General features: G+C 44.1%; 1 long non-coding RNA gene across 3 annotated transcripts; it reads left to right on the plus strand.

Annotated features, from left to right (window-relative positions):
- The first annotated feature begins 8,424 nt into the window (after nt 1-8,424).
- On the plus strand, nt 8,425-52,738 carry LOC109305708. 3 transcript variants are annotated; one of them, XR_002099675.1, is made up of 4 exons: nt 8,425-8,541; nt 46,846-46,967; nt 48,623-48,738; nt 52,119-52,738. It is a non-coding gene; the product is annotated as an uncharacterized LOC109305708 (long non-coding RNA). The 3 variants fall into 3 exon arrangements; XR_002099674.1 differs by lacking the exon at nt 8,425-8,541 and adding an exon at nt 44,298-44,932; XR_002099673.1 differs by lacking the exon at nt 8,425-8,541 and having other exon boundaries at nt 44,978-46,967.
- The last annotated feature ends 19,351 nt before the right edge of the window (nt 52,739-72,089 follow it).

The raw sequence follows: 72,089 nt of genomic DNA on the forward strand, positions 1-72,089 counted from the left end.
TCTATCTTCTCATTTAATTTTATTCTTGACTTTTACCTTGAGGGGAAAATGGTAATACAAAGTAATCTCTTTGGTCCGATTCTACTACAGTGATCTTTAGGAACTAGTTTATTAGTTACTTTGGGGGAAAGAATATCATATTTTAACCTTATAGAAAATTCCTGGCTGTCTTATCTATATAACCTGGGTTGTAAGAGCAAGTTCAATAAGGCTGTCATCCTTCCGCGGAAAAACATCAGTCTCTGTAGTGTAGACACCATCTGGCTAATTATTGACTCTTCATTACCAAGACTTTTCATTCCATAATTTGAGGTTCAGTTTCTGCCAGTTTGTATGGGGACTTGCTCCTTTTAGCCCATCCAGTATAGTTTTAGAACTCAACAGCTATGTACAGAGAGTCAAAAAGCCTGAGGCTGAATTGATTCAGTCTTTGCAGGTTTGTTTAAACTGCAGAGATTAAACTGAAAAACAACTGGACAGATGTTTACCTTTTGATTCAGGAAATGCAGCCACATGCCTGCAGTAGCTCAAGCCGGAAGTAGGGGGTTGCTACAGCATGGCTCTCTGGCATGTAGCCAGCATGGCCTGTGTGTGTTCCCTTCCTCTTCCTGTCCCCCCTGAGGTCTCTGCAATTTGCAGTCCACAGTTACAGAAGCATTGCTCATCACTTCCTCTTCCTGCTTCCAGGTGCCTCTGGGATTTGTAGTCCATAGTCACAGCCAGCAGAAAGTTTGAGCAGGAGAAAGGATGTTTAACTCCCTTCCCTGGCCCCAGACTCTGGCCTGGGTTTGTCTAGGACAGATGGGGAGGTTCAGCCCTACTCCCTTCCTCACCACAAGGGGCCTTGATCTTCCCTCCCCTTCCACCACAACAGACTTATCAGCCAGAAGCTGCCAGGCTGCATATTGGAAATTGGATTGGTATCGGCCAATATGCCTCCTTAAAAATCAGCTCTTGGTATTGGCCCCAAAAATCTTTATTGATGCACCTCTCCTGCAAAGCATGCTGGGATGCTAGGGGACCCTGATTTAACTTGAAGCAGGAAGCAGTCTGGGACAGAAATTTCATAAACCAGTTCGACCAAAATCAGTTAAATCTGATACTACTACATTCAACCAGGTTTCTCTTAAAATAATTTCAGCCATTTTGAAACTGGTTTATGTGCACTGAAATTCTATTCTGTTACAGGTGTAAACCAGTTTCTGATTACTTAAACTGGTTTATGTGTAACTTCTGTACCTAGCCAACAAGCCTAATCCAGTATCGAACGTTTAACAGATTCTGTATCGCAACTTGTTCCCCTAACCTCTTCCATCACCTGGCACAGACAGACTATGAATTTGGACCATAATTTTTAAAGCACTTTGAGATCCTTTTAATTAAAGAATATTAAAAAGCTTAGTTTTCTTTAAAATAAAAATAGTGAAAATGACACTGATATCCAAATACTTTACATGTTCCAAACAAAACTTTTCTATGGCCTGGGTACAAATGCTAAATGTTACTGTTGTCCATGTTTGTAAAAGACCTTGTAGAATAAATACTTCATGGAGTACTTATGCACTATAATAGATTTTTCCAGGAAAAAATGCTAAATATTTTTCCTTCAAAGTTATAGTTTGATGTGCATACTGAATGGCTCTGTGGCCAACATAAATCTAAAATATATTGCAGGATGTTCTAGGGAAGGAAGTAACAGAGGGTACTTACCAGTGGAATGAAGAGCCCGCTCAGCTCATCAGTCCCCTCTTTATTCAATTACAGCCAGCCAATTATGTCAGCTTCAGATGCAGACTGGCGAAAATAAAAATGGTGGCCGATGCCATGGGAGAGGAGCTGCAGCTGCTGCAGGGAGTGGAAGGGATCCTCCCCATGGGACCTGATAGCCTGACAACCTGGGGAAGACACTGGCAGTGCAAAGCAGAACACCCCTACTGGAGCCTGCACGGGACGGCGAGGGAGCGACAAGCATGCCGGCCAGAGATGGAGCTAGAGCTGCACCCGCAGGCAAAGCTGACCCCAGGTGGGGGTGTTGGGACAACAGAGGCAAGGAGGAAGCCATGCCGGGGGAGAAGACCCTGGGGGAGCCCTGAGGGGTTTACAGTGGTGGGGTTCAGAGGCACCAGTTTCCACCATCAGACAGGTAGCACTCAGGCCTGATGGCTGCCTATCTCACTGAAGATGTGGATCCGCTGCTGGGGGGCCCGTTGGCCTACTAGGCAAGTCGTGGCCAGATCTGGCCACAGTTGCCTGGGTACACCTGTTTTGTCCACCAACCAGTGTTCTGAGCAAGAGGATGCTTAGCATTGCTGGGACTGTAGAGACACCCCACCACACCTACTTGGATCCTGGTTTGGTGGAGCAGCTGGTGTTCCTCAAAGTGAACCTCCCATTGCTGGGGTTCCCCAAGCTCCAGGTGAAGATGGAGTGAGTGTCACCCTCACTCCATCTGCACCTATTTCCTTTTTTCATTTTTAAAAAACCATTTAATACCCTGCTGTCAGAGCTGGAGGCAGCACTCACTGCATCACCAGCCAGGAAGGGAAGAAAATGTCCCTGCTGTGTTCCTGAGGCCAGGAAGAACTTGGAGGTATGAGCTAGGGCTATGAGGAAGGAGGGGGCCCCAGGTCTTGACCACTAAAACTGCACTCTGCCAGGGTCAGAAAGTCTGATGGAGCTGCTAGCAGTCCCAGGAAATGTCAGGACCAAGCATCCCCCTGTTGAAAGGCGGGTAGGAGGTGCAGTAACCTCCAGCCGCCTCCCTCACTCACTCCCTCCCTCACTCACTCCTGGTTGGGGAAAGCCCAGACCTGTCATGTCTTTGACAGGACTGTTGCTTGCTAGTTGCAGTGGAGTTATGAGGCTCCAGGTGAGCTCATCTTAGCTGCCTGGGATGCCAGTTTTCAGGTTGAAAAACCCTTTGTTAGGCTGAGGAAGCACCTGCAGTTGGTGTGTGTGCTGTTCCTGGATGGGAAGAATAGTAAAAAAGCCAGAGGCTGGCATGCAATGCAGGCAAGAAAGCCAGTCAAGGAAAATGAAGGCATCAGAAGGTGAGGGACATGCTGGAGTGGGGCTGGGAGGGAGGAGGTGTAGCAGTGCAGCTAAAAGTGCAGAGGTACCTGGGGAGTCAGATGTCTGGCAGGTTGTAGTGTTTCTGAATTCCAATGTCTATATTGAGTCCATGAGTTTCTGTACCTAGGAGGTTGATGAAGTGCAGTTGATAGGCTCATCTTTGAAAAATGACTTGTAAATTCCCTTTGAGGATCAAGCCTGAGAGACTGGGGACAGGTGGTGTTCTGTTCTTGTCTTTGATAGATTTTCAGTGTGTGTTCATTCTGGTGTGCAGTTGTTGCTTGGTGTCTCCATGTATTTTCCATCACGGCACTGGGTGCCCTGATGGAGAAATGTATTGTAAAGATATCTCCATACTGGAGAGATTGTTGGTAGGTTTTGTGTGTCTTGTCATGGCATGGCCTGGATCCATTCAGTGTGTTTTGGGCTGTAGGAAGTTGGCTTCTGGTGATGAGGTTAGTGAGGTTCAGCGCTTGTTTGAATTTACAAAGTATATGAATTCTTAAAAAAAAAAAGTTAAGAGTATATTTTGGGCATTGTATTCCTACTCAGTTTTAGCTCTTTTAAAAAGATCCCATCTTAATGTAATATTTCCCAATAGATATGATGGTAAGGATGTTATTTATTTATATAATTAAAAACTCTGTATTTATTGCTAGATTAGTGCAGATTTGTATTTATCTTAAGATAAAAATCAGTGCTTTTGGATATGGCGTTAGTTAAAATTATAATGTAAATTTCAATTATGATCTAATAGGTAATCCTGTTGAGCGTTAGTACTGTGTTTTTTTGTTTAATTAGCTAAACATAATGAAGGTTTTGTTAGTTAAAATGCAGGGTGATCTAAGTAACAGATTCTACAGAATGCTCAGAGGACAGGCCTCTTTTGTCTCCATTTATGAGAACATATAGTACATGGTGATGTGCTGTGTACATGTGTAATGCTGATATCTGACATGAGATAAATCATGGTATTTGTATGAATAAGCTGCTGAGCTCCACTACCTCATAAGAACCAGAAAGATAGTTTCAGGTAAGCACTGGTTCATAATGATGGAGCATTTTACTCTGTTCTGGTGCATTGGACCCCATGTTGCAAACTGCTGATCCATAATTCTACCACCTTTCCTGTCTCTTTCTAAAAGTGCAGAAATACATTGAATATTTGGATGCTTAATTTGCTGGGATCCTTTGACCCTAGCTGATTTCCTACCCCTTGGGCAAGGGGCTAGACTCAATGATCTTATGAGATCCCTTCCAGCCCTAATGCCTATGAAATCTATTAAATTTTTCATTTTCTTTCTTCTAAAAAATATCCAGAGTAACAACACTGCCTGTTTAAGTCATAATTAGAATAAGATGATAGGGCAATCATTGTCCAGGACTGTTATCCAAATCCCACTGAAATCACAGGAAAGATTCCAGCTGGCTTCACAGGGGCTTGGAGCACACCCTAAAAAGTAGAGTTTCAGTGATTAACAGGACTCTAATATGACGCAAAAGTTTATTTTAACTAGTCTGTATGATTACATAATATTCTTGTGTGGCCGCTGGGCCTCAAATAGCTGCTCTTGGGCGACCTTTGCTCTGGCAGTAGACGTCAAGTGCCTTACAGACTTGTATCGCAGGCCGAGTAGATGCCTCCCCCGTTCTCAGCCTGCCACAATTTGTTGTTCCTTAGTAGGTGCAGTTGGTTGTCAAGTATACTCGGTGGCCCATGGTTCACCTGGCGGTCATTCACAGGGCTCCACCACCCCTACGCCCTGGCCTCATGCCTCCTTCAGTGCGTCGTCTGTCTGTTGGCCTCGTCCCCTCTGGTGGGATAATGACTTCCGACTTGGTGTCTAGAGGCCCGTGGCCTATAGCCACGTTTGCCTGTGTGGGTCTACTCCCTCTGCCCTCCTTGCCTCCACCCCTTCTTTTGGGGAAATGCAAAAAAAGGTAAACCTTCCAAGGCTTCTCCTCAGCTTTGTCCCTCAGGGATACCCACACTCTCCCTCTATTCCCCTTCACACGGGGTAACTAAATAAAATGTAGTAACAAAACACAGAATAATGAGCCACTTCCTGATGTGTCTGCCCCCTGCCCCCTTATTATCCTTCCCCAGACTCTAGCTGGGGGGGTTGCTTTATTCCTGACCTGTCGCTGAGGATCTCAGTGGCCCTGAGGAAGGGATTGAGGACCACCAAGATCTGGAAGATGGTATCCCACTCAACTCTGTTAGGGGTGGCTGCTGATCTTAATCTCCCTGAGCAAGGCTATCTCATGGATGGCCTTCTGTTGCTCCACCAACTTTTCAAGCATCAGGTACGTGGCGTTCCACTGAGTTTCCACATCCTGCATGATTTTGTGCTGCAGGAAGTTCAGCTGTATTTGTTTGTCCCGCGGCATCTTACCCCGCCCCCACTCCCCCGTGATGTTTTGGTGGAAGTAGCCTGCCACCTTCATGCATTTTGAAATGAGCTTGCTGGTGGTGCTGGTGCCATCCTTGGCAGCCCTGTTTATGAGGTGGAACTTGTGTGCCACACAACGGATGCCAACCAAGTTGGCATCATGGACTACCTTGACCATACTGGCCCCATTGTCAGTGACCATGAACCCATGGGTGATCTTGCCCTGCCCAATGAACTACCCCTGCATCAAGCGGTTCATGGCCCCCATGATCTCTGTTGCTGTGTTGGACTCATCCATCACCTAAGCTTGAAGGAGAGCCCACTGATGGCCTTAGTAGCACCCGCTCCCTGTGAGGGAGAAGTATGTGTGATTTCCACCCGCCTGCTCCAGATGTCCAAGGTGAAGTGTAAAGCCACCTACAGACCTGTCTTGTGCAGTTCCTCCATCAAGTACTCCCTGGATGCCTCATACAGGAAGGGTGCCACCATCCTGCTCAAGGTGATATGTGCAGGCACTTGGTATCATGGGGCCATGAGTGCCATGAGCCGCCTGAACCCTAGCCACTAAGGAAAAGGATTGTCCATCCATAGCAAGCATCTCCCCAATGCTCTGAGTGATCTTGCTCACCCTTGCAATGCGCCCCCCTTTCTGTCTGCCTTTCCCCCCCTGTTCCAGGGTGGCCTGCCTTTGTTTTGCAGGGATGGGGGCTTTGGAGCAAGAGGGGAACTTCCCTTTGGGCATGCTCCTGCTGGTGCCAGGCCGGGGAGGAGCAAGAACAATGGAGGTGGTGCCTGAGGAGATGCATCAGCATCCCCGTGGTACTCATGTGTTTGGCTTGGCTTGGCTTGGCTTGGCAGTGCAGTCAGATAGCATATGTGGGATCATCTGCCAGCTTGAAATGATCCCAGACTACAGTACCTGCTCACTTCCAGGGTGCAGGTGCATGAGTGGATGCTGCAGTTCCCCCTCCTCAGCAGGCAGAGGCACACCAACAGGAGGATCGGACTCAGCTGAGCCACTTGCCCCTGCAATCTCTACCTCAACCTCATCTGAAGTGCCTTCTGGGGAAGGAGATCTGGCTCTAGGGGAAACTTGAGGGGTGTGGAGCATGAACTCAGATGATTCTCCCTCCTCCCCAAGACTTTCTCTTGCTAGGGCACTGAGATCCAGATCCAGCTCGTCCTCTGGCATTTGGAAGGCTCAGCATGGGAAGTGAAATGGGGGTGGAGGAGACTTGTGCTGGTGCTGCTGCTTGTTGTCATGGTTGTGGAGGGAGGTTATGGCTGGTGCAAGATATATAAATGTATAAAAATTATATAAATGTGCATGTGCCCTCCTATATAAATTCTATAGTATAATATCCAATATAATAATGAAACTGAAAAAAAATCAAGGGTCTAGAAAGAAAGCAAAAGGTATTGTGGAATCCTACTTGCTAGGTTAGCAAGTAGGAAATCAAATCAATGGTAGTAGTAGCCTTTGTTGTCTAATGTTCCTGAGCTTCTGGAAGATAGCTCAGTAACTGACCCCTAGGCAGAAAGCAGGCCAATTCAAACAATGCTGCCTTTTAAGCTGTTTTTCCATCCCTTCCCCAGAGCACTGGGATTGGAAGAGACTACAAGGAAGGATCACAGTCACTGGCCAGCTACACAGTCAATGTCAAAGCAGTCCTTCTCCCTTCTTCCCCCTCCCTCTCCTTACTTTGTTTCCCTGAAGGCCAGCCCAACTTCAGTTTTGAAACTTGAAACACTTCAAAATTTTCAAAATGTTTTGACTGCCCTCATTTTGTTTCAAGACTGTTTTGAAGCCCTTCATTTCATTTTGATTTCACTGTTTCAAGCTCAAAACGAGTCGAAACAGAATTGAAATCAAACAGCCGGTGAAATTTTGCACACCCTACTGCATAGCATCAACACTGGAAGCTCTCTGCTCTTCAGGGGCTCAGCATTAAAACATCTGTTTAGGAGGTCACTGGGTTTTTTCCTACCAGGAAAACAAACCTGGGAAAATTTTCCCAGATCATTTGAACATGTTCATACAGTAGGCATGTGTGAAGTGGGCCCTTTTCGATTTAAATTCAGATCCGGCCTGAATTGGGGATAGTGATTCAATTAATTGATTTGGATCATTGTCCCTGATTTGATTCGGCCAATTCCGAATCTGAAGATTCAATGCTGATTTGGAGAATCAGTGATTCAGACATAGATATAGCTTAAAAAGTTTTTTCTACAAGGTTTTTCTTCAGGTATCAGCGTGGCTTGTGAACGCTGCAGTGCTGGAGCACATGAAGCATCCCACAGGAGTGTGGGCAGCCCTCCACATGGTCTGCCGTGAATCCAGAAGTTCACCCCCCCACAACTCCACAGCTCGGCAGTCGGTCACAGGGGGACCTCAGGTGCCCCCCCCCCACCCCCCCAGGAGGCCCCAGTCACCAAACCATGGGGGGCAGGGGCCCCCCCAGGCATGCTCCCTGGCAGACCCGGAAGTGGACTGGAAGTGCTTCTAGTCCACTTCTGGGTCCACTGCCGAGAGCACTGGGGACGCCCTGCATTTCTGTGGGATGCTCCATGCACCCCAGCATCACAGCATTCACAAGCCGCATGCTACCTAGAGGTATGTAGAAAAAACATTTACAGCTATGTCTATGTCCAAATTGCTGAACCTTTCTGAATCTTGGAGGGTTCTGATTTGATTCAGAGAGATTAAAGGGTCCTCTGATTCAATTCAGATTCAGAGATTCAGCCACCAAATTGGGCCAAATATCTGGCGAACTGAATGAGGGATCAAAGCTTTGCACAGCCCTAGCATGCAGCCACACACTGATAAGGTACTGGAGTGGGAGTGGAAAATTTGGATCTATTCATGGCTCTGCCACTGAGTTCCTGTGTGGACCTAGACATGTCTCTTGTTCTTTGTGCCTTTATTTCAACTCCCCCTTTTGTGTTTTCTATTTAGATCCTGAACTCTTCAATGCAGACCCTGCCTCCTCTCCCTCCACAATGTACAGTTCCTAGCCCAATGATCCCTGGTTTCTCCTTGAACCCTTGTGTGTTATAATACATACGCTAATAGCAGGTGAGCTGTGACAGGTTTATTATTATGATTATTATGTTTATGATTTATTTTATGTGGGTTTTTTCTGCTAAAACAAACAAAAACCTCCAATTTATCAGGTTTGTTTCTTGTGTACTGTGCACTAATTGTCCCCCCCCATCCCCCCCATGTCACTGTTGAAGACTAATAGCTCCATGAAACTAAAATGGAAAGCATAACATTAAAAAAAACCAACCTCATTCTGGGGAGGTTATTTTAATAGAAACAAGGTTTGGAAAAGAACAGAAAGGGAAAGACAAAGCAGCATCATTCTGTGTGTTTTTGAAGCAGGTGTTCTGTCACAGAATCATAGAAGTGGGGTCGGAAGGGACCTTGTAGATCTTCAAGTCCGACCCCCTGCCTGGGCAGGAGAAAACACTGGTCTCAAATGACTCCAGCTAGGTAGGCATCAAGCCTCTTCTTTAAAGACCCCCAGGGTAGGAGCCAGCACCACTTCCCTAGGAAGCTGGTTCCAGATCTTAGCCGCCCTGACTGTGAAGTAGTTCTTACGGATGTCTAATCTAAATCTACTCTCTAACAACTTGTGGCTGTTATTCCTTGTTGTGCCAGGGGGCGCTAGGGGAAACAAGGTCTCTCCCAAACCTTTCTGGTCTCCCGTAGTGAGTTTATAGATGGTCACCAGGTCCCCCCTCAGCCTTCTCTTGTGAAGGCTGAACAGGTTCGGGTCCCGCAGTCTCTCATTGTAGGGTGTGCCCTGTTGTCCCCGGATCATGCGGGTGGCCCTCCTCTGGACCCTCTCAACATTGTCCACATCCCTCCTGAAGTGGGGCGCACAGAACTGGGACACAGTACTCCAGCTGTGGCCAAACCAGTGTCACGTAGAGGGGGAGGATCACCTCCTTGGCCCTACTTGAGATGCACCTGTGGATGCATTACAAGGTCCGGTTAGCCCTGCCAACCATGACCTTGCGTTGTTGGCCCATGTTCATCTTGGAGTCAGTAATGACGCCAAGATCCCTTTCTGCCTCCGTGCTCTCAAGAAGGGACCCTGCACTTGTCAGTATTGAAATGCATCCTGTTTTTCGTTAGCCCACCCCTGTAACCTATCCAGGTCTTGCTGCAGTCTTTCCCTCCCTGATAGCATGCTCAGCTCACCCCAAATTTTGGTATCATCAGCAAATTTAAACAGGTTGCTTTTCACCCCGTCGTCTAAATTGCTGATAAAGAGATTGAACAGCATGGGCCCAAGGACCGAGCCCTGGGGTACTGTGCTGCCCATTTCCCCCAGGTCGAATATGACATGTCCACCACCACCCTCTGAGTATGACCCTTCAGCCAATCTGCAATCCATCTGACTGTGTAGGCATCAATGCCACAGTCGCCTAGTTTTTTTAATAAGGATGGGGTAGGAGACGGTGTCAAAGGCCTTGCTGAAGTCCAGGAAGACTATGTCCACAGTGACACCTGCATCCAATGTTTCTGTGACCTGATCGTAAAAGGCAGTCAGGTTAGTCTGACATGACCTGCCCCTAATGAAACTGTGCTGGTTGCCCTTGAGAGTCATCCCTGAAGCCAGTCCATTACAGATGTGCTCCTTGATGATCTTCCCAAAGAGTTTCCCTAGGATTGAGGTAAGACTGACGGACCTATAGTTGCCTGGTTCCTCCCTCCTCCCTTTTTTAAAGATGGGGACCACGTTGGCTGTCTTCCAATCATCTGGCACCTGGCCCAAGCACCATGAGCGCTTGTAAAGCCATGCCAAAGGCCCTGCAATAACCCCTGCTAGCTCCTTCAACACCCTGGGGTGGAGAGCATCTGGACCCACTGATTTGAACATGTCCAGCCCCTCCAGAAGCTCTCTAACCTGGTCCTTCCCAACCTGAGGTCTGGAGGTGTTCCCCTCGACGTCTTTCATCATGGTGGGGAAGCACTGGTCCCTGCCCAAGAAAATGGAGGTGAAGAATTGGTTAAAGAGGTCTGCTTTCTCCTCTGGCGCAACCACCAGATTACCCAGAGAATCTTGCAGAGGCCCCTAGTTTCCCAGTGCCTTCTTCATCCTCCCTATATAACCTAAATAATGACATTTATCATTATCAAACAAATTTCCAGAAGCAAAGTTTTATTTCTAGCTAAAGAGGACATACAAGTCTTGCTTTAACACAGAAGTATCAAACTCTATTGGCTCCCTAGGTTGGATCAGAACTGTGGCGCTTTTCACAGGACATGTCTAGATCCAGCAGCAGTGGCAAGCATTTATAGTGGTGGCATGGGATCTAAGACAGTCCAGACCTGTATCCTTGATACTCTTGTTGAATTGTGGGTTCAGTTCACTGAGGCAGAAGCCACTTTTTACAGCGAGGTTTCTTTCTAGATGCCAACAGCACTAAGCTAGCCATGAAACTCTCTGTTTTGTCTTTAATTCCACCTGTCTCCAGCTATATGATATCCAGAGGGGGAGCTGAGTGATAGCCTAACTCTTAGAGAAGTATAATCCTCATATGTCTCCATTCCAAGTAAAAGCACAACCCATTTTAACCAGTAGTGCCATATATGCAATAATTCAAATTTTGAATAAGCTAACAACTGTCAATCAACCTTTGCAATACCCATTTGCAGCCTTGCAGGTCTGCAAGGTATCATATTAGTCTCTGCATTGTCTTGCTTGGTCTGCTTTATTTTCCTCCATGTCCTTCTCCAGTTTGGATACTGTTTGTTCTCTCTCCTGTCCTTTCTGGATGTACCGCAAGTGTTTGTTGTTCCTCCTGTAGGCAGTTCCTTCGCTGCCTCCACTTCATAAGATCTAGTAGCTACCTCATGAGTGACAACTATCTCCTCCATGTTTTACAATCATGTATGCATACCCTGTTGCGGGGTAGCAAAGGTTCTAGTTCTAGTTATATCTTGCAATGATAAAACTTATGTTTATATTTATTCCAAGCATTTATGACAATTTTGTTGTTCCTTATCAGTGTTTACCAGATTAAGCAGTCTTCTTCTAAGTTTCCTGTTTAAATACTTGGTCAAATGGCAAAAGCGGTTGTTTCAAAAGACATGCTTTAAAATGTATTAATGCCAGGATCTGTGTGAGACTCTTGTGCTTTGTTTAGCAGCCTTTTTGTTGTTTCAACACCATTTTCTACAAGTCCATTAGACTGTGGTAATCTTGGGCTAAAAGTAATGCATATAAACCCTTATTCCTTTGCAAAGCACCTGACACTTGCTGTGTGGGAGCAAGGAGGGCAGACTGGAGCAGGCACCACCCCATCCATACATGCCTGACCCAGGTCCTCCTGAGCAGTGACTAGAAATGTGTGTGTCGGGGGGGGCTGGGCTGGGCTAGGCACCGTTCGCTACCTCCCTGACCACAGGCCCCTGGACAGTCGCACCCCTAAGGCTGGCTCTGCTTTTTGCCTTGTTTTGGCTGCAGCCTGATGTATCTTAACAGGTTGGCTAACTGAACTTAGGTGTCTGCCATGTTTATAACATTCAGACAGATTGTTCAATTCTTCTAATATATTTACTCTAGGGAGCATAAACAGGTAGGCGAATCTCCTGTCCAAACAACACCATATAAGGTGGTTATCCCATAGATGACTGCACACTGCACTGGTAGGCCATCATGACATAAGGAAGTATCTCATCCTATTCCATCTGACTCTCTCTGAGCGGGGAGGGCAGCATGTCAACTAGAGTATGGTTGACTTTGTCCATTAATCCATCAGACAGGGGGTGATTATGGTGTAGTGCAGGCTTTGCTGAATTTCAAAAGGTTACATGCATGATGGAGTAATTGAAATTCAAAATTGCTCCCCTGGTCAGTATGTAGGAATTGAAGTACACCATAGCAGCACACCCATCTCTCAATATACACTGTTGCCATAGTCTGAGCCTCCTGATCAGGAAGAGGGTATGCATCTTCCCAGTGGGAAAAATAGTCAGGCACTACTAGAACATATTTGTTTCTTTGTGAATATCTATTGTTATCTTCCCAGGGGTTGTCCAAACTGCGTGGAAGCTATGGGAGCTCTGGGATTACTCTTTATTCCTTTTTGGGGGCATTACACATGACCTACACCACTCCTTAACAGATATTTTTCTAGCCTAACCAGACATACTGAGACTAGACCTTATAAGAGACTTCTCAATGTCCAAATGTCCCCTGGCATTGGAATCATTCAGAGCTGGCAGAATTTTTGCTATTTCCTTCTCTGGTTCCACTATGTGAATAAACTCAGGTCTCTGGGCAGGTTCTGGAAGTTTTTACACCAGTACTACTTGCCTAATGCTTAGTTCAGGCCACACTATCTAGTACCTCTTCAGGCATGGATGACATTGTTCTTCTTCAAGAAACTTCTTACTATTGAGTTCCTTCCACCTTATTAGTTTTTCAATGCCAGCATCTTGTTTTACACCAATCTGCCAAGCTTCTGTTTTTTTCTGTATTTGGGGCTGGTTTACCCTGGTTGCCGCCACCTCTGATGGTGGTTGTATCCCCACTCCTTAGGCTTCAGGTTCAATTTCCATTGTCAGGCCTATGGGACAAGGCATCAGCATTCTGGTGCTGTCTCCAAGGATGATGTACTATTTGGTAGTCAAATTCAGCAAGCTATTCTAACAGTCTACCCAGTTGACCTTTGGGTTGTTGGAAATTGTGTAGCCACTGGAAAGAACAGTGGTCTATTCTTAACGTGAAGCATCTTCCCAGGAGAAAGAGTAAAAATGTTTGGTAAAGGTCACCACAGCAAACAATTCCTTTCTTGTAGCTGCATATTGACACTTGGCTTTGTTTAAGGCTTGGCTTGGATGGGCTAGTACCTTTTCCTGGCATCCTTCAGCTTGTGCGCTGAGGGTTGGGTTACGCTAAGATAGGAGATAACATCAACCATCGCTTTAGCTCTATAGGTATCTTGACATTCTTCAGTCCAGGTGAACTTTGCCTTATTGGAGAGCTTATGTAAGGGACTTGCAACAGTAGCAAAATCTGCCCCACACATTCTGTAATAGGAGGTTAAACCGAAGAAGCTGGACAGTTCTGTTACATTTTGAGGTACTGGCTAGGCCTTAATAGCCTCCACCTTCTCTGGATCTGGGCCTATCTCCCCTGTAGAGATCATGTCCCAGAAAGTTTGTCCTGCTGAAGGTTATTTCCTGGCTCTCTAAGGTTTGGGTTTTTATTTGAGATCAATATTCTTACAACAAGCAACTTCCCTGATCCAGCATCCTCCTGCAGGACAGCCACACCTGTCTCAAATGTCTCAATTATTTCCTGTCTCAAATGTCCCAATTATGCATGTCTGTTCTGGGACTAGGTTTCCATTCTCTTTGTGAGCAGGTCCAGTTTGTCTCAGATCTCTCTCAATGTCTCCATCACCATTTGCTAAGCTGATGACTCAAGGGTTGGAGTGTGTGCTTCTGGCATGCATGTGCACCCTTGCTTCCATGCCTTGGATATTTAGGGCCTCCAATTTTTTCACCACTTTCATATCAGTGGCTAACTTTATGGCACCATTCAAAGCTATGGGGGCCTCCTCAACCATTGGCAATATGTAGGGGGTGTACACGGCTGCACATATACCTCCTGAGATTGGTCACCACTGACGCTGCTGGTGGTGCCTGTGGGCAGTCACTGCTCACCATGCCCCTGCCCTCTCATTGCCAGCAATGCTGGCGGTGTCTGCAGGTGGTCGCCAATTGCCACTGGCTGCCACTGACACTGCCAGCAGCATCTGTAGGTAGTTGCCTATTGCCAGTTGGTGCTCACCACCCTTCTCTTCCCCTCGCCACTGACACTGCTGTGGCCACCTGCAGAAGCTTGCCACCGCCACCTGTGTGTGGTTGCCGTGCCCCGCTAGCCTTGGGAGGCATGCAATGTTCATGTCCCCAACCTTAGCTGAACCTGTTTCTTCCCACTGAAGGCATTGTTAATGAACTCATCATGGGTCAGCAGGTCCTGTATCTCTGGACTGACTTGTGGGAGGGCCTTTACAGTTAATCATGTAGGGTGGTGGCAAACTCTTACATCAACTCTGCTGAAGTCTTCCTCTGATTAAAGAAAGCTTCATGGTCCCAGTCAAGACCTGAACCTGATTTCAAAGCATTCCTGAAGGCCACTTTTAGGTACTCATAAATTTGTTTGGCTTCACTGTTGAGCCGACAGTAGACCTCCCTGGCCTTGTGAGCACAAAGAACAGGAATTTTAGCTTAGTAGCCTAATACCACCCATCGATCTCAGCTGCTATTTCAAATTGTTCATGCCAGATGCCCAATTCTTGTTGTTCCCCACTACAGGGTACTAAATTGGAAAGATAGGCCTTGAGACACTAAATGGCATATGTGTGTGTTCCCCTCCCATTGGGAGTACCCCCTCCTCTGTTGTACTCATTCCCTGATCAAATACCCACACAACAAAATCTGTGGACTCACTTCAGCAGTTTGCCCTGTGCCTTATGCCCTATGACAACCAATCGCAATTTGCCTCAGTTGTGGGATAGCCCCCCTTCAAAATCCTACCTCTGTCATCAGTTTGTGCCAAGCCTGAATCCATGGAAACTGGCACAAGAAGCAAGGTGGGGGAGGGGGAATTATCATTTCTATATACATCATAAAAGTTAGGATCACAACCCAATGGGCCAAAGTGAAGAAACAAGTAAAGGGTAAAGAAACATCAACACTGTGCTAACATATACTCAGCACCTTAATTTCTCCCCCACACCTCCAGAGACATCCCCAAACAAGCCTCTAGTCCCTGGAGTGCTCAAAAAGCAGCCTGCAGCTGCCCCTAAGTTAGAGTCCAACTCCTTTGGTCCACAGCCCTGGCTGACCAAGACAGTAATATCTCCAGCTCTGCTGTGCACTCCTCTGTGTAGGTTCTATGTGTACATTGCTCTTTCTTCTTACTCCAGTCTTCAACAACATTTTCCTTTTTCCTGCCCCCAACCCCTGGGGATTTCTGGAAGCTGCAGTCCAAACTAACAGTCAAATTAGTGGACTGCTTAATTAGCCTACAGTGATGTAAGTGAAAGTGGTGGGTGGCCTGCTCTTGCCAGGCTAAACCTACTGCCTGACTCCACCTGGCACTCGATAATAATTAATTAGCTGACAATAAACAAACAACACAATGAGAAAAGGTAATCAACAATTTATTATAATATAACAACACAACAACGATTAATCAACAAACAAGATCCAATAACAACAAGAACCATATATACCCCAATACAGCCCCCAATACAACCATGCCAGAAATAAGCAACAAAACTGTGCCCCTGCTAGGAGGTGTTTGAAAGCAATATGAACTCTCTCATCATCAAGTCAGCAGGCCCAGATGAGCTCCCTGAAGGAATTGGCCCGTGTCATAGCACAGCCACTGGTAGGGCTGTTTGAGCACTTGTGGCACTTGGGTCAGGTTCCGGAGGACTGGAAAAGGGCCAGCATGGTTACTATTTTCAAGAAGTGGAGGAAGGAGGATCCAAATAATTATAGGCCAGTCAGTCTCACCTCCATCCTTGGAAAAGTCTTTGAAAGGATTTTGAAAGATCATATTTGTGGGAGTCCAGCAGGAAAAGTAATGCAGCAGGGAAACCAGCATGGATTCATAGCAGGTAGATCATGCCTAGCCAATCTGGTTTCACTTTATGACAGAATCACAAAATGCTTAAACACAAGAGTAGAGGTGAATGTCATTTTCTTCGATTTTAGCAAGGCCTTTGATACGGTATCTCATCCCATTCTCATAAATAAATTGAGAGGCTGTGACTTAGATATTTACACAGTCCAGTGAGTGGCAAACCCAGAGAGTGGTAGTAGACAGGTTGATATCAACCTGGAAGGATGTGGGTAGTGGGGTTCCACAGGGTTCAGTCCTTGGACCTGTACTTTTCAATATCTTCATCAGTGACTAGGATGTGGGTGTGAAGTGTGCTCTGTCCAAGTTTGCGGATGATACTAAATTGTGGGGTGAAGTGCACACTCCAGAGGGCAAGGAATGATTGCAGGCAGATCTGGACAGGTTAGAAAAATGGGCAGTACACATTAGGATGCAGTACAACCAAGACAAGTGCAGAGTGCTGCACCTAGGGTGCAAAAATATCCAGCATATCTACTGGCTGGGAAGTGACCCTCTCAGCAGTGCAGAAGTGGAAGGGTATCTCAGAATCATAGTGGACTCCAAGATGAACATGAGTCATCAGTGTGATGAAATTGTCAGCAAAGCTAACTGCACTTCATCATGCATCAGCAGATGCATGATAAATTGAACCAAGGAAGTGCTACTTCCCCGCTATGTGACATTGGGTAGATTGCAATTGGAGTACTGTGTCCAGTTTTGGGCACCAGACTTCAAGAAGGATGTTGATAGACTTGAGAGGGTCCAGCAGAGGGCCACTCGTATGATATGAGGCTTACAGGACAAGCCCTATGACAAGAGACTGAGGGACCTGGACTTCTTCAGCCTCTGCAAGAGAAGGCTGAGAGGTGATCTTGTGGCTGCCTACAAATTCATTAGGGGGACACAGCAAGGGATCAGAGATGCTCTATTCACCAGGGTATCTCTTGGGGTAACAAGGAACAATTGTCACAAACTGATAGAGAGCAGATTTAAGCTAGCTATGAGGAAAAACTTCTTCATGGTAAGGGTGGCCAAAATTTGGAATGGGCTTCCAAGGGAGGTGATGCTCTCTCCTACCTTGGGGGTCTTTAAGAGAAGACTGGATAGTAGTAGAAGACATAGAAGTGGGGACTCCACCTATGACTGGGCCACAGGTATAGATGGCTATACCCTGTACAGGAGAGATCATGCAGATAAAAGGGGAGGGGGCGTAGCTCTCTATGTCAAGGAAAGCTACATGTCCCTGCAAAGTGACACTGGCACCCAGGGAGGATGACTGGAATCCCTCTGGGTTAAAATACTTGGGGAATATGGCACAGGTGACACCATGGTAGGAGTCTACTACAGACCTCCTACCCTGATACAAGAGCTGGACCAAGAATTCACCAGGGAACTGGCTGAGGCTGCACACTCTCGGTGCATGGTTGTCACGGAAGACTTTAACTACCCAGACATCTCATAAGAAGAGCACTTGGCCAAATGCAATCAGTCTCAAAGCTACCTCACATGCATGGATGAGTTCTACCTGACTCAAGAAGTCTATGGGCTGACAAGAGGTAAAATGTTGCTGGACCTGGTACTGGCCAAAGGGGATGATCTAGTCAGTGACCTAAGAATCGATGGAAAGCTGGGTGATAGTGACCACAAGCTGATCACCTTCACTATCCATTGCAAAGCTGGCAAGTCAGTTAGCAATGCAGAAGTCCTTTACTTTAGGAAAGCTGACTTTGACAAGCACAGGAGATTCATTTTTGAGACTGTAAGGGACCATGACTTTACAGGAAGAATCCAAGAGGAGTGGTCCCTCCTCAAGGGAGCAACCCTGACAGCACAAGCATTGTCTAACCCATCTCAGAAGACGAGTAGCAAAAGGACTTACCAGGGAACTTGAGGACCTCCTATGCCTAAAAAAAGAGACTTATAAAGGATGGAAGGCTGGAATAACCACCAAGGAGGAGTACTCAGCACTGGTCCGTGCCTGCAGGGAGCGGACCAAGGAAGCCAAGGTTGTAACCAAACTCCATCTGGCTTCACATATAAAGGATAATGAAAAGTCCTTTTTCAGATATGTGGGGAGTTGGAAAGAAAGCATGGGTAGCATTGTACCCCTGCTGAACTAAATGGGACAGCTAATAACTGATACCCAGGAAAAAGCCAACCTGCTCAATAAGTACTTTGCATCAGTCTTTCATCTTCCAAAAGGGACTGCCCTGCCTAGCATGATGGGAAAGCCAGGGTGAGGGCGTATTTATACCCAGCATCAGTGTAGAACTTGTAAAGGAACACCTTCAGAGGCTGGACACCTTCAAGTCAGCTGGCCCTGACAGATTACACCCTAGAGTACTCAAGGAGCTGGCAGGTGTCATAGCCCAACCACTGGCAGAAATATTCAAAAACTCATGGTGCTCAGGTGAAGTACCTAAGACTGGAAGAAGGTCAATGTGGTACCCATCTTTAAGAAAGGGTGAAAAGTAGATCCTGGGAATTACAGGCCAATCAGCTTGACCTCAATCCCTGATAAGATTTTGGAGAAAATTATCAAAGAGACCTTTCTCCATAAGCTGGCTGAAGGCAACATAGTGAGGGACAGCCAGCATGGGTTTGTCATGGGTAGGTCTTGCCTAACCAATCTTATCTCCTTCTATGACCAGGTGACATATCACCTGGACAAGGGAGAAGAGATTGACATCATAGATCTGGACTTTAAAAAAGCCTTTGATCTGGTGTCCCAGATCCTGATGTCCCATGGTCTACTCATGGAAAAATTGGCCAACTGTGGCCTTGGCTACACCACAATCTGATGGCTGGGAAATTGGCTCTGAGGTCAGACCCAGAGAGTAGTATTCAATGGTGGTGAATCATTATGGTACTCTGTGACCAGTGGTTTCCCCCCGAGGCTCTGTTCTTGAACCTGTTCTCTACAACATCTTTATCAATGATGTGGACATTGGTGTCAGAAGCGCACTGGCCAAGTTCACCAATGACACTAAACTTTGGGTCATAGCGTCCACACCTGAGGACAGGCTAGTGACCTAGACCAACTTAGATAAGCTTAGTAAGTGGGCAGATACAAACCTGATGACGTTCAGCACAGATAAATGCAAGGTACTTCACCTTGGGTGGAAAAAAAACCCCACAGCATGCTTACAGGCTCGGCAGTGCTACACTCGCTATCAGCATGACTGAAAGAGACGTGGGGGTCATGTTTGACCACAAGATGAACATGGGCCACCAATATGATGTCACAGCTGGTAAGGCAAAACTCTGGTTTGCATCTATAGATGCTTCTCAAGTAAATCTCAGGATGTCATCCTCCTGCTGTACTTGGCTTTGGTGAGGCTGCAGCTGGAGTACTGCATCCAATTCTGGGCTCCCCACAATTCAAGAAAGATGTAGAGAAGCTTGAGAGAGCTCAAAAAAGAGCCACATGCATGATAAAAGGACAAGAGAATATACCTTATGAAGAGAGGCTGAGGGCCATGGGACTCTTCCATCTGGAAAAGTGCAGGCTTAGGGGGGACCTGGTGGCTGCCTATAAGTACATAAGGGGTGTGCATCAGGATCTGGGGGAATGTCTGTTCACCAGAGTGCCCCAAGGGATAACAAGGGCTAATGGTTATAAACTCCTCCAAGGCCACTTTAGGTTGGACATGAGGAAAAATTTCTTTACTGTCTGAACCCACAAAGCCTGAAATGGACTGCCTCCAGAAGTGGTACAGGCACCTACTCTGGACTCCTTTAAGAGACATTTGGATGTTTATCTTGCTGGGATCCTTTGACCCTACCTGAATTCCTGCCCCTGGGCAGAGGGTTGGACTTGGTGATCTTCAAGGTCCTTTCCAGCCCTAACATCTATAAAATCTATGAAATCTGAATGGGGTCATCTAACTCCAGCACTTTCCTGCTTAGGCAGGGGGCCGGACCCGATGATCTATTGAGGTCCCTTCTGACACTAGCATCTATGAATGAGCAGCTCCCTTACACTGTTGCTCAATACCATGGCCTGTATAATGACTCAGCCACCCACAGAGGGGATTAGCTTTCCCTGCTTGCACCCGCTCTGACCACACAAAGCACAAGATACTGGCAGTCTGCCTGCCCTCACTTTGCCCCCAGTCACCTGCCTCACTGCCGAACCACTCTGAGTTGTGGTGGCCTTTGGCTTTCCAGGCCCTTTAGCTACACACGTAACCAAACACAACTGCAGCTCACACACTACCAGAAGGGAAGATACTCTCCTGAGATCAGGCAGGGGCCCCAAACTTCTGAAATCATCCCCTTTTATAAGCCTTACTCATTGACAGCTGTCAGTCATGGCCACAGCCAATCGCCCCCTTGCACATGGCATGTGTTAATGCATACAGCACCAGGCTGTCTCTTCCAAACATAGATAAGTTGAACCTCAGATTGCACTACAGCTTTTTTCTTCTTTTTTCTTCTGTGGAGCCTGCCTTCCCAGGCTACTGCTGGTCTGCCTGCACAACCCCTGAGCTGGGTGATCTCTGCTGCTTTGCATATCCTGATTGCTTTCTCTAGTTTAAGGTCAGGATCCTCCAGCAGTCTTTTCCTGAGCTGCACGTCTCTGATCCCTATTATCATTTGATCATTAACATGGAGTCTGTGAGTTCTCCAAGACTTCAGAATTGATTCAGTAATCTGAGATCCTTTTCACATTTCCCAAAGGATTTTCCCTCTTTTTGTAACTTCAAGTGGAACTGATATCTTTCAAAAGTCTCCATAGTTTTTTGCTTTGCAGTACTCCTTAAACTTTTTGAGTACTGTCTCATAACAAGCCTGCTCTGCTTGGCTCAGTTGCATTGTTATATGCATCCAGTACCTCAGCACCTGCTATGTTCAGAAAAATAGCTATCTTTGGGTCACATGGATTTTCAGAGGCTCCACTTAACCTCATGTACATGTGGAAATGTTGCTCAAACCTCTTCCTCCTCTGCTATGTAGTTGTAGAGTTTCAGCTCTGCTGAGTCTATAGTTGCTCCATTTGTTTTCTTAAACTTGACTCCATGTAATGCATTCACTTGCTTTCAATAACTTCTGGTTCCATGTTGTGTTGTAGGTTCGGTTTCCTGAGGTAGTGATCACTTTTGTGATGTTTCTTTATTAATGCCAAGAGCACTAAGACGGCCGTATGACTCTCTAAGCTCTGACTCTTAACTTAGACTATCTCCAGCTATGTCATATCCTGGAGGGGACCTGGTGCTTCCCTCCATGGCTGTAGGATTTAGAAACTAAAACTCTTCAGAGGTGTTTTACTTTGCAGCACCCCAAAGTCATTTGCTGTGTCCCAATGTCATTTAAAGTGCATTACACCACTGAAAGTGCTACAGCAGCTGGAATTAATGTGCAATACACTGCTGAATCTGCAAACAGCAATGCCACTGAAGTGGTGCAAAAGGCCTTTAACCCACTTTAAACCTGCTTTAAAGTGTCATCTACAACTGCCCAAAGATACTCAATCCTAGCAAATCCTTCTTTAACCCCCACTCTTTATAATTACTATTGCACAGAGTTTGTGACATGTATAGCTGTGGCACCAGTTTACAGAGTAAATTTTGATGAAGTGGCACTTCTAACTACAAATGTCATGGTTTCTTTAAGTCTGTTAATTTTTATACCATCTCAATGACTGTATTCTTTTGGAGATAGGCTTATTTGGGTGCCCAAGTGCTCAACTAATAATTGTGTCATCTTCCTTCCTATTTTGAACAAAAATACCAATCTTAGGGTATAGGTATCTATTGCAATCCTTCTAAATAGCCTGCTGTAGCTATTTCTTAAAATTCACTATTGTTATCAGTTATCTAACTATTGAAGTCAGTGAGAATGTTGAGGAAGCTGTAGTGCAATCATAGTAACCATCTTCAAATTTAAGCCTTGCCCTGTAAAGGAGGAACCCTCCCCCCCCCCCTTCAATTCCAAATACTAATGTGACCCTTTCTGTGGGGGAGGGGGGTTCTAACCAGTGATTATGAATCTGTTCCAAGTTTCTGTGGGCAAAATCATAGGCCTCTAACTTACACTGTTGGACATAACACACACCCAAGAATCTCATGGGAAATGATGAGCCTGTTCTTTCAAAGTAACAGGCCTTATTCTGAACTTTTGTCTGAGACATGGTGACATACATGCATGTGGATAGCATGCATGCAATATATTTTATTATATGTGTGCATATTCTATGGATATCATATCCTCTGTGAATGTGTGTGTGTGTGTGATATAAATGTCCTTTGGCAATGAGACATATAAGCAAATAGAAGCTGACAGCTGGCAATTTTCAGAATCACATCTAGACAGCTTCATGAGAGCCATAGATGTTTATCACGTCTCAGAAGGCAATCCTAAAGTTGTAGACAATGATCTTGGAGCATTTACTCAAGAAAAGAAATCTAAGAATGTTCTCCCTGCATCATTATGCAGTATAACTCCTCATGTTTAGATTGATATTCTTCCCTCATGCCAAAATGGTAATAACAGATAGCCAGTAATTTAGCTTGTAAGACCCTCAGCTCAGTCATCAGTAACTATCTGGTTCCTTCTGTGAGTCATGGCAGAAATGGGCCTTGAAAAAGGATTTCCAAGAAATACAACTGTGAGAAGCCCAGAGAAAAGAAGACAAAGGGTAGCAGCTTCCATAGTCTCTCTAGGGAGGATGTCCTATGCAAAATAATAATAATACTTGGTATGAGGGGCAGTATGACAGAATATACAGAATGTATTTGTACTAGATGAGGTAGAGAAGGTGATTATAATAAAAGCAAACCTGAAGAGATCAACATATGTCTATATGGTTTGAACACATTGCATTTCATGCCCTAGTTATCACTGGATTGTTCTTGAAAGCAACTTGACACATCACACCTAAGTAAGTCTATGGCGTGAGTTTAAATATACTATATACACCATCCTGTCAATAACAAAAACTCTGTCTACCTATGCATTTAATTTACTTTGCTTGAGGGAAGGTGGCAACTGGGATTTAAAAAACGTTAGGTTAGTAGAACATGTTCCTTTTTGAAATAATAATTTTGAAAGTGAAATCTGGGGAAATAACTTAGAAACATGGAACATGTATGCTGCATGTCATTAACCATTGGTAACACCTTACATGAGGGCAATGCTTACAACTAGTTTTTGTGTAGAGCAGGCAGAATATACATTTTAACAGGGAGGATGGAGGGTTGTTTTAAAAATCCATCACATAGTAATGATGCTGTCTGTAATCCTGGACACCTGAATTCTGTTCCTGCATATCTGAATATTAGTAGTCTCATTGTCTTCAATGGCTCTGATTCATTATTATTATTCTCATTACTCAGGTGCTGTAGCGTAATCCTGTTGAGTTTAGTGGAATTACACTGAGCACATCTACATGTTCATTAATGTGCTTTTCCTAATGCACATTAAATTTAGTACCTCTGGGCATATCTACATGTGTATTCACTTGTCTTAGTTAATGCACATTAAATCTACTACATCCAGGCACTTTTATATATGCTCCTGGGGTGGGGGGGCGGGCAGCACTTCAATTAGAAGCACCACCATATCTCACGTATCAGTGTTCCCACACTTAAAAATGGCAGTGGGGGCTTTAGTTCAAGCACCCCTACTACCTTTTTTAAACACGGAGACGCTGATACATGTTTCCCTTTATGTGGTATATTCATTCCCGGAAAACTATGCAGAACTTGAATTCTCATAAAGGGAACCCAGGGAGAGGGAGGCTGGGGTTAGGGAAGGGGCAGGGGGAGGGGTGCAGTGCAGTCCAGCAGCTGCAGACAGGTGGCACTGGCCACTCCCAGGGCTGCAGCAGGGAGAAAAGTGAAGGGAACTGTCAGTAGGTGCGAGACATGGGACGGGGAGCCATGGCACTCGCTGCTGTGCACACCCCAGGAGGGTTGCAGGCTGAGGGGCTGTGCTGGACTCGTCCAGGGGGACATATGCCCCCAGACCTGTGTGCAGGACAAGGGCAGGCTGTCACTGCAGGCTGGGACCGGTAACAGCACTGGGCTTATCCTGGCAGGGGGGTTGGGCTGCGCTCTGCTCAGGGCAGGAGGCAGTGGCTCTGGGAGGAGAGGTTGGGGGGACTACGGTGAATTTTGGGGTGGCTGCAGCCCCCTCCTAGCACCACCACTGCCTGCCCCAAGTACAGCATGGTCCAGCCCACACCAGGAAGAGCCTGTTGCTACTGCCGGACCCAGCTCACAGTAGCAGTCTGCCACTATCCTGCACAAGGATCCAAAGGCACTCACTCCCCAGGAAGAGCCCAGCACAGACCCCCAGTCTGTAGCCCTTCTGGGGTGTGCATAGCAGCAAGAGCCATGCCCCCCATCCCATTCCCTACACCCACTGACTGTTCCTTCCACTTTGCTCCCTGCTGCAGCCCTGGGAGTGGCTGACACCACCTGCCTGTGTTGCCCTGTGTGGTCAGGCCAACTCTCAGGATCTCAATATTGTGTTGTTAGGAGGGTGTGACACACAATTGCATATATACAAACACAAAAATCAATTAGGTGCATACACACACACACTACCAGCTCAGGGACATACACATCCAAACCAGCCTAGGCACATGCATACCTATCACCAATTCAAACACATACACTATACACCCCAAAAGTTAGACACAGATCACTAATTTGTATATCATGCACACAATGCCATATATGTATACATACACACTCACCAGTGCACACACATACAACCCACCTACACATACACACAGGTAAGTTAAGTTCCTAACTTGGATGGTACAGTGTGTATGTGTGTGCTTGGGGTACCTGGGATACTTGGAGGAAGGTTCAGGTGAAAGCTAGAGAGAGTTAAAGTGTAGGGAATGAAAGTTGCCAGAACTGGGATTAGAACCAGTAGACTACAGAGAAGATAAGTGGTGGCAGATAAGTGGCAGCAAGGAAGAGAGAGCCAGGAAAGAAACTGAGGCAGAAACCTGGTTTCTCAGGGGAAAAGGCAGTGGGGATAAGACAGTAGCAAAGAAACAGGGGGCTTGAAGGAGAGAGGAGCTCAAGACAGATGTTGGAGGTGGCAATGAGCCAGAAGCAGGAGAGAGAGAAATGAGACAGAAGTTAGAGAGTCGAGGACCAGAGATTGGAGCAGGGCCAAACCATAGTAATACAAAACCCACTTAGGTGTCCAAATAACAGTTGTATTACACAGACAACACACACAACAGCCCCATGAAGTTATTGGTGTACGTATGTATGTACTAACACACACACACACACACACACACACACACACACACACACGACTCAGTGGAAGGGCTGGAGTCCAGGTGGGGAAGAGAAACAGAGTCCAAGTCCTTGATTGAAGATGGGGTGGGGGGTGATAGCTACCTATCCAGGCTGGAAAGGGGTCCTTGTCCAGTAGGTGTTATCCAGAGGGGGGCTGCCGGCAGGACCTATGGGTGGATAGGTGGTGTGGCGTGGTGCTGGTCCAGATGGAGAGGATGTCCCCCTGGTTCCCCCTTTTTATAGGGGCAGACCTTGTGTGACCCTAGTGACAGGAGGCGTGCCCAGGCAAGGGTCAGTCCCTGGCATACTGAGCATGTGTGCTCCATACAGGGATGTGCAGTTTCGTGTGTCTGTAATGGTGGGGTACAATGGTAGAGTTGCTGGTTCTATACGGTCTTTTGTCTTTCAAATGCTGGGTACTGGTCTCTGTTCCTGGGTGAGGTCCATGGTTCCTGGATGAAACAATGCGAGGTGATGGCCTGGTCATTACAAGCCATTCAGTAGAGGCCTGCTACCATTGTATTTCAATCATTCCCAATCCCTCTCATTCATTCAGAAACCAATTTATATGGGAGGGGTATGTGAATCATACAGTTGCAGCACAGGGGATGCCTGGGCAGAGGACAGAAGATGAAGGCTTGACATATAAAATGGAAACTTGACATGACTTACGCTAACTTACATATATCGGCCTAAACAATTGATCACACAATATAGAAGCAGTACAAACATAATAATTATCACTTATAAAACAATGGGTATCAATATCAAAATAGCAGGGAAGTTATTTGCAAAAAGGGGAGAGAAAAATAAAACTTACTAAATAAAATAAAATGTTAAAGCTTATCCTACATCTTAGCTTACTTATAGTTATCTATAGGGACTAGAAAGGGAAAGAAAAAGTCAGAAATGGTTGGGGAAGGGGAGGGAATGCATTTTAAAATAAATAAAAAAAGAAAAACTGGGGGTTTTGCTACCCCTGTAGCCATTGGGCTCTGTCCATCTCCCTGTCCTTCCCCTTCCCCTACAAACTTAGCTCACACATAATTAATTTACCTCACATATAATGAATCTTGGGTGTAAAAAGGATCATCGCATAAGAGTGAATTCATATATACAGAACCCACATAAAGAGAGAGAAATGTGTATGTGAAATGCAGGAGTCTGTTGGAGTGTGGTAATTGCCAGGCTTCAGCAGATTTGATTAATCTAGTCTGCTCCAAAGCACTGGAATTCCAGCACCTTGGAGCAGCCTCTGTGCTCATGTATAGATGCCCTCCATTGCGAGGTACTAGGAAAATGTGCGTTAGCCTGTCTTAATGCGCATTGACTAAGGAATGTGGTTAAGTGACACTTAAAGCACATCAGCCTATTTTAATGCCCATTAACTAAATAGCATGGTTTTTTAGTGATGCTTTAATGTGTATTAAAATAGGCTAATGCTCATTAAAATGCACGTGTAGACATGCCCTGTAATGTGAGGTAGTAAATAAATGCACATTAGGCTTCCCTACTGCACACTAGCAAAAGTGCATGCTTTTTTTGTGACAATGCACAGTAGCTTATTTTTACTGCACTTTGGCATATTAGTACAGTTTTTGATGTGACACTTTAATGCGCAGTAAAATAGGCTACTGTACATTAAAGCACATGTGTAGAGATGTGCTTACTGACATAGAAATCACTTCGTATATGGATCAGGCCTACTACTTCACATGTATGCATGTATGATCAGTGTTTTAGTTTTCATTCAGACCAGCCTCCCAGAGTCTTATGTATATAAGACTGTCTACAGTCTTATAAGGATAGCAGAATTTGTCCCTGCTCAGAGCACATTTTTCCAAACAGAGTTGTAGTCCTTATTCTTTCCATCCTCTCACCCTCTAAGTTCTTTGTTGTGAATTTGGATTCATTCTTTTAAAATAATAATTACATGCTTCATATTTATTATTACTGAACTTTTGTAACAAATAAAGGCCACAGCTGGGAGCCAGCCCTGAGATACCTACCTATGTGGAGATCTCCACATGTACAAAAGATGACAAGTAGCTGCTTGCCAATAAAAGGAAAGGGGTCACCATCTTTCCTTAATGAACATTTTCCAATGTTGATACATAATTCCATTAGTACTAATGGGAACTATATGCAACATATCCCAAGGGTCTTGCTGGAACATTTGACAATGCTAAAATAAACAGAGATTTGTACCAATCTACTTAGTGAAAATGAAAGCTTACTCTGTTAGCTCAGCTGTTTCAGTGCAGAGGAGAGGTTCTCTTCCCTGCCTGTAGGATTTTTAAATTGGCTTATTTGACTTTCCATAGTGCTTGATGGAAAATATACAGACCTGCCAAGATTTGATCAGATACCTGTAGAGATCTAGGACCCCTCCCCTTTCCTGCCTGCATTTTAGTAGTCTGAAGTGGCCAACCTTCAAATGAGTTGGATAGCTAGGGAATGAAAAAATGGCTACATATGTGTATCTATGTATGAAACAGACTTTTCTTCATAGAGCCCTTTTAGATTTCTAACAGTTTTGTCTCCATGTAAAGATGAAAATGACTGGGTATGCCTGTCCGGAGGTGAGCCCTGCTAATTAGATGCAGAGTCATATTCATTACTCAGTGGCTCAAAGAGTTTATAGGATTGGCTCTGCCTTCAGGTTTGCTGCTACCTTTTATAAGGGGAGATGAACACTCATTGCGGTCCCAGAAAGACTGATCACCATTTACTGTAATCAAGAATAAATAATTTTAGATTGGAAAATATATGTTTACTCCTTGTGAATGGAAAACATAAAAGGAATGGGAATAAAGAAAAAGAACAGATGGGAAGGGTCAAGGAGAGAAGAAAAGGAAAAAGAGAACTAGTAAATAAAATGAATCACCCTCCTCCTTTTCTCATTTCTGATGCTTTCTTTTCCTTCCCATTGCCTTAATCATGTCTCACCCAGCTATCTCTATTTGCTTCATAAGCTTACATGAAGTGCCTTTTTTCGCTTTTTTATTCTCATCTGTCATTTCTCGCATTCTTTTCTTCTCTTACCACTTCTGCTTTTTCCTCATGTGTTGTCTCTATGAATTCTTATATGCTTACAATACTAATCAGTGATTTATAAATGCTTTTACAGCAGGATCCATTGCTGCTTTCAGTACCATAGTCCATGGATACCAAACACAGTAAATCTATTACAGCCAGTATTTCATATTGTACCACATATAAGTTGGCTTTTCTCTAACTTTTTGTGCGTTCCTGCCAGAATCATATGTGACCCTTGATGATGAGCATGTAACTTGTATTAGCGTGTCCATTAAGGCCTTACAGCTTGACTGTATATTTGGAGAGTTCCAAAAATTTGAACAGATGAAATTTACTGCACAACTCATCATGGCAGTATATATCATCCAATGAGGCTGTCTTTTCAAAGGTATTAAGCACCTACGTCTCCCATTGGCCTTGACTAGATTTTAGGTGGTTATCTCTGCATGATCATATAAGCAAACAAGTCAGTTTATATGTGAAACTTTATTAAACTTCTTTGAGCTTTACAGCCTAGAGCCCCTGGATCATTGAGCTGAAGAATTCAAAAACATTATTAGTATTCAGTATTAGTGCTCTGGTGGAAATTTACGCAACAGATAATAAACAGATAACGAGGTAAGATGAAATCTCAACAGACTGCATATAAAGGAGAATAAGCTACTAGGAATTTGTGTGATAAATTCTCCATGTGTTTGGATGAGAATATATACCAATTATTGCTGAAATAGGGAACTGGCAGCGTGTGTACAGTAAACTCAGCATCACTGGCAGCAATCCTGCAAGCATACTGTATTGCTCTGAGGGGACTGCCTTCCAACCACCTCTGTGTCATGTGCTATGTTGCACCACTGAGTAGTAATCAGTTAACCCCTCATATCCGGCTATGGCTCCATAGCTTCTGGTATAGGAGGGAGTCTGTCTGAAGTATCTTGAGGGCACTGTTGTCAGGAGCTGTAAGTTTTATTGTGTAGATATAACTGTCTTAGCATCATGGGCCTGCTTCCATGATAGGCTCCGTATTTGAGACAAACAATTCAGAAATTTACTCCAGGGTGTAAGGATGTGGGTGATATGAGTTCTGTTCCCACTTTGGCTACCGTGGGACACTGGGGAAATCAGTTTAACTCTGTCCCTTGTTCTTATCTTCAGAATGGGGATAATGGAGCTTCTCTAACTTTCTAAAGAGCTCTGAACTCTAGGGATGAAAGCTGTTGTGTAAATGTTAAAACCATTTTTGCTGTTGTTATATTACATATCCTAATTGATGATATGCAGAGTTGTCATATTTTCTAGCAGAACGAAGCTATATTTTGGATGTTAAGTCATAGCTGCTACATACGAAGCAGCATGTTTGAATCCTGTAAGACAATGGTGTCCAACTTTTGGATGGATAGTGCCTGGTCTATCTGCAGGCTGGATCTGGCACAGGGGCAGGAGGGAGAGGGTGGCCTGGCCCTGATCTTGCTACAAGGGAAGGAGAGCAGAGGGAGGGTGCGTGGTCTGGCCCCAATCTGGCCGAGCAGGGGGAGGAACATGGCCCAACCCCAAACCAGCTACATGGGGAGGGGTGGCAGTGTTAGTTGCCATAGCTCCCCCTACCACCAAATTTCTTGACCTATGAGGAGCTCCACAAACCAGACCCCATGGCTCTGCAGGCCAGATGTGGCCTGTGGGCTGAGTGTTGAGCAGCCCTTCTGTAAGAAATATGCCTGACAAAGAAAGTTTTGAAAAGTCATTAGCAGATTTCCAGCACTTTCAGCAAGACTGAATCTTGTTCTTTTCAGCAGTGTCAGCAGGACTTTGTTGAGGAGTTGCTGCCATTTGCACTGTACACTAATAGCTATCTTGATGATCACATGAAAGCCAATGTGTTCATAAATACAGTGCTTCCTGAGACAAGTAATAATCAGACTGATGTCAATGTCATGCTGCAATCAGACTCTGACAAGGTTTGCAAATATCTTGAAAGGAACTGTTCATCCCCAAATGCTGTAGATCAAAACCAGAAATGAACAAAAGAAGTGCTGCATATCAGCTGCATAATATCACTGATGAGCACAGTATGCATAAGTAGAAGCCACTGCTACCATGAGCTGTAGCAGCAGTCAAATGGACTGAGTTATGCCATAAATTAAAATCTTACATCCTAAGTGAGATATCTAAAAATAAAATTAAAATCCTATTTGACATCTAGACAGTCCTGCACTGCCTTTTTTTTTTTTTTAACTTCAGGTTGGTATTAAAACCCTACTGTGGACTTTTTAGATGTTTCAGTGCTTGATGCCCTATCTTATTGCAGTGTTATTCTTTGGGATGCCACTAGTTATAAGGAAGTGGGATCTAGTTGGATAAGGTATATAGCCAAGATTCCCAGCTTTGCCAGCAGTTTTGTCATGGGCAATGGACCAGCATTCATGTCTTACCAACTGTTAGCACCTGGTCCACACCAGGGAAACTAATGATCCTCCTAGTGCAGTCATTCCCAACTTTTTTTACTACCGACTGGCAGCGGAGCAGGATGGGAGCGAGCGGCTGTGGAGCCAGGCTGGGTGGAGGGATGTGACTGTGGGCAGTGCACATCTGAGGAGTGAATGAGGTCTAAGCCACTGTCATTGGGAGCTGGTTGAAGCTCGTGCTGCAACCTGACAGCCCAGTGGTTAGGAACCTCTGTCTTAGTGAACCAAATTCTGAGAACTTTTCGAAGAATCCCTGAGTTACTGCCACCGATCAGATGGTGTGCAATCCTATAGCTTTCATGCCATTGGGCCTGAACTCTAAATCTTACAACTTAATGTTGAAGGTCTGTCAGCTGCCAAGCGAAGCGTTGTCAAAAGTAGTTGTTCCATGTTACAGTTTGCATGTGCTAAACCTAGGGAATGTCATGCAGTGTTGAAGTTAAAACATACTCTGAGCAATTGCACATTAAGGGTTAATGCTATCTCTGAACAAGCCAGACTTAGAGCTGAAGGGCTGGTGAGCAGGGGCATAGCTAGGAGCCAGGGTGCTCTGGGCTGGGGGGTAGCAGGGGGTGGGGAGTGGAATCTGTGCTGTGGGGAGTCCCTAAGCCAGGCCCAGCCAGATGATCCCATGCCAGGCAGGCCTACCAACTCCTCTGACCTGATCCCAGCCCTTCTCTTTTTGGGGACTGGGCAACCAGCATTCCCATAGAGGGCTGCGCCTTTAACCCAGAGCCAGGCAATAGCTGTGGGAAAGTTCAGTTAACTGTGGTCATTTGCAGTTAATTGAAATTTTCCCATGTTGCTTGGCCACATTTCCTTTAAGCCCCACTGGCTTACCCATAGCCACACAGTTTTGTGAAGGCTGTGGCCTCTCTCCACACCTCTGACGTTCCTGTCCTTGGGTGTGCGGGAATGAGGGAGAGATGGATGCTATAGAGAGGCTGCAGTTCTATGCTTAGAGGGGATGCTGGAGAATGGAGCTGCTGGGAGGGGAGTTGTACAGCAGGAGCATGGAGTTTTCTTCTCTTCCTCCTGTTGGCTGTATGCTCTTGCTTCCCATAGCAGTGCAGAGTTGCAGTCACTCACTGGGGGAGGGTTTGCATGGTGGGAGCATGAAGCATGCTTCCTCCCTTGGCGGCTCCATGCTTCCACTGTGTAAATCCCCTACCCAAAAGCTCCTCACTCCTAGAGGAAGGTGGAGCCCAGAGCTGCCAGAAGGGAGAAAGGCAAACTCTGTCAGTCTGCTCAGCTTGGGGGACTTGGCGCTGCTGGCTATGGCATCCCCCAGCACTGGTGGGGCCCTGCCTGCCCCCGGGTACCACACTCTGGGAGGGGTAGGTGGACTTTTGACTGAGCAGGAGTAGGGGGGCTGGGAGTGGTGCATTCTGGGATACTGAAGGTCCCAAAAATGCTCATTTTATCTCCATGGAAACTGACTGACATTGCTGCAATGTGAATTGGATACCAGGACCTAGAGTTACTCCTTGCACAAAGTGGCATAACTTTGAAATGTTCAGAGAATGCTTGGTGCAAGTTTTCCTGCTTTAAGGCATGGATGCTCAGATTTTAAGTGCCTTTTCACGGTCTACAGGTAATGTGTAACAAGGACCATGGCTAGGCTTACTGTGCAACAGGCCAATGTAACCCTATCTGTGCTTTAATTTCCTCAACACAGTGGGGTCATAGTGAGGTTTAAATCAATAAGAGGCATGATGGGGCTTAATTCATTAATGTGTGCCCACTGCTTTAGGTTCAGTGGACTGAAGGCACTACAGGATATTTTGTACCTTAGAGATATCGCAGACAGGGTGCTGGGCCATGTACAGGTGTTATGTTTCTATCAGGACAGTTAGCACTCTCCCGGTAGAAACTGCCCATGTACAGCTGTTCATTCAGTGTCTTACAGAAGAAACAAACCTCATCCACAAGACAGATCTTTCACCTTGACTCTTTCAAAATCTTCCCTGTGACAGAGCTTCCCTTGCTAGAATGAACACTTGTAAGCTCAACTCCTGCATGATTCGGAAGAGCCAAGCACCAGCTTCCCCATTTTGGGGAAGGCAGGGATGAATCCAAAGGGGATGCAGTGGCCTGGATGCACACCTCTGATTCCTGCTCCACTCACTAGCTGTGCTGAGGGAGCCCTACTGGTTTGAAGGGAGAGAAGTGAGTTGGTAAAAGGGGAAGTGTGTGGGGAGCAGGGGTATGAATTTAAAGTGGGGATAGGGCAGTAACTCTCAACCCTCAGGAATGCTACAGTGCCCAGCCCCTGACCCAGGAGATAATCATGACACTTAGTCCTCTCCTTACCTGCCCCAGAGCCCCACAGACTCATGTCCGCCCCCTTCCACCTTCTGGCAGCCCCTGCGCTGGCTGCTCTGAGCAGTGTGCGAGTGAATATATGGAAACAAAAATGCGCATTTCAGCCTGGCTTATCTCCCAGCTTCTCTCATGTGCCCAGAGTTGGTTAGAGGAGCTGCAAGGTCAGGTGGCTCTGGGCCTTTGGTGTGTGAGTGCCCAGAGGAGTAGCTGCAGCAGTAGGGGCTGTGTTTCCTCCCTCCAGTCCAGACTCTGTCTTCCCTGAGCCTCATGTGTTCTCTTGCCCCCACCCCTCTCATCCCCTCAGCACCTCCACATGGCACACATGTGCTACCTCATTGACTGAGTATACCCAGGATTTGTCCATTGTGGCCCTAGGGCTGGAGTTCAAGAGGGATCATCCTAGGGGGAGATAAGGCCAGAAATTAGCCCACCAGTTCCCAGTCCCAACTAGTGACATGGACCCATGTGCTTCACCAGGAGCAAATGTGCATGAGAGCAGGCAGAGATGAGGGGAGCAATCAGAATTTGTGACTATTAAATTACATGATATGATATGAGATATATGATATGATACCACTTTAATAATGTAATGTTTATATTCAGATACATATAATCTTTGTTTCTGAAATGGGGTGTCAGTAAATTTTGAAATCTTGCAGAGGGCAGCTTTGAGTCTAAAAAGCTTGAGAACCATAGGGATAGGGTAAGCAGCAGGGAGCCTGGCAGGGCTCCTAGGGTCCAGGGCACATGCTGCTCCTGGGGGAAGTCCCATCCCCTCTTCCCGCATCCCTTCCACAACCAGTGCTACAGCTGCAGTGAGGGAGCAAGCTGTCCACTCTGAATGGGTCCACAGAGAATGGGTTAAGCATAATGGAGTCCTGAGCCATGCTCTTCAAAGTGCAGCTCTTCCATGTGCATGGGCAGCTGGGCTCTGCACCCCATCCCTTGCAGTTGCACAAAGAACATCAGCAGTGAAAGTCCTGTTTTTAAAGGAGGTACTTTAAGGTTTTCCAAAGCCATATTACTCTACAGCCATCTTCACTCTACCCTCCTGCAATACTTGTGCCAGCCTCACACCTTACAGATCTTAGTCACATTGCTAGTACTATTCTGGAGGCAAGGATTTTTTGTGATATTGTTTACTGGACCAGCCCTATGGTTGGAAGAGCTGTTGGCCAAACTTTTGGGCATCAAGAGCCCATCCTCACATCACCTTGTCTCACCTCATCCAACAACTCCCCCAATTATACAGCTGGTCCAAAAACAATATCACAAAAAATCTTTGCTGGGAGACTTAAGACTCTGATTAATTCACCAATGGGGGAAGTGTGTGTCAATGGACTGCCCATTTTGAACATTAACTCAGATGTAGAAATAACTGAAATGTAGGATACATTGTCAAGACTCACAAGAAGACTAAATTTTGTTTTATAAATCTGAATACAAGAAGTTTATTTAATTTTAATGCCTCGATTTATTATTTGCATACTTTGCTGTGCTTTTATACTTAATGTGTAATACAGCAAATCAGTACAAATCGCAATAAAGTTGTTTTTTTTTGCTTGATGAACTAAGGAATATCAACCTAGGGTCCTAGCACAGTAGTAAAGCTTCTAGTTTCTTTTTAACTGGTGAAAAATGTGCTATGTTGTATGCAATGATGTGCCACACCTTCTGCACCTCATTTGTCAAAATCCTAGATCCACCTCCAAGAGAAGGCCTGGGGACAACAGGAGTAGGGGAGTTCTGCAAGCTAGAATGTCTGTATGCTTGCTCTCCCAGGAAGATTTCTACCAAATTTCCCAGAAATTTTCAACAGTAGAAATGAGCTTCTGTCCATGGCCAGTATTAACCACCCAGGCTAGCAGCCTCATGCTTCACAGCTCTGCATGGTGTCCAAGTTGCAACTGAGCCCCATGTGAGGGGAAAGCATCAAGTATTCTTTATTTCTTGTCCTAAATGTTCTGTACTATGCTGTTCTGTTATACTTGTGGTATTCCCTACATTTATATATTTGGGCCCCAACATTCTCTCATTTTTATTAAGTTATATTCCCTAGTTTGGAAAGCACTTTTGGGTCCTTTGGATTTAAGAGCAGTTTAAAAAGTGTCAGTTCTTGTTTTGTTTGCAACTATAATTCACTGCTTTGTGACTCCCAGGCTTTGCATTAAGGCACTTACTCATAGGACATTTCCCTTCAATGCACTGTCTTTTATTCCTGATGACTGGCATTGCCTTTTTACTTCAAAGGTGAGGGAGAGGGGTCATGGCTGTAGTGTGATGGTGTGACTGCTGTACTGGGTGCCCAAGAACTCCTGGAACTATTTATTTTTAAAGATGTATTCAAATACAGTTTATTGACATGGGTGGAAACAGAATGTAGACTGGATCAGGGAATAAAGCAGGGAAAGCATGCTTTTCAACCTGTAAATGCCGACAAGTCAGGCAGTGATCCAAGACTGGGATGTCTGACAGACAGCAGTGCTGCAAGCTCACAATTATATAATATTAATTTATTTGGTTTTTAAACTTTGTAGCTACATTCCATAAAAAGAATTGTTTTACATTTTTGCCTGCGGCTCTCCTTGACATATTTAAAAACCAGGTTACATAGTAAGACCTCCCTTTTATCCGAGGAACATAAATCACAGCAAAGCAGCTAAAATCATAATCCATTGTTTATGACCACCCAGCAGAACCCTTCCAATTTCTCTGAGCTCAGGGAACACATGTGCCTTATAATCTACCTAGAAATTCACCAGATTATGGCACTTTTGGACTGGGGAAAGAAGGAAAAAATACATTCCAAAACTGAAAGGTCAGGGAGAGAATACCCTTTCAGCTGCCCCCTTCCTTTCTTATATGTGGGACTTCAGCTCAGGGACCTCTGCTGTGGCAGAATGGCACAGGGAGAGAAGAGATCTTACAAATGAGTAGGTCCCATGTAGTTAGATGTGTGACTGGACATTGAGCACTTTACATTTTTCCATGTTAAGCGACATCTGGTTGAGGTCCACTCACCTTGCGAGCCTGTCTAGGTTGGCTAGTATTGCCAGCCGGCCTTCAAGCATGACCACGCTCCCCCATAGTTTGTTGTCATCAGTGAACTTTGCTAGTTTGCTTTTAATACCTAAATCCAAATTGTTGATGAACATGTTGAAAAGCACTGGTCTGATTACTAAACCCTGAGGGAGGCCACTGGTCACCCTCCGCCATGATGACTCGGTTTTGTCAATCAGTATTCTCTGAGTCCTACCACAGAGCCAGTTTCCTAGCCAGTGGACTGTAAAGTAGTCAAGGCCACATTTTCCCCATTTTCTTGTGAGGACTTCATGGAAGATGAAGTCAAAGGCCTTTTAGAAGTCCAGGTATATGACATTAACTTCATTTCCCCCATCCAGGAGGAGTGTAACCTAACCATAGAAGGAAATGAGGTTGGTCTGGCATGATCTGCCTATAATGAAGCCATGTTGGCTATCCTTCTGAATACTGCCTTCTGCTAAGCTGTCTGTAATAGATTATTTGATAATTTTTCTCCAGAATTTTACCAGGGATAGAGGTTGAACTGATTGACCTGTAATTTCCTGGTCTTCCTTTTCTTATAGATAGGTGCCACATTGGCCTTATTTCAGTATTCTGGGAGCTCTTCCAAATGCTACAAGTCTTCAAATAACTTTACCATCGGTCACGTGATGACATCGGCCAGCTCTTTTAGCACCCTCAGATGTAGTTCATCTAGTCCTGCCGGCTTGTAGATATTTAGCTTTTGTGCAGGTACTGCCCCACAAGATCTATGTCAACTATGAGGGGGGTGGTCACCCCACCATGATCATCCTGTATGCTGTCAAGCAGGCTAACACCCTTGGACTGGTGGAATATCAATGTAAAGTATTCATTCAGGAATTCATTTTTTTCCTGAGTGTCAGTTATTAGCCATCCCATTTCATTCATCAGGGGCCCAACTCTTCCCTTATATTTTCTCTGACTTCCTACCTATCTAAAGGACTTTGTGTTATCCTTGATTCTGGTTGTCAACCTATATTCGGTTTGTGCTCTTGCTGTCCTGATCTGCTCTTTATAGGTGCAAGCTGTTCCTGAGTACTCCTCTTTGGTAATTATTCCTGACTGCCATCCTTTGTAGGTTTCTTGTTTTAATTTCAGGAGGTCCATGACTTCCCTGTTGAACCAAGGGGGTCTTCCATTTCTTTTTCTGCCTTTTTTACAAAAGGAAATGGACTTCCTTTTAGCTTTTTGGATCGCTTTCTTGAGAAATGACCACCTTTCTTGTACCCCTTTCCTCACTACTCCATGGTCCCACAGTTAATTCGTGGTTGAGCTCTTCCTCTTGGTTTGGAGGTCTATACTAAATTTCTACTGTCAAATTCTCTTCCCCATGCTCTCCCCATATCTTGACCCAGAGGGTCTCAAGTTGCCCTTCTTCATTTCCCATCTTCACTTCTAGGGAGGTGTAATGTTCCTTCACGTAGAGAGCAAATCCACTGCTCTTCTTCCCAATATGATCCCTCCTGTGGTCCAGTCATAGGTGGAGTCCCACCAAGTCTCCATGATTCCTATGGGATCATGTTGGTTGTTGGTTACTAGGAGAGCCAGTTCCTCCTGCTTTTTTCCCATGCTTCTTGTGTTAGTGTACAGGCAACTAAGCCTGTCATTGGAGGCCCTAGGGGTTCAGGTGAACTATGGAATAACCTGTCCATTGGCCAGTGCTGCAAAAAGCTTCCTATTATACCCTGGGATGCTGGTTTCGAGGTTGCAATTTTTCGGGTTTGTACTAGTGGTTGATGGGCCATCCCCCAGAAATCTCAGTTTAAAGCCCTATCCTGAGAGATTCAATTGACTTTGTGGCTCATTATAATCTTGATTCCTGCTAATCTTTCTCCACTCCACGGGTCTTAATGACGCTAGCCTTTTTAAAGGTCTTGACATTCCACTGTTCACACTACCCTGTCTTCTGAAATATTGCTGTCTGTTAGCCATTCCTGATGTGTCTCTTCTATTCACAGTTCTGCAGATGGTTTTTAGCTCTAGATAAAATCCTTAATCCAGTTGTTATAATATTAACTCAAGTGTAGAAATGACTGACAGTGAAATATTGGAGGCACTGTCAAGATGCTCAAGAAGTCTAGATTTCATGTTATCAATCTGCATGAGATGTACATTTAACTATAATGACTGCAGGACTAATGACATAATATATTTTGACTATTTTTGCCTAGTTTGTTTTGATTTTTTTAAGAACTTTATAATATAGCATATCAGTGTTCATTCCTATAGTTATATTTTTTTTTGCTAATTTAGAAAATGTGGGATGAAATTCTACAGACATCACAGCTGAAGTGAAGAACCTAGTAAAGATGCAGTGCAGTAAGGGTCAAATAAATCTGAGAAAATTTCACTTCTGTTGTTCTATTGTAAATCTTATCTCTGGTCATAAGCAGTGTTTTATAAAGTTGCATTATTGAAAACCACTATTTTTTGTTGAGTTCTGTGTCTGGTTTCTTTTGACACTAGTATCTCTATCCAAGTATTGAAAATGTTGAAAAAGGGTGTGTATAAGGTCTATAGAAGCTATATGTGTCACATTTCAGTACAGTGCCATCTTTTGGAAATTAGTAGGGCTGGATTGGAATGACTAAAGCCACATACAGGCATCACACTTCTACTAGGAGAGTTGTCACTTTCCCATTAGAAATTACAAGTGTACAAGCATTTGTTCAGTTTCTCCCAGGGGAAGGATACCCCCTCCAAGAGAAAGATCTTCCAGGTTGACACCAGCATGATCTTCCCTGTAAGAGAAATTCTATCATAGGAATGAATGCCTATATACTCCCCAAGGCAGACTATATGTCCCAATATAATTATTATATATATATTCCTGTAATAGGAAACACTTAGAGACACATAATGGATTCAAATAGGTACTTATCTGATGAAATTGATATTTCACTTTTAAAATGCCTGAAAAATCATTATGTCAGTCTGATGTTTATTTCTGCAAATGTTCTGGAGAACTTCCCCTGGTCTTAGATCAGACCATTGTCAAATTCCTTAAATGCAACATCATTTATAAATGATATGAACTGCAGATGTATAATTCATAGGGATAATAAAAATAAAGTCTAAAACACTTGTATTAAAATGTAAGATGATACTGTATTAAATCATATTTATGGCCTCATTTTATAAAATGGAACCCTCATGTCTGAAGTTTGATTTTAGTTTTCAGAAATTCTGTAAAATGGAATTGAGATGACAATGTTGGCAGCTAAATGGGCTGTTTTTCAATCGTGTTGATCTGTCATATTTATTTTCCATTAGAAGCCCTTACATTTTCCACAGATTGCTTTCAACTGTTTCTTACTAAATGTTTCTGAAAGTGCCAAGAACCATGTCAACTGCAAATTTCACCATTGCTGTTTGACACCATGCATTCAATGGAGCTTCTTTGTAGATAAAAAGAAAAGGAGGTTTAAGTTGAACCACCTGAATGGTTTAACCAAACTGTAATGGTCATAGAATGCCAATCAGAAGGTAAGACCAAAGAGTCAGTCCCAGAATTTAAAATGTCTATTTCTGTGATATCCTCAGCTGTTTCAGTGTGTGGGGGGAGGGGGGATAGTTAAGAGCATGTGTCCATTGCATTACATCACAACACCTTCCATGCTATCATCCATAAGTTTTACACATCTTTAAGACACTAACAGAGTGTCTGTTAAGCCCTGATGCCGTGGAGGGAGCTTGTACTGTTAGTTAATGGGAAGTGGGTAAAATACCTGTACTGGGTGAAGATATTAAGAGAATGTAACACCATTGGACAAGCCCCAATGTCATTAGTTAATCCTTCTATCTTTCTGCTGGAGCCCATGCAGAGATGAAGCCTGTCCTTATTGGGGCTGGCTGGTGAACCAGAAGTTAAAACCCATGTGGGTCTGGAGGATCAGTGCCCCAGAGAAGAGACACACACAGGAACTCAGGCTCATGCCAGCCTCATGGAGGTGTGGTGACTTACCCAGCTCTCAGGCAGGGAATTAGCTGAATCTAATTAGAGGAAGAAGGGAATAGAAATTTACCTTGAGCGAAGATTCAGCATGGGAACTCTGAACGTGGAGGGAATGTGGCATCCCAGTGAGTGTTGTGGCTGTTGACTAATTAGCACCAGAGAAGGGAAAATCATGTGAGCATTAGCAGGGACAACCCTGTCAAAGTGGTTCCTGTCAATATTGGGCAGATGGGGAACAGGGTCAAGTGACTCTTTTAGAATTGGCAATGTCCCTCATAGAATTGGTAGTTGTGAATTGAAACAAATATTGTTAGAAGCATTTTTAGAAACAGGACTCTTGGCTGGATAGCAGCTATGAAAAGGAGCTATGGTAAGGATGGTGTGCAAGGATTGGACTGTTGAGCTTGAAGGCTAAGTACTGACTTACCAGGCACTGGGCATGAGCCTGAGAGATTACGGTGTTTGACTTGAGCAAGAACTGGAACCAACACCTATGTAACCACTTTGAATGTGTATACATGCACCTGGGAGAAGTATACTGATAAGTATTTCATCAATAACCATCTGTGTCATGGTATGGACAGGGTGCGGGGGTGGAGGAACCCTGTGAAGCCGTCACCTGGTTCAGAGTGGGGCAGAAGATCACACCTCCCAACACTTACTTTCTCTTTCCATTATTTTTTTCTTAACATGAAAGGCATGGCAGAAGAATACAAAGAAGAACAAGTGGAGAACTCGGTGGAGCAGGTTCAATCTCAATTTTTAAAAGGATAACTTCAGACTATCACAAAGACCATGCATATTTTGAGAGGTGTGAGTAATATTCCTGCTTCACATGGTTACAATTTTCCTATTGTAAGGATAATCTTAAGTGGAAATCTGAATTGTCAGTTATAATATGAGGTTTTACCAGTATAAATATGAAATAAAAGATGACATGTAACATCTGGTTAGGCATAACAAACCAGGAATCTGCTGCTTTGCAAGGTAGTGACTCCTGTTTTTCTGGCAGCAGTGTAGAAATTCACCTTTGCCCTAATTGACAAATGATTCACAGTAGCCGTGCTTTCAATTACACTTCATAAGAGCTGGCAAATAATTATAATTATGGCATTGTATGATGTCTTGGCAATACTCTTTTTTTCTTTGTAATTTATTTAGAAATGCGCTGACCTTCCCTTAATAGTGAGAAAAATGAAGAACAATTTGTTTTGGATCAAAACAATATAAACAGGTTAAACTTCTCTCTAGTTCACTGAGGCAGTTTAAATTATACTAATTCTACTTCTAATATCTAAACATCTGACAATTGAATAAGAGATGAGAAAAATCCAAGTCCTAAGACCTATTACCTATTTTATTGCTGGAGAAAATGGTCCCTACATAAATACTCTTAAACATATAGGCTTTTACCCTGATTCTCTACTACCCTTCTTGCTATGTATTCATTTACAATTCTGCAAAATAGGTTCAGAATGGTACTAAACCAGGGCATGGACAGACATTCTTTAGAAGGACTTCAAACTCTGCTTTAATACAAACTGCTTCAAATTTGGAGCACTGCAGCATTAGCCTGATGTTCCATCTGAAGTGCTTCAAAATGGCCAAGTTCATGTTGTAAAGGCTTCTGCAGTTAGGAGCCTGTAGAGCAAAGATCCCGGCCTGCCTGTCAGGCTCTGCAGAGGCTCCCAAACACTGCTGAGGACAGAGGAAAGAGTCCATTGGCCGATTGTTCTCCCTTCCCAGGTTGTCTTTGGTGCTCTGCACCATTGTGGTCTGGTCAGTTTCACCTCAGGAGACCTCATCAGTTACAGGATTGGCACTGTCAGCCCATGGCGCCTGGAATGGTTGGTACTTACCATCTTCTCTGCAGTCCCTGGGTGAACAGCACTGGGGCCATGCTATTCCTTCTATCCAATGCAAGGCAGAGAGATGTGGCTGATCTGAGCATGCTTTGTGTCTTCTTCCAGCGTTTGATAGTTGTTGGGCAATGGCCGGATAGCGTCAGAGGGTTCTCCTCCTCTCAGTTAGATCCCTCCAAGTCTTCCATGCCCTCAAAGTTGACCCCTGAGATTGCAACAAAGTGGGATTTTGTCAAGTCACCCCCCCCTCCAGAATCTGTGATGGCTCCTCATAAGCACATGTCCTTTTCTAAGCATTGAGATGAGTTGTGTTGCAGCTTCAGTACTCAAGCCTTGATGTACACTAGTGTCAGCTGCAGTCTTGCCCCTGAGCAGAGATAAAGTTTCTGGTAGATGGACTGATAGCGGTGACTTGTCCTAAGTGAGTAATGGATTTTTATGTCACTCCAAATAGCAAAATGATTTATTACCTCTATACCTCTAGTTTGGAGAGGGAGATGCAGCAGAAGATGGTGGTGCTGACATTCTGAGCACAGGCCACTGTCCACACACTGAAGAGACCTCAATACTATTCCATTATAGGCAAGAAAAGGTGATGCTGATTCCTTGGGGTGGCTATCCAGCAAAGTGAAGATACGGAATGCTTTCACCCCAGTTGTAAATAGATGACATCACATGCCAGCCAGGTCCTGTCCCTGAAGAAATGGAGTTTGGCATTATTTGAAAAGGCGGCTTCTCAGAGAACAAGAAGGGGGTGTGACCTACCGGCAGGCTGACCAACTACCTATTGTGCTCTGATGAAGATTGCAAATGGTAATGTGAAGTGCTTCATAGTGGAGTGCTTAAGAATTATTTCTGGGTTGTTTTTTTTTCCAGAGGTCATTTTTTAGACAAATCATCCCTTTTTGGAGTGTTTCATTTACTGCATGCATCTGTTACCTTGCTTTTTGGAAGGCATTAAAATCACTTAGAGTGCTCCAAATGTTACATTTATCTATATACTCACAATTGTACAGTATTTAAAGTAATAGAGAGTTGGGCATTTTTTGTGCATGTAATTCACAGGCTGTCAATACCTGTCCAAAGTGAAGTAAGAAATTAATTTGAGTAAACTAAATAGAAAATAAAATTATGCAAAAAGCTAGTATGTTAGTAAGTGGTTGTCATAGGAATAAACTCTGTATTTTAGTAACTTACAAGAGATAGTAGAATTTCTGTAAAACATAACTTTGTAAAGGGAGAAGTCTGTACTTGCATACCTTGACTGTCCACCAAAGAGTTATTGGCAAATATTTCAAACCAGTTGTTTCAGTAATGGGCAAAATTTGTGATGTCAGTCCTATTAGCACTCTGGGTTTAACATTCTTCGCAGATGAACATTTTCCACAGAAGAGATGCGATTCCTAGATACAAATTTAAGAGGTTCTGAAAATGAATGAGAACATCATGTCATTGCTCACCTAATTCTTGGCTAGGTCAGTAACACAAATCAGTTTGTTCTTTGATGCCTCAGTGTGCTCTTTGATCAAGCCTAGGCCCTTTTTTCTTTTTCATTTTTTGTGTTTCAGTTTCTCTGTGATTATGGATCTGTTTATCATCATTTACCTTTCTCTCTATTTACAACCATAAGAGAACTGTTAAATTTCACTTCTAAAGGGAAAGGGAAAGCCAGTAAGTCATACACCAAAATTACTGGTATCTAATGTAACATAAGCAAATCCTTCAGAGAAGAAGCTTTGTGCTCAAGAAAAGTCCCGTTAGACAGTTTCATCTTTCTCAAACCTTCACTGATATCCTGGGCAGAGAACCAAGATGTAAAAGAATGATGTCTATTTCGAAGTGTGATATCTGTTTTACAGTTCTGGAAGGGAGGGGTAGGGAATGAACAAGGACTTCAAGAATATGGAGGTAAACAAAAAATAGGCTAACATTATAAAGGACAATGGCTAGTTCAAGTCTGTGGTTCTCGGGCTTCCCCACAAGGTGGATCATTTCATAATAAATACATAACCTTTTGATAGCACTGAGCACTGTTGTGTATACCCCTCTATTGACCAAGGCAGTACTCACATGGAACATCCTGGGGAAGCACTACTATATGTTTTAACTGTTTTTAAATATGTAGAGTATATGTCCTTTTTTAAAAAAATACAACCTTATACACACTTTCTTCATTTGCCCATTAATTTAATTCTTCCCCCCTGTGCCTGATGTTTTTCCTCTTCCCTCTATTCATTCTGTGTATAAACATGATGGTCAGGCATGAGGTCCTCTTCTTCCTCGGGCTTTGTGTCCCTGTTTGGCTGAGTGGTGCTCTCTTATCATTACTTTCCCTCCATCAATTCCTGTTTGCTTTTTTCCATTGGTAGATGTCAACCTGAAGTCCTGATTTTGGTCCTATTTTTATAGAATATAGTTCTTGGTATAGGCAGATTAACTGGCAGCTGTTTGTTCTGGTTGTTTTGCAGGATCTTATTTGCAGTGAAGTATCTGAATACCTGGAGAAACAGTTAGGAAAAAAGAGTAACTAGCATCATGTTATGAGCAAGCTCTCCAGGGGTCAGCAGTAAGTACTTCCCCATATAAATAAAATGTGTGTGTATGTGTGGGACTTGATATTACTAGTCAGGTTGAAAAATTGTCCTCAGTGTCTTTGAGCATTTGACAAACATTTTTTCCCCCAAAAGGATCTTAAAGTATTGGCTGCTGGTTTTCTACTCATGTTAATCTTTGTCCTTCTTTCAGATACAATGGTGTTTAAAAAACATGTTCAAATTAAATTAGTTTTGGCTGTGAATCAGCAGAGGGAGTGCAAGAAATGTATTATATTGTAGGTATGTGTAACGTGTGTGTGTGTGTGTGTATAATGTGTGTGTACATGATGTGTATTGTGAATACCGCAAAAACAGTGGCCAGCTTCCTTTTTTGATAACAAAATCATTGGCTAGCTAACATTTATATTTTGTAAGGATATAAATTATCAGAAAACTTGTCAGATTGACTGGGCAGATAAACCCTTTAATGCAGCTTTTGGTGTAAATAGTCAATTTATTGCTGTGGCATTGTGGACTTCAGTTAGTTCGTTCAATTCAGTGGAGCTATACTGCCGTAGCGCGGCCTTTTGTTTATATGAAAGGACAAGTTTCTTCGTTCGGCGCAGCTTTAGAGTTTTTTGTGCAGTGCCTGATGGGTAACAATATGGAAGGATTCCCTGCTTATAAAACTACACCGGATTTATTCATTAAAAGAACTCTTACCAAAAAGTTTCAACTCAATTGCACATAGCATTGTAGGCTATGTACACAGAATAGTATTATGGTCCTTCCTCCACACTCTTCAATATCTCAGTCTCAGTTCTTCCCTTTAGTTTTTATACAGGTGGCTAAACAGAGTCTAGGGATGAAAAAGTATTTTAATTCCCAGGCTCTTTCTCCTTCATCTTCTTTTCTGAGACCTCAGGCAAGGGTTGTGATTAAGACGAGTTCTAAGAATGGGTTTCCATTTGATCCAACAAATGGACCTCCTAAGAGACATGCTTTTTGTATTAGGAACTGGTCCAAGATTGCAATTTCATTTTTCATAAGCTGCCTGCTATCAGTCATCAGAATAACTCATTCTGACCATACAACTTTACATGGATTTTGATTGGCTCAGAAGAGTTATATTTACTGCACACATCTAACATTCTACTAACAACTCATAAGAACCATCTAATGCTTTTTTTAAAAACATTCACATGCACAAATTAAAATTTGGATGGTTTTCCCCAATGGATCATAATAGTGTTAATGTTAGTTACATTATCTACATATGTACATTAACAGTGCTGCTTTAAACGACACATTTTATGGTATAGGGGATGTGATTTCAGAAGTAAACATGTGTTTTGCCACTGGATGGTGGAGTTCAGTAACAATGCACAAGTGTTACACTGCAGCTGCATTACAAAGCCTAATGGGTAGTTGGTCCCTGAGCACCACCTGCTGGCAGATTTTTGTGATAGCGTCAGAATCAGCTAAAGATGAAGCCATTGATTGATTGACCTTCCAGAAGAGAGAGAGAGAAAAAGAAAGAAAGCAGTCACAATCCTACCCATGACGGGAAAGATGAAGATAAATAAGCATCCCCTCCCCATTGCAAATAAAAATTGGAAATCATCTGGACTCTTTGGAATAAACTCAGACTCATTTAGATAAACTCAGATTGAAGGACCCCACCATTGTCACCAAAATCAAACAATGGAAAATAAAAACAGCATCAGCAAAAGTTGTGCATTGAAGAATGTGCTGTAAAGAGAAACAAGGAACTGGTTCACATCACCAACAACAGACAACTTGTTAGCCTGCTTATTGCAATATGAACATCTAGGCCCCTGTCTAAAAGAAATAGTATCAAGAAATATGTAGCACTCCTAGGAGTTGAACATAACTCTGCTACAAAATGCTAGCTGTTGATGGCAATATGTTATTTGAAACAATTTTTGACAGATTGGCAAAGGTAAGCCCTTCAACACACATTGGAATTTGATTTCTCCTGTGTACCTAACAATGAATGTAAAAGACCAGAGACCATGTCACCCTAACTGTTTCTGTTGTTGTCTTCTTCCACTTCATTATTTGATTAAACTTATAACTTGAGAGAAAAAAGAAAAGAGGTCTGTTCTGATTTGGATCCTGCCAAATTTCTAAAAATAGGAGATTAAAGAAAGGAACATAAAAATCATCTTTTTTTCCTGCAACTTTCATAGTAATGAAGAAAGGAAATGTGCTGATGGAATGTTCTGACAGAGTAGCAACCTGGGCACAAGCCAAGCAAACACCATTAACAAGGAGTGCTCATCCTGCCTCTGCTGTAGTCATGGAACAAAAGGTGAATACATGCACTATAAAGTTATCCCATATTTTTAAATCAATTACCTTAATTAAATTCTTTTGTTTTTCTTCTCTTTTGTCTCTCTCCTCCTTTCATTCATCATTCTTTCTTCTGCATCTGCTCTAACAGAAGCCTCTCTGCATTTGAGTAGTAAAGTTTGAATTCAATGGAGTGTTTATCCCAGAGACAGATTTAGCCCCATATTTGTAGACTTCTCATTCCCATAATTGAAAATTGATTGTTCGGAGTTAAAATGCTCTTTTTTTCAAGAGCCAAAGCACTCTTCTGGTGACCTTTAGGTGCTTGTAATTAAAGCTTGGATTATTTCAATTTGATCTAAATATACTGGTAACTCTCCCTGTGAAGAACTTGCCTCTATCAAAGGAAGAGTGGATTTATTTGCCTCTGTATCCTTCTAGGCAATGTCTGATGGAGTCCTCTCTTTACATCCAGCAAAAAAGGCAGTGACCAGATAGACCTAGAGAAGGTGTGGGTAGTGCATCATAAGTATTATTAGTGTCTCCTCTCCAAATATGAAAAGATGGAAAAACTTACACTGCTTAGATCACAGTGGGAGGTGCACAGGGTAATATCCAAAAAATACTTCTGAGTTAGAAATATAGGTAACAGGATAGAGAGGCTGTAGGGGAGAGTAAAAAGAGGAGAAGAAAGTTTGGGTGAAATGGAAGGAGAGAAGCAGGAATGTACTCTTGACTACAGCAAGGCAAACTACTTAAGGTATGTAAGTACTAAATGCTGGAGGCTGCAAGTGAGAAAGGAACAGTGGAAAAATCCCTGGTCATACCCAGTTTAACCTCTCTTTCAGCATCTTTCTCTGCCACTGTGTGACACAGGATACTAGGCAAGATGGGCTAATGGTGCGATGCAGTAAATGGCAAGTCTAATATTCTTATGTAACACTGCTGCTGCTACCCAGCTGATGACACAAGTACACACTCCAGTGCTTTCTGTTGGCTGCTGCAGTCTTTCTCAGGGTGCATTGCTTGCCCTGGTAGCAGAGCTGCTGAGTGGTGCCACAGAGAGCCTCCAGAACTGCACGGACGTACATGTGCTCTGGCAGCTTGCTGGCAAAGGCAAATATAAGTGTAGGTCAAGCTGATGTGTCCCAAGTGTCTGTGTTACTGTTCAGTCAAAAGCCACTAAAATGCAATGCATGTTCCATGTGAACAACAAGGTAGAAGAGAAGTTATGAATAAGAAAAAATAGGAGGAAAGCTAAGAGAAAACAAGTGCGTGGGGAAGAAGAAAAAGGTTAAAGAAAGTAGATGGAGGGGCTAAGTGTTAATTAGATCCATTAGTACTTAGTTGACATACATTTATGCACCTCTCCCCCATACCTCTTCACAGAGGTAAGTACTGAGTACAGGAAAATACTCTTGTAAGTATTTTACTGTAGGATAAATACATATGTGAGCTACAAGAAAAAGTCTTGTCTCCATGTTTGTTTTGGAAAGCAAACTTCAGGTAGAAGCTTATTCTGTCCTTATGAGAGAGGTCTAAATCTAGTGATAAAAACCTTTAAAATGTGTTTAAAACCCAAACTCCCAATAAATTGTGATTGCCTGAAGAAAATGCTCAGCTTACTCTTTAATTTTTTTTGTGTTTGTTTTTTCTTCATAATTTGTCCCTTAGCTGCTTATAAATCCAGTAACTGATCAAACCTTTAGTCTGTGGTGTTATCTTTTCATTCTTCTCCTAAGCTGAGATTAGCTTTGAAAGGGTTAATGCTGGAGTTCACTCCTCGTGCAGTGAGTATTCAGCATTTTAAGAGTTATATTTTCACTGATTTTTTTTTCATTATTGTACTATGAATACATGTTAATTAATCACAATTATAGAAAAAGTATTTTAAAGCATGATTATCCCATGAATACCTACAACTACTTTAAACTGGTCTGTAATTAATTAAGGGAGCTAGGAGAGTTAGAACTGGGAGTATATGGGGCCTTTTAAATCTTCACGTCTTTGATTAAAGTTGAGCTGACCACTAACCTGAACATGTTATTGTCTGATTCCTTTTATTGTTACCATTTTTAATACTCTCCTCAAAAAATAAAAATCTTTTCAGGATGCTCTTGTAAGCCCCACTTATACAGAGCTCCAAGAGATGGAAAAATGAGTGTGTATGTGTGTGTATAAAATGAGGGATGTATGAAGAGGGGTGTCTCAAGAATCATCCTTCATCATTTCTCAAAGTCCTTAGCCTGGCCCTGCGCATAAAGAAAAGATAATGGTGTATGAGAGAGGGTCCTTTTTCAGGTTTTTCCCCCCATACTTTCTTTTAAGGGTTGGCCAGACATTTTCAGTCTGATTTTTAACCCATCTATTGTTTTAGCCTTGTTGTATCAGAATCCATCAGAATTAAATTTTATCTCTGGTCCTGGGCTTAATATTGGAGAAAAAGAAGACAATATATGTCCAATAGGTTTGTCAAATATTTTGGTGTCTGATGCTAGTCCAAATCTTGGAATTTTAGGAAGGGTCCTAGAGAAACTTTTTGAATGAGAATGAATGTGTAATATATAATATGCACACAAATATACAACCTTCCAAAGGTGGTGTGTGTATGTGTGTATCTAAATGTGCACACACAAAACCATAAACACCAATACAATTCTAAAGTGTAGTGTTGTTAATGTGAGGGAGGAAGATTGATGGGAACAGGAAAAAGGGGATCTTAAAAACTATGCCTCAGACTTGAACATAAATTAAATTTGCCTTAGAAAAAGTTCATGCTAGCAATTTTGGCATATCTGGAAAGGGCTATAGAAAGAATTTGCTGTTTGAATGTTTTTTCCAACAAACTTTATCGTCTTTTCTTTCTCCCATGACTATCTTGCTGGTTCCGCTAAAACTCACTTCAAGCCAACCATAAAAACCTGATGGCAATATCCAGACAAACTAGTATGTAAGTGGACCTTTTTGATTATAAGCCCCTAGGCTTATAATACAAATATTATCCAAGCCTCACAGAACATTTGGCTTTAATAATTATGGCAGAATGTGGACACCCACACAGAGATGGCAAACAGCATTCATAAGGAAAGATTCAGAAAACTGGAGGTAGTAAATTCAGTAGTTTTAAATACAGTTGTACAAAAGTTACCTTAGATGGGAAACCAAAATGACCTAATATTTCATAGATTTCATAGACATCAGGGCTGGAAGGGACCTCGGGAGATCATCGAGTCCAGCCCCCTGCCCAAAGGGCAGGAGGTCAGCTGGGGTCATAGGATCCCATAGGATATAAGCTACCTAAATAGCAAAGGCACACTGACTGTATATTAGTAAAATCAGTGAAGATGAAATAAGTGAGAGGAAAGAAAAGAAAGACCAAAATTAATCTGTGGAGCACTTCGGATTCTCTTGAAGAATATCCAGCAAGTACATTTGATAAGAAATGATGAAATAATAAAGACACATGAAGAGAGAATGCTAAAATCTCAAGCAGGAATACTATCGGAATGTAACAAGGAACCCTGTCCCTGTTACTAGGCCTAAGAGGGGCTGTCTACATGTGGTCACTTAATGCGGATTAGCCCAATTTAATCCACATATGGGGCACGTGTCTACACATGCACAACCTTAATACAGCTTAAAAATGGTGATTTTAGGATATGTGAGCCTAATTTGATACCTGCTCAAAGCTCAGCAGGATTAATTAATGTGGATTAACATACGTGTAGATGAATTAATGTACATTAACTCAGGGACTTTAGTCCTGGGTCTGCCTGGCACTCCTGGCTGGTCTGTGGCAGCCCCTAGCTGCAGGCTATAAAAGCCCCAGCCATATTGTGCCTTGGGGCACACTGCATAGTGAGCCAGTGCTGCTGGGGGCAGCCCATCAGGCCCCATTTGCTCTACTGGACAGGACCCAACAAGCCTCTGCCCATCCTGTCTCCTAGCTAGAGCTTCTCCTTGGCCACAAGTGAGCATTGCAAAGGTCTGCAGCCTGCTGCATCCCTTGCCCAGCCCTGAGGTTTCCCCCAGGGCTGCTGACCCTTCTCACTATAGCAGCAGGGCCAGCACCTGCTTCCTGCTGCTCCTTACCCCCTGCTGCTCTCTCTCATTTTCAGGGCACTGCGGTGAAGCACCTCTGCCATGTGGTTCCCCAACCCTGGCTGTGCCCCTGTAGTGGGTGCTGCTGCCAGCCATCCAGAGCCTACATCACAGGGATAGCCATGCAGGGTCCCCAAGAGCTTGCATAGGAACTATGTTGAACAAGTCTTTCTCCCCAGTCCTGGCTCTGCCCACATGCCCACAACTATCCTGAGTGCCTGGGCCCTCTACTGAACCCCCAAGGAGGTGCACAACCTTATGGCACTCTGGGACAGGTCCAATGTCCAGAGGCAGGTTCTGTGGGATGGGTGTTGGAATGCCCACATTTATGGGGCCATCTTAGTCAAGATGCATGCACAAGGCCACTCCCACCCCACACAGTGCTGTTGAAAGCCAAGGCCCTGCAGGCACAGTGGGTGGCTGTGACTGACTTCAGTCATTGGTCTGTCATGCCTGTAAAACCACACTCTTCATGAGGCAGCTGACCCTCATTTTGGCACCTTGGGGGACAGGCTGCACCCCTGCTAGTGCTACCAGCAGAAGCAGCCTGGCCTTACCTATACACTGCCCTGATGACTTTGGTAACATTTCACCAGAGGAAGGGCACTTGGTCCTTCAGTACTGTGCCTCACCCACCTCCCCAGGTGCTGCACCCACGTGTGACACTGTGACAGGTAGCTCTCCAGGTAGCAATGGAGGTTGAGGGGCAGCCCAGGCTTTCCCCCCATGCCATTGTAGCTCAGGGTCCCCAACCACAAGTGCAGGTGTGCCTGGGGCACCAGCAGGATTGGCAGCAGCAGGGTGTAGTGGCTTTGCCAGCCCTCTCCCTACACAGACAGCTCATCACACACCACCCAGGGCACATGTAGCAGGAGCAGGCTTGGAGCACAGCAGCAGTGCGGGGATGGGGCTGGTCCCTGGGAGCCTCCCAGAGGAGGCAGCACCCATGGATGGAAAGGATGAGGACCCCCCCCATCTGAGGCTGGGCAATTTAGGGCTCTTGATGCAAAGTATCTTATCTCTTCAGTGTTGCAAACTCACAAAAGGCTTCTGCCTCTTGCTTCTGCAGAGCCAACATCTGGACATAGGAGAGAAGCCATATGACCCTGAGAGAGTGCCACCTCAGGGTCACCACCACCCACCCCTGGAGCCTTCCAGATATGTTGGCTGTGTCAGCAGCGTACCAAGGACTGGACCCTCTTGTTTCAGCAGCTGGTGGAAGTCATAGAAAACTCATTGGCATAGAAGCTGGCCTGACAGGAGGAAGACATCACCCAAGAAATAGCTCAGGAGAAGGCACGGGACTGGGCACGCTGGACATACTGGGCCTAGCTGAAGGCCTGGTACAGTGCTGTGTGGAACTGCTCTAGCATCAAATGGCCAGCCAGGCCTGGCCAGTGGTGCCTACATCCAGCCCCCTCCGTGCCTGGCCCCTGATCCCACAGGAGGAGGGCCTCCACAGGATCCCCTGGCATTCACTGTGGCCCCTAGACCTATGGGGGAGTGGTCTGCTGCCAGGGTGCTGGCTGCCTGCCACTGTGCCCAGGCACTCCCACCCCACAGCCCCCCATTCCAGAACTTGGACAGAGACTCAGCCTCTTGTACATAATTTTCAGTTTGGGAGGAGGACATTTTATTGGTGAGTGGGGAGAGTGGTGGAGGGGCTCTGTGTATGGGGGAAGGAGGAGAGAGGGGGCTCTGATTGAGGGGCAATGGGAGGAAGGATGGGGTGGGGATGTGAGGGGAACAAACATTGTTATTGCAAACATGTGCATGTCCTGAGTGTGGTTCTGGGGGGACAGAGAGAAGGGGGGGTGTGGGCTGCAGGGCAGGTGGGTGTCAGCAGGGATGGGCAGGTGCACCTCCATGAACTGAAGCTCCAGGTGGGGCCAGAGCTGGTGCAGACGGTCATCAAAGGTAACCCAGGTCATCCAGAACATGTCGACCCACTGGTGGTCATCCTATTCCTGCAGCACAGTGTGCTACCACCTGTCCTGGTGTAGTGGCTCCAGAGGTGGCAGGGCTGGTGGGACAGGAGGGTAATGGCAGTCCTGGCAGGGGCATCCTGGAGCCTGTGGCCACCTTGTATGGCAATAGGATGATGCATGATGGTGGGGCCCCAGAGACCATGTACCAGTTGTTCAGCAGGTGGGCAGAGTGGGTGGGGGTCTCAGGTGGTGCTAGGTGGCCCATTGTCAGGCATGCAGAATAGCAGTGGGTGAACAGGACAGCAGCCCTAAGGAGTGGGAGATCCTGTCCCTAGGTGCCATAGCCAGGAGCTGGGGCAGGCAGGGCTGGGAAGTTCAGCTGCAGCAGGGGCGCAGCAGGCACATGCTGCCTCTGTCTGTGCCACACTGCTGCTGTGAGACAGGAAGCATCAGCCCAGAGGTCGCAGTGTGGAGGGTGTGCTTTTAAGATGGCTGCCAAGTGCTGGCAGCTGGCTGTGGCTTCAGCATGGCTCCCAAGTGCTGGAAGCCATGTGTCCAGGGGGTGGAGCTCCCCCCAGGGGCCAAAGGAGCACATGGCAGATCTGGACTGACCTGGGACTAAAGTTAGTTCCAAGTCCCACCAGATGTAGACACCTGCCAAAATCCACTTAATCTGCATTAGTTTAATGCACATTAAATTTAAGCCCACTTAAAATCATGTGTAGATATGCCCAGAGAATAGGAAACCAAAGGCAGCAGCTTAGGTGGCCTGAGCCAAGGACTAAAAATCCCAGGCAGCTAATGAGGCAATTAGCTGCACCAGGTCTCTGGGTACAGAAAATTCAGTCACATGGCCAGAAGAAGGTTAGGCTTGGGGATATAAACCCAGTCACTGACCATGCATGGGATGCTCCTTGTATGCAGCAGGGAAAGGAGCATCCAGGAGAGAGGGTCTGCTGGAGAAGGACAGACCAACTGACTGACCAACCACCCATGGGAGCTGGATTGAGATGGTTTCAAGGGAGGTAGGGCCTGCAGGCAACATTTACCTTGATGGAGAGAGAGTATTTGTTTTTTGCAGCATCTGGCTTGTGTTTATGTTTCATTTTGAACTTGAGATGGGAGGACCTGGTTGTGGCTACAGGGACAGAGGAAGCAATGAGTTGGGGTGTGGGTGGTATTCCCTTTCCATAGGTGCCCAAAGCTAGTCCTGAGCCAGAGGGGCTGAGACTGGCAGAATGAAACTTGAATTCCAGGAGGGACTGCCACCAAGGCAGGGTAGATGACCCAGGAGCTGAGTTTTTAGACAGTGGACCAAAATTGGCCAGAGAAAAAGGAGGCCAAGGCTGTAACAGCTGAAGCCCCAAGAGGTGGTCAGAAGTCTGTAGGAGCACTCCCTTAAAGATAAGCACTCGAGGGAGAGCAAAGGCCCCAGGTGAGGTGCCAGCCTAGTTGGGCAGGCAAGGCAATCAGCAAAGTTACCCCCATATCTAGGGACAGCCTCCCTGTCACAACAAACAAAATAACATTAAAGTCATGATAGGTGAGACTGGGAAAGAGCTGATGGTTCAAACCATGATGGAGGGAGGGCCAGGTACCAGGGTGGCTTATCACTTCTAAAGGTACCACACAGGATAGAAAGGAAATGTTTATGCTAGAGAGATCAGGTTATAAAGTGTAATAATTCTTGCAAGTTAAGAGTAATACCTAACCTCTTGCACATCTAGGGCACATGCAGACATTATGCTTAGACTGATCTAAGTGAACATAAATTGATGTAAACCCATAACTATACAGAATTTGGTGCACATAGACTGCTCCAAAAATGACTCAAGCGGTCTAAGATAGACCTGTTGTGCAATACCTCCAATTCAGATTGGTTTAGGTTAGACTGAGGCATCAAACTTCTGTACTGTTTGTCTATCGATTCAAGTTAGATTGCTGTCTTCCAGCTGATGTTAGATAAGCCATCCTACCCTTTAACACTTCTAGTGGGACTCAAACTTAAGGCGGGGAGGTGTGTCGCAGGGCACTGAAGTGCCTTCTCCTAAAGAAGGACAGGTGTGGGTTGCTGAGGCAACCACAGCGGTCAGCTGACTGGAGGGGGGCGGGGCCTGGCCTACATAAACAAGTCAGGCTGAGACCAGAGTCAGTTCCCCTCTGGTAGTCATGGAAGGTGGAGCTCTGTGGGAGTAAGAAGAGTTGGGAAGCCGGATGGCTTGAGCAGCTTATGGGCAAGGATACCAGGTAGAGGAATCCCTGGCAGGGATGGAAATGATGATTAGCCAGGAGGCTTATTTTGGGTTGCAGCCGGTTGGCTTATGGTTTTGCTTTGTCGTTACACTGGAGGACCAGATGAGGCTGTAGGGGTTGGAGGAGGCCTCATAGGAGCTCCCCAGTAGTGTGTGCGTGTGGGGGGGAGGTTCCTGGTGCTGGAGGTGGCTCTGTGTTTTGGGGTATCTTGACCCCAGCCCAGTGTGAGCATTATCGGGAGAAGCCCAGCGGGGTGCAAGATCCAAAAAAAAGTCTGGAGGCTAGGCACGGCTGAGGCCACCTGAGCCTCAATCACGGGAATCGCGAGGCAAGGCCCCCGGAGAGGGCGAGCGTACGGGTAGTAGCCCTGGAGAGGGCCGCTAAGAGAAGACAATAGACTTTAACAATGTCCAGTATACCTGAGAGCCTTGGGGCGTGGTATAAGGGGTGGTAGGAGCCACACACAGCCCATAGGGCTGGGTGCACTAGATTGACCTACACGGGACAAGGGCTGGGATAAATAAGAGCACCGTGTTCGAGGGGACAAATAAAGGCAGCCTCCCTTAGAATACTTTCACCGTCAAAGATGTGGCGGGTGAGATAACAGAAGGTGCTTGATAGACAACTTGGCAAGGTAGGGGGCGCCAGCAGAGATCACGGCTGCTCCTGGGACCCCACCCTGTAACACTAAGACTATTTATGAATTCTGCCAGAGGGTAGGTGTTGAACTGCTTGGTGCTGTCAAGACTTGTGCGAATGTCCAACAGAAGAAATGTGGGTGCCAGCAGAAATCTAGGTAGACAAGTTTCTTTGGCTGAATCCAATATCTTTTATTAGACCAACTAGTTGCATTAATAACTAGTTGGTCTAATAAAGGATTTACCCAAAGAACCTTAGACCAACCCAGCTATAACCTACACAGCATAAATGTAGGTACCTAGCAACTACATATTTCCAAAAAGAGTCAGCTGAGAGGAGAGTTTTGTAAGGATCTAAATTTTGCATTTAAGAGCCTGAGATCCTTTGTCAGTCCATAACCTTTTTAGGATCTAAATTTTGTGTTTCTCTGTATCACTGTTGCCCATCTCCCTACCTTACACACATGTTTTGAGGATTCATGCATTACAGAATGCTTTGGTGCTATGGTAATAAGATTTCTATACAGATCTTGGATAGATACCTATTGCCAGTAACACCTGTGTCTGACACTAGTAGCAGTGCCCATGACATTGACTTGCATCAACATATGTTAATCCAAGGAGAAAAACATTCAATTGGTGTACAAGAATGCATGAAATATGTCAATGTTAATACATACCTTCAAAAGTACATAGAAAGTAACTGCACTCTGTTGTAGTATCTTTCCTTGACAATGTGCAAATACATAGTATTAATGTTCCATCATGTGTTAAGTGTCATTCAATCATTCAGTTACTGATAATCTAAGGATGTTTCATCACTTCAAACAAAAATAAGATACTTTGATTATGTTTGCAGGCTGTTTGGTATCTGTATAAATGGAAACTGCTGGGTGGATTTGGCAGAGGGGGCAATTAAGTTTGATTGTTTTAAGTGATGTGATGGCAGCTTGACTTGTATGGCCTAACTAGCCTGAATTCTAGTGAGTTCAGTAAGAGGTGAAGTTCTGAAAAAACAAAGCTAATAACTCTTTCTGTGAAATCATAATTCATCATGTACTGATATGTCAGTTGTGAAGACCAGGGAATATATTCTGAGAAATGCTCTAATGTTTATTGCACAGAAAACTTATGAAAAGAATTGACTGAAGACAACCATTTAAAATAGAGATTCCTAGGCCAGGTTCTAAATGTATTGTTGCTCATCAATTCCAAAATATATTCAGTTTCTTTGCAGCTCTTGGGGATGCTGATCTTAGAGGTTTGAATTGGAAGACATTATTCAGCTAGCAAGAGGCTAAGCAAAAAGTTACTAAACATAAATGGAAACTACAATTTCTGAGTTATTTAAGTAGCCTGGTCAGAGCATGCCTAGCTCCTTAAAGGTTAGCAAGGCAAATGGGGCATAAGTAGCCTTTTGTTCCTCCTTGACATCCTGCAGATTTTGAGCAGAATCCAAGGCAAGGACTCAAAATCTAGCACTTCCCTTGAAAATGGTGTAGAAAGGACAATGATACCAGAGGAATAACTGGCTTAGTTCAAAAGAGGCAGAGCACATAGTGACCAAAGCTGATTTGGATAATTAAGAGTTTCACTTAAAGACTTTGAAAAGTAATTATAACGAGTAGCTTGAAAAGACAGAAGTTACTTTTTGAACAAATTAAGAGAAGAAGTAGTAGTGAGTTAAAAGAATGAAAAAGAAAGAAATATATGTTGATCATTTAGAAGGAATAGAAGGCAGTAAGAGTAGAGTGGAGGGTCCTGAGATAAATGCACTGGACTCTGCACTCAATTTTTGCCTCTACCATAGACCTCCTGGCTGATATTAATCAAGTCAATTAAGGTAAGTAGGATGTTTCCAAGCAAGCCTTACTTACCTGCTCCTACTGGCCTGCTCCAAACCTGGAAATATGTTGGTGAGCCTGCTCTAGCATCATTCCTAGTGGCCACTCTCAAGCACAGCAAAAGTTGAGGTGTCAAGAAAGATCACAAAGGGAAGACCCGGAGCAAGGTCACCAACATGCTTCTAGATCTGAAGCAAGCAAGGAGGAGGGGCATGGGATAGGGTGTGCTTAGAACCATCCCAGCTGAGGACTATCTCAGCTGAGACCCATCCTGCTGCCAGGGTGAAGACATGCTCTTAATCTTTCAGTACTTCAGTTTTCTGTCAGTAGAACAGAAAGATTAGCACTACTTTTCTCCCACTGATTTTTCTGGTTTGCCCATTCAGATTATAAGCTCTTTGGCACCTGAGAAGGACTGTGATAGTTAGCTCAGTCAGTCAAATACGACCTGATCTCCATTATACTGTGGTGGCACTGTAATATAAGTAATAATTAATGGTAGAAAGGTAGGTGAAAATAATGTGGAACACCTTGTATTCTCCTCTTCAGCTCCTTGTATCTGTATCTCTTTTTCTCACCCTACCCGAAACAGTGATCTCGGTAAGTATTTCTCCTGAGTCCTCCATCATTGGGAACAGCAGAACTAGTCATTAGTTAAAGCAAACCAGCCAGATGATTGTTAGCTAGGGGAAGGTCTATCTCAGGCAGGTAAATAAGATGTTAAAGAGGACAAAAAGTCAAGAGCAATAATATTTTAATACTTCCCCATTTTGTTGTACAAAATTAATACAAATTTTTTCTCCTGAACTAGTACAGTACAATGAAGAGCCAGCTCTAGGGGCCATATAAGCCTTGCAAAAATACTGTACTTGTTTATTTAGTATAAGGAAAGCAACTGTTGCCATTTGGTATGAGTTAATTTATTTTTGAGTTCTAATATTCTATATGCCTAAGAAAGTGTTGTTGTTACTTAGGGTAAGAGTAGTTGAGGGGTGAACGAGTTAATGATGCCAATTAGGAGACATTAATGTTGTTTATAGCTATTCCTTATCTCCCGGGACAATAACACTGCAAAGGGGAAAAATGTCCACAGAGCTGGAAAGACAACTTGGATAGAATTTTTGTGTTATTTTATGTTTTGTTGTAATGATACCTTTTATAGCTCACTTCAGTGTTACAGAAGAGGTACTGATGTCAGAAAATAGCTGTGCTGGTGCATCTATAGGAGTTCACTTATGTTTCAATAAACTCAATGCCATTTTTATATAGTATTTATAATGAACAGTACAACAAAATAGCTTTGCAGACAGAAGGCATAGGTTAAAAAGAACAGGGTGTTTTAAAAGTGAAATTTAGGAGAAAGTGCAATTTGAAGGAGGAATTCAGAGTGATCGGGCCTCAACAACAGGTTTAAAAAAAAAAAAAGAGAGAGAGCAGCCATCAACTATAGAGATCTTGGAGAAGAAGAAATAAACTACAGGAGTGGAAGTGGGTAAGACCTCTACAGAGTGTAATGAACCTCTTTTCACAGATCTTCTCTAAATTGTTGCTGTATGTTGTCAGAGGCCACTAAAGATAATGGAGTCTGTACAATGTACACCAGGTGAGGATCTGCACTAGAAGAAAAAATATTAAATTCATTCAGTGCATGAAAGGAAACCAATGAAAATAGAGAGTAATACAATCCTTCTCTCGGCTTGCTGTCAGTGGAGATTCTATTATTTGAGGCTGCCTGCCAGGGTGAATAGAGACTTTAGGGAGTCGAGAAGTAAGAAGAAGCAGGTTTTGGGAGAGGAGGATAGAGGAATATGAAAACACTTGAAGAAAGAGAGAAAATAAGAAACTAGACTGGTGGGGAGAAAGAGAATAAAAGAACAGAAAAGATGAGGTAAAAGCCATCTTTGGGTGCTAGTGGACTATGGTTAATATGGGAATCTTTTCTTCTTCAAAAAGAAAAGGTAGAACAGAGATTTAGAGACTCAAATGATTTCTTTAAAAACACATTTCCATGCCTCTTCTTTCTGTTTATGATGTGGATATCGTCTTGCTGTAGTTTAGGATCCTAAGCTCAAAAGTACTACAAATTTTACAAGTGTAGATTTTTCAAAATATTTAGCCTCCCTTTCAGATTAAATGGGTAAACTAAAAATCTGACCCATTTAGGGTCCATATGTTTGTTTTTTTGCAAGGCAGTGTGGACTTCTAGATACACATCTAAAACTTTGTGTTGCCTGGGATTCAATTGTTACTATTGTTTAAACATCTTCCTAGTTGCTTCAAAAATTAGAAGGCTGACATATATCACTTATTACTTCTGAAAAATAGAGAGGTGTTCACTTTCACTTGTGCCAGTGTCTGAGAAGGTTAATATGTGTAAACAGAGCTGTCCAATTTCTTATTGGCTGGGCCGCTTGCTGTGTGAGCTCCTTGCCTCATGGCTGCATGTTGTGAGGGCCATAGCAGCCACGTGATGTACCACACTGTACTGCAGGGGCCCTGTCTACAGCATACTCCTGCCTTGCATATTGTGCCATGTGCCCAACCAACACACAGTGCCCCCCACTGGACCATACTGGTACTCCCAGGCCACTTAGTCACTGGGTCCCCTGAGTCCTCAGCTGCAGGCTCCCTCAACTCTGCCTGCCCAGCCCCCCAGTGGTAGGGGCAGGAAGCAGAGGCTGGAGGAGGGAATGGTAGCTTACAGATTCCAGTGGAAACAACTGGAGTAATGTGGGGAGCAGAAGCCAGACTAGGAACTTGGTGGCTATAGCTTAACCCTTAGGGCGCTACATGTGGCCCACAGGATGCCAGTTGGACAACCCTGCATTTAATGGTACCTCATTCTTAAAATATCCCATTATTTCATTATAGTTCTGGGCCAGAAGAGCTGCATATCCAGGTAAAATAGGCTTATGGAATCCTCCCCCAGCACGCAATGACCACCAAAGGGCATAGAACAGATTTTGAGGGACCCAATCTGTGAAACTGATGGTAGAATTTTCCATTTAAAATGGCAGATTCTTATTTGTCTTCACTGAAATAGGTTTATTTTTGGAAAAAAAATACTGTGGATTGCCTGGAAATGTTGCTCACTTTTAGCCTAAATTATGCAATATTCTAGTTTAAACTTGGATCCAGCCATGAGATGGTTTTGGTTTAAACATGTATGAATGATGTATCAGGAGAAACACACCTATGATTATGTTAAGGGATATTATGTAGTTTCTAGGTATTCTCTGGTTAGTTTCTTTGTTCAATAGACACATCCTTATTTTACTAACAAAGATTTTTTGTGTTTTATATTTACCTTATAATTGTACTTATCATGCTTCAGTTGCTGCTCATTGAAATAGTCCTCTCAAGGAATGTGTAATACAGAAGAAAAAAGAACATTCTTTCATTGTTAATCAAAACATTATTTTCACAGTGCAAACAAGTGAAATGCTACATGAAATTCCTTAACTAATCTCCTTGTCTCCGTTTTCCACTCTACTCCTTCCTTGGTGCATGCCAGAGTGAGTATACTCCCAACTGAAAAAAAAAACCCCCAAAACCTAAATGTGAATCTTTGGGTCACAGTTATTCTTCCTTTCAATCAAGGAAGTCATAACTTCCTTTTGAGCTTGGACTACAGCATTCACAGCTGCTAGCCCAGGCAATATTAGTCCAAAATCAAAAACCAAATATAGGCTCTCTGCTACTCTGCCACCAGACACAGCATGTATACATCACTCATAGCAAATGCTGAAGTTGTTTGCAACTCACTTGTAGCCTCACAATGCCATGTTGCAACAACTCTGCACAGTCAGAGGAAATGATTCTCGATATGAATTTGTGACTCACATTTAGATACAGGGACAAATGTTTCACCTAGTTGAGTTTCACAGCTCACTGGGTGAGAGCTTGAAAGAAGCATCTGTCAGCCTTTGGAACTGACTTAAAAAGCCATACTTCCTTTGGATTTAAAAAAGATACCGTAGCAACCAACTCAATTTTTAAAACTTAAAAACAAATAAATGTATGGCTTCCTGCCTTAAATTTTTATTTTGGTTTTATTGTCCCTGACAATGAAGCCAATGTTGTAAGGATTGTAGAAGATGGCAAATCTACAGGTATGCTGTCTGAAGCAGCCACTGCATGATAGTCTTACTAAAATGGCAGTATTATTCAACATCTTCTAAGTGAGACTAATAAAATTTGCATCCATTTGTCACTTAACAGAGAGCTCAAAGAACTTCAGGAGAAGAGCTATTCAAGCAAAAACTACAGTTGGAAATACCAGTTCATCTGATACCTTTGTAGCATTATACAAGTTACTTAAACAGTGAGGCATTAGTTAATACACACTGACAAATGATAACTAAATTAATTAGAAGAATTTTTAATATCAGAGCCATGGATATTTATCAAATGCTCACAGGTATGTCTCACATTTTTTTAAATATTTGATGGGATCCATGCAAACTGCAGTTTCCACTGCAGGCTTCAGGGAGCATCTGCAACAGGACATGTTAATTTGCATTAGCCTAGTTTATTGCACAGTACAGGAGGATGTCTGCATGTGTGCACCCTTATTGCACAGCAAACTAGGCTAATCATGACTAAATTTAATACCTGCAAATTCAAGTCATGCACATGTAGACGTGATCTGGCACTAACTTTAGTGCCAGGTCTGTCCAGCCATTGCGGGGCCAGCTGGAGCCCAGCCCCAGGGCTCCTGGTTGGCTGCCTCTCCTGCCCAAGGCCTCGCCTGGTCTCTGGCAACCCCTAGCTGCAGGGTATAAAAGCCTGCAGCTATTTTGTGATTTGGGACTCACTGCACAGGAGCCTACCAGAGCCTGTGCACTCCCTGGGACCAATGCTGGTTTCATGCATCCCCCTGGACAGGTCACAGGTTGCTTCTGCCTGGCTTGTCCCCTTTCTACAGCTCCTGCTTGGCCACAGGTAAGTGTTGCAAAGGGCTGCAGCTTGCTGCACCCCTTGCCCGGCCCTGATATCCCCCAGGCTGACGGTCTCTGGCAGCGGGGCCGGCAGCTGCTTCCAGCTGCTGCTCACCCCCAGACTGTCTCCTATCATTGTACATCCTGTGGTGAAGAGCCTCTGCTACATGGCTCCCAGTCCCTTGCCATGCCCCTGTGCTGGGTGCTGCTAGTGGCTGTTGAGGGCCAGCATCAAAGGAACAGCCACACTGCAGCCCAGCATGCCAGCACAAGATGTCATGTCATCGAATTCCTTTCCATTGAGGCCCAGCTCACCCATGTGTGCACACCAATGTCAACTGCCCAGGCCCCCAACTGGTCACAGGAAGAGGTTGGTGACCTCGTGGTGCTCTAGGCTGTTCTGACATGCAGAGGCAGTTTACACAGGGCACATGCTCAAATGCCCATATTTATGAGGACCTGTCAGATGGAATATGGGAGCAAGGGCATTCCCAGTTGATGTGGTAGTGTCACATTAAGGTCAAGGCCTTGTAGGCACTGTGAATGGTTGTGACTGCCTACAATTGTCTGCTACTATGCCTGCAAGACCATGGCCTGTGGAAGCTGACCTGTATTTTGGTGCCTCAGGACCCAGGCTGCACCTCTCCAACTGTCACCGGCAAGGGCAGCTTGTCCAAACCCTACCCTGCCCTGACCTGACACCTCCAGTGACACATTACCAGAGGAGGAGCCCTTGGGCCTTCAGAATGCTGCCCAAATCCTCCTCCCCAGCTGCTGCATCCACTGGCAGCTTTGGGAGTCCTGGCAAGCAGCTGCCTTTATCCTCAGAACAGCCCCAGACCCTGTCACAAGGTGCGGTGAGCAATGCCCCCACCAGCCAAAAGCAGCACTTGGGGAAAGGGTGGCCTGGCCAAATGGCAGCCTGCTGGTCACCATAGGGCATGGGCTCTGGGCACAGATGGTCACCTATGCTGATGGGGAGGCCTGTGCTGAGCCACCAGCCTTGCCAGCCCTGGACGCATGGTAAGTACTGCACTGGGGGGAGGGAATTCCTTTCCCCTGTCTTCAGTCCCAGCACCTGCTCCCATTCCCTGCCTAGCCTTCCTGGACTTCCCTGGTCCCAGGTTCTCTCTCCTCCATAGCATGCAGAAAGGTGAGACACAGTTCAGAACTTTATTGAGGAACCCATGTCCCCATAGTTGGGATGGGCATGGACCTCTTACACCCCAAGGAAGGTGTCAATGCCAGCAGTGATGTTCTCCTCAGCAGTAGGGGGCAGGGATGTGTACCCTTCCACAGGTAGCCCTCCAGGCACTGGCAAATGTTGCAGGGAAACTTGGGCTTGCTGCATTCACTGTCATAGCTCAGGGTCCTGAACCAGGAGCACAGGTGTGCCCAGGGTACCAGGAGGATCAGCAGCTGCAGAGCATAGTGGCTCATGCACCCCTCAACCTGCACAAACAGCTCATTGAGCATTGCCTGAGGTGCACAGAGCAGGGACATGCTCAGGTCATAGAGCAGCAGGATGCAGGGGAGGGCTACAGTGGTTCACCTCCCTAGAGAGGCCCGCAGTGGGGAGGACAGGGCCATGGCCAGCCCCATACCCCCTTTGTCTGGGAGCTCCACATGCTCCAAGCCCAGGCACTATAGGCTTGGCAACAGTACAGCAGAGAGGTTGGCCTGCAGGGAGAGAGTGGGGGAGTGGCATCTGGAACTGCAGCAGCAGGTGCTTTACAGCAGCCTGGTGTGTTCTTCCCTGGGTAGGGGAAGGGGAAGTAGGCTGCCTGTGGCCAGCACCCAGCGGGTCACCAGTCCTGGGGGAGCAAGCAAGCAAGGATGGGGGGCTCAGGCCTGTCTGGATGCCTTACCATGGTCTGTGGGCACCTGTGCACAGCCAGCCCCTGACCTGAACACAGGAAGCACGTGGGCCCTGGTGCAGAACATCTTATCTCTGAAATGTTGCAAGCTCACAAGAGGCTTCTGTCTCTCGCCTCTGCAGGGCCAACACTGCATCTGTTGTGACAGATTCCTGGGGTGAGGGAGTCATACTGGTGCTTTTCTAAGTCAGTGTTGGGGACACTTGCCCTGCTCTAGTTGTGCTGTTGTTAGGGAGGGTTGAGTTCCGTGGCCTGGAGCCTCTGTAGATTACTAACATAAAACTAAATCACTCCCATAAAAAAATAGAAATCCTGCTTCTACTCTACCCTCATTGAAATCTTTGAGATGGCTCTGATTTTATAAAATATAAACACAACTCGCATGTAACTACAGAATAACTGGCCTACAGAATGTCACTGACTACCAAGTCAGGTGAAGTATTAATAATGTTATGTCTAGAGTGCTAAGGATACAAAGATTCCGTACATGAAGAATGCTTCTTTTAATGTAGCTATTCCCCATTATTTTGAAGTCATATACAGTTGGTAAAAATGGCATTTAGTTACAGTGGAAGATTTAATTATAGTTTGAAAACTGAGTGTATCCCAGGCAAATGAACAATTGTGGCACTATTAAAATCTAGACTATAATTATAAATGTATGTGAAAATAATTATTTTATTGCAGTATATTTACATAATAAAATAAATTAGTAGTACTACAATGTTCCATTTGAGTTTGGCACTTAGAGAAAAGATGTGATCTTTGTTCCATCCTCTGTGAAAAGAATAGTGAATTTCACATGGAAGCATATTAGAAAAAAAGTTTAATAGTCTCACCCTTAATCATACTAAAATAGTAGTCCTCACAAAGTATATACAAAAATAAGGTATGTCATCAAGACTGAAGCCTATCATGCATAAATGTATTTGTCAATATTTTTACCCAAAAGATTCTGTATAGTGGTTTTTCTCTTTTCCTCTGCTTTCCATTTTCATTCTTTCTCCTTTTTTTCTACATAATAGTGGTAATGGTTTATTTGCAGTTTTTGCTAAAACGATATAATAACATGAACAATAAAAACTATGTATAACAACATTTGTATAATTTCTAATTTTGTCAAAAGCATACAGTAAGATTATCTATTCTACTAGTTTACCACAAAACTAAAATGGAACATGGTATATGCTGATGCAAAAAAGGCTAAAATGAAGCAGTGGACAATAGTTTCATAGTTGATAGGGTTGGAAGGGACCTAAGCAGATCATCCAGTCTGACCCCCTGCCATGGGCAGGAAGGGATGCTGGAGTCAAATGACTCTGGCTAGGTGGTTGTCTAGCCTCCTTTTTGAAGACCCCCAGGGTAGGGGCAAGCATCACTTCCCTTGAAAGTTGATGCCAGCTCCTAGCCACCCTGACTATGAAGTACTGCCTCCTGATATCTAGCCTGAATCTACTCTTAGTCAACTTATGGCCGTCGTTCCTTGTTACCCCTGGTAATGCTTGGGGAAACAGGGACTCTCCCATTGCCTGCTGGTCGCTCTTGGCAAGTTTATAGGTGGCCACCAGATCCAGTCGTCTTTTGTGGAGGCTGAACAGGTTCAGGTCCTGTAGCCTCTCCTCACAGGGCCTACCTGCTGCCCCCTGATCATGCGAGGTGGCCCTCCTCTGGACCCTCTCCATGTTGTCCACATCCCTCCTGAAGCACAGCACCCAGAACTGGAAGCAGTACTCCAACTGTGGCCTGACCAATGTCACATAAAGGGGGAGGATCACCTCCTTGGACCTGTACGTGATGCATCTATGCATGCATGACAAGGTATGGTTAGCCTTCCTGACCATGTCCCCACGTTGGTGGCCCCTGTTCATCTTGGAATCAGTAGTGACACCAAGATCCTTTTCTGCCTCTGTGCTGACAAGAAGGGAGTTCCCCAGCTTGTAGGTATGCTGCTGGTTCTTCCTCCCCAGGTGCAGCACCTTGCACTTGTCCACCTTGAAACCCATCCTGTTCTCATCTGCCCACCTCTGTAACCTGTCCAGATCCATTTGTAGCCTGTCCCTCTCTTCTAGCATTCTCACTTCTCCCCACATCTTAGTGTCATCTGCAAATTTGAACAAGGTGCTTTTCACCCCCTCATCCAAATGGCCAATGAAAATATTGAACAATGCGGGCCCTAGGACTGAGCCCTGGGGAACCCCACTGCCCACATCCCTCCAGGTTGAAAATGACCCATCCACTGCCATTCTCTGAGTGTGGCCCTCTAGCCAATTTGTGACCCATATGACTGTGTAGGTGTCAACACCACAGTCGCCTAATTTTTTAATGAGGATGGGGTGAGAAACAGTGTCAAAGGCCTTCTTAAAGTCCAAAAAGACTACATTCACCACGGCACCTGCATCCAAGACTTTTGTGACCTGGTCACAGAAGGCAACCAGGTTGGTCTGACAGGACCTGCCTCTAATGAACCCATGTTGATTGCCCCTAAGCATAATCTCCCCTGCTGGCCCCTTGCAGATGTGCACCTGGATAATTTTATCAAGGAGCTTCCCCAGGACCAAGGTAAGACTAATGGGCCTATAATTTCCTGGGTCCTCTTTCCTCCCTTTTTTGAAAGTGGGGACCACATTGGCCGTTTTCCAGTCCTCCAGCACCTCACCAGAGCACCACAAGTGCTCATGAAGCTGTGCCAGGGGTTCTGCAATGACCTCTGCCAATTCCCTAAGCACTCTGGGGTGGGGATCATCAGGACCTGCTGATTTGAACACATCTAGTCCCTCCAGAAGTTCCCTGACTAGGTCCTTACTGACCTTGGCCTGGTTGCGCCTCCCCTGGCTCCGTCTGGAATCCCAGTGGCGGAGGGTGTCCCTGTCCCTGCTCAGAAAAATGGATGCAAAGAATCTGTTAAAGAGATTAGCTGTGTCATCTGGTGCTACTACCAGATTACCAAGCATGTCCTGCAGAGGCCCCACATTACTTGTTACCTTCTTTTTACCCCCCTATGTATTTAAAAAAGGACTTCTTGTTATCTTTGATCCAGGTCTGTAGTTCCCAGTTCCATCATTGCCTTAGCCTTCCTAACAGCCCCACTACAATCTCGAGCAATAAAACAAAATGGGGAAATGCTATCTGATTTTGGTCCTTATTCCTTGTGCAAGTAATGAAAATACACCTAAGGTATATAGAGCGGGCTTCAGATTCTTAGAGAGAAGCATATATTATGTATCCCAAATCTCTTGACTTCTACAGTATTCTTGCATAGTTTATAGTTTCATCCAGACTTTTGAAAAAACTGTATGCCTCAAAGTGGGTAAAGAATTCATGAATTAATGGTAATCAGAGACTGAAAGTGTAAGGGAGAATTTATAATGTGATCTTCTGTTCATTTGGCAATAGTCTGCATGTAGTTTCAGACTGGACACAGTGCTCAGAATGAAGGACATAAATTCATATCCCAGTTACAAACATAAACTCACCTATTGAAAGGTTGACCTTACAATCTGTGGAAAATCAAACTGCTTGAAGTAAGGAAAGTGGTTGTCTTCTTTCTGATTCTACTGCTGAGGTTGGACAACAAGCTAAAACAGAAATTAGAGACCTTCTCTAAAATGAAAGGCTCCATAAATAATGCCATGTTGCTATTTGCTTTGCTTGTGCCTTAAATCAGCTTGACTTATAAATCCAAGAGCAGTGCTGATATTTTGTTTGTGACACCAGGTCTTACCTGCCAAATAAAGGAACATCTGATGCTTATGAACTTTCTAGTATTTGAAGTATCTAGGTAAGGTAATTGTAAGCTGGAGTGTGAGACAAAGAGGAATTTGAATAATTTAAAGCCCAGAATTCTCTAGCCATTATTTCCTCTACCATGAAATATATTCCAAATCACAACAACAAAATTTAACACATTAATAAAAACAAGCTAATCAATACTAGCACTAGCACTTAGCTACCTCTAAAGTTCAACACTTAATCATAATTAAGAGAAGAAAAACTGATAAATCCAAGTGTAAGAAATATAAACACAATGAAGTAGGTAACAAACCACCATTAAATCATCAAATTGGTCAAGTCTGGCATTGACTTCAATTATTTCTGTTCGAGTTCAATTGAAGAATCAATTAATCTCTCACACTTAGAATGTATACTTTTTCCAATTATCAAATTAAGATTTAAGCTAAATCAATGAACACAATGATAGTATAATTATATTAAACCACATGCAGTACACAATGAGAGGGAGTGTGTTCATGCAGATAACCACCTGGGTGCTACAGACTGAAAAAATGAGCAAAAATATTAGCCTTTTTTGGCATACAGATATATTATGCTACTATCCCTGCAGCAGGCACTCTTGGTGGGTAGATAGCTATAAACAGAACAGGCGAAATTACATCCTCAGATAATGATTTTTTTTTTTCCTAGGGCACCAGGTGTTTTAAATGCCACCAGAAGGATGCTCTAGGCAACACTATGCTGTCCAAGATAGCTTGGCATAGATTAGCTAAATGCTTTTGTGTCTTTGCATATTTTGATTAAGGGCCAGTGTCAGAACTCCTTTGGGCTTTTACTTGGTACAGTGTAGCTGAAGGATTTTTTTCTTTATCGCAGCTGCCAAAAATATGCCAGTTAAGATAATTATATTTCAATTTAAATAGAAAATTTAATGAACATTTTAAGCCAGGATATAGGCTACATGCCATCTTACACCCCAACCCTTCCCCTACGTGAAGAGTGGTGTTGTGATGCTACCAAATGGCCTAGTCATGTAAGGTGGGCTGTCGGCTTTCAGTTCTCAGTGAAGTTAGTCTGAGGTGAGAGTTCAGGGATGCTCAGAAAACTGTAGGCTTGAGACCCCTGTCAACATCATTTCAAGGAGAAAGTTTGAGGTTTCAAATGGGCAGATGGACACTGAAGAGTGCATATATTGTTTCTAAATTCCTGAAAAAGACATAATGCTCCCATATTATAGAATAGTGGAATATACAGTGGAAATATGTAGAGCATTCATTTGTGTGGGTCTTTTACTCAGTGTTCAGTATTTTACAGTTTCCTACTTTTCATTGGCAAAGGATCCTTATCCCATTGACTGAATTTGTTGCGTTTTGTTGGGAGGAGCTAGATGAATCCAAGATTTTCTGTCTGTCACTTTTTTGGTGGCAGACACAGAAGCTTGGCAGTATCAACATACTGTAGAGGAAGTCATTTTCCTTTGTTTAGAATGCAGTGTGTACAGACATTTACATAATAAAATACTCACACAAATAACAGATGGTGAAGAGGCGCTCGTTTTGCCACATGTTGGAAGCATGATACAGTTCCCTGATGAACTAATTTCTCTTACTTTTGCCTACAGATGTCTAACAGCTATTAAACTTTGAGGGTTATTTATGTGGAGAAAGGTTTGAAGACAGGCACACAACAAAAAATCTGTCTACAGACTTTTCCTGCTTCAGTCAAATGCCGTACCCTGATAGGGGTTCTCAGTACATTGAAAACTGTTTTCACTGCCAGACAAAGTAAATAATAATCCCTTTTCCTTGCAACACTTGTTGGGCTGAAATGATTCACCATGGAGGATGATAAATACCACCATTCTGCCACGTCTTAAATGCCTTTTCCTCTGGAATTTTTAAATGAAGAAATCAGGAACAGAAACAACCTCCTATGTTAATGCTGCATATTCAAAATATAAGCTTTCAGGTGCATTACCATTAATTTTGAGGAGAATTTAGTACCAGAAAACAAATATCTCTCAGATGGAATGGGAGCCTTACAGCCTGTGCATAGTAAAATAAAATAAAGTCACACTTCTAGTCCCTAATTAGAGTTATTGGCTTGATCCAGATCTCCCATGCACCAGATTTTTATTGGTTTAACTCTATTGTTCACTCTTTTGCAGAATTACTCCTGATTTACAAAGCGGTGACAGCCAAATCAATTGTCTGGAGGAACATGGAAGGTCATTAATGTGAGCTGCAAGTTCATTCTAAATGCTTTCCCTCTTATTTGCAATCATATATAGCTGCTTTTCATCTTAAGATTACAAAATGCTTTTCAAACATTGATTAAGGTTCTCAGTGTTGTCTCTGAGAGAGGTCAGGATTGCTATGCCCCTTTTCTTTGAGAATATCATAAGAACGGCTAACTGATAAAGGCTGAGAAAAAGATTCTATAATTATCTTGTACCTTCCTCAGAAGCATATGCTATCAGTAAATATCAGAGGCAGGATACTAGCCTAGATGGCCCAAGCAATCTAGAACAATGTGGCAACTCCTATAGAGGGGTAAACTGAGCATATAGGGAGTTTGTAATATTACTAACAGTGCAAACAAACATTTTTATGGCAGCACAAGGTACAAGCAAACAGACATTCATACCCCTTGTCATGCCATAAATGCCCACAATTTGTGGCCACGATGAAGGCAGTATCAATTTGTGCCTTTATTTAGCAGCAGACATCTGTTTACTTTATGGTGAGGCAACACTGATGGCCTGGGACTGCCCGTGCTCTCTAGTGTCCTAGGTAGGTGCTCTGGGGGCTTGTGGGGCCAGATCCTGCACACCCTGAGAATTCCCATGCAAGGTTTGGGAGCATGTCTATAAGTGTGGAAAGTCAGGCTTTTCCTACTTACCATGTCATGCCCCTTGGTTCTCCTGGGCGCATCTCTGTAAGTGGGGAAAGTCAAGGTTTCCCTGTTTGTATGACATACCTTGAAGGTCCTGGGGACACATCTCCATAAGTAGGGAAACCCTGACTTTTTCCACTTACAGAGACACTCCCCAAGAGTCTCTGCAGTGCATCTTAGTGAGTGGGGAAAGTCAGGCAAGCACTCCCAGGGCTTGAGGAGCCTCATCTTGTGCAAGAATTGCTGAAGTATATAGGACTGAAGATAAAGAGTCCTGGACTAAGCTAGAAATAAAATCATCCACAAAATGAAAGCTACAGGCAGTGCTGCTGAACATTGCAATGAAACTTTTACCTTGCAGACAGACATCAGGACATGCTGTTTCAGTATGTGACTGCTAGGGAAGGATGGGTGATCCAGTAAGGTTCTGTACAGCTCTCAGGAAGTTCTAAGTATCCTCCTGGCTGACTGAATCCCATCAGGATATCCTGGTGTAGTTATTTTGTTTAGATGAGACTTTCTTCTCTTTATTTCTCAGTGGCGTTTTCTGGAGGACTATCTCTATGCTTTTCATTTTCTGATGAGTGGAGCCTGAGAACCTTCCTTAGGTTTAAGCACTGCTACTCTGATCTATGCTTCGGTCACCTTACTAATGCAATGCTCTCAATACAGGCTAGGATTTCTATTCATTTGATAGCTAAACTTGAAGTTCTGGTAACTATCTGGTTTATGATGCTCAGCAAGTAACACAGTTTTCTGTTTTTCAGTTTCTTCATCTGTAAAATGGGAGTGTTACATTATTTATGATCTAAATACATATTCTGGTACCATCATGCCATAAATTGTACAAACATAGAAATAGACATAGCTCCTTACCTAAGCATCATTTCGTCTAAAAAGACGAGGCAATGGACATATGCCTAATTCTAGAGA

Source organism: Crocodylus porosus, unplaced genomic scaffold (genome assembly GCF_001723895.1).
Source record: "Crocodylus porosus isolate Cpor-Errol unplaced genomic scaffold, CroPor_comp1, whole genome shotgun sequence".
Lineage (NCBI taxonomy): Eukaryota > Metazoa > Chordata > Crocodylia > Crocodylidae > Crocodylus > Crocodylus porosus.